This window comes from Oncorhynchus clarkii, chromosome 8, assembly GCF_045791955.1.
Source record: "Oncorhynchus clarkii lewisi isolate Uvic-CL-2024 chromosome 8, UVic_Ocla_1.0, whole genome shotgun sequence".
In the NCBI taxonomy this organism is placed as follows: Eukaryota; Metazoa; Chordata; class Actinopteri; order Salmoniformes; family Salmonidae; genus Oncorhynchus; species Oncorhynchus clarkii.
The window spans coordinates 26390910-26454286 of NC_092154.1; the positions used below are offsets into that span (position 1 = coordinate 26390910).

The following is a 63377-nucleotide window of genomic DNA, read 5'->3' on the forward strand; positions in this document are numbered from 1 at the left end:
CTGGCCTACACACAATACTCCATAATGTCAAAGCTTGTTATGGCAAGCGTAATAAGTTCATGAGTAAAAATGTGCTTAACCATAGTGATAGGCATTCCGGCTCTTTTCAGTGAGCCGGCTCGTTCGGCTCAGAGGGAAGGGATGTGGCCACTATTTGAAGGGGCTCCTCCAAATAGGATCGGACCTCCATTATGGCATTTGCTGAGGGATTCCTTCGTGCTGCATCCCCAGTTGCTCTCTCGTCAAACAACATCCAAACAGCAGACATTTGTGGCACTACTGCTGGTGCTTCTGCTCCCTCTTCTTCCTGTTGCCCTGGTGCTTGAGCCAGCTGACTGTTGGGGCTGTCCCTCCCTGCTGCAGAGGTTATTCTTTGAAGAGCCTCATCAATCACTCTGGCATCACTGAAGGCTAACTTCTTAAACCTGGGGTCAAGTGCAGCGGTTTCTGATAGTGCATGATTACATTCCATTCTGTGGAACTTTCTGTCCATTGATGAACATAGGGTGTCAATCAACTATGTCACATGTCCTGTGGTTACATTTGCTTCTCTCTGGCGACTGGCGGTGATTCGCTGCAGACCCTTACACAGAAGTATAATTTTTGAGGCTGTCACATAGCTGAAAAGAGAGAACAGTAACTTATTAGTTCAGGTTCATGTTTTGTCTACTGATACTACATTCTCATCTACTGCTCATATACATATGTAATTACTGGATTAAATAATGATGTAGTAATAACTGCTTACTGTACCTCTCTCCACTGATCTCCACCGTGACCTGCTCAAAGGGTTGCAGGACTCTGCACACCACCTCCCATTCCTCCTGGGTCAGAGCATCAACAGGTGCATTGACAATGACCAGGGTAGAGATGATGGCATCCTTTGACTCAAGAAACCGCTTCAACATAAAACATGTTGAATTCCACTTTGTAGTGCAGTCTTGTTTAGGCCTCAGCTCAGCCATCCCCATCTGGCATTGTGTAGACTTTTTTTCAGCACCTACTGTTCTCCTGTGGAAATATTCCACAGCTGCTTCATCACCTTCAGAGCATCTCTTGGATGATGGGTTCATTTTAAAATTTTCATGGCTTTGGTTATGTTAGCTGCATTGTTGCTAACACAACAGACCACTTTTCCATCTACTTGCCATTCTCTGGCCACTCTCATCAGTTCCTCTGTCAAGTTCTCTGAGGTGTGTCTGTCGCTGAACTCAAAGCAGTCCAGAAGACAGCTAGACATCGAAAAATATTCAATGAAGTGACATGTAACCGACATGTAAGAAGTGGTTACCCTTGATGTCCAGCAGTCAGTGGTAAGGCAAACTGTAGTAGCTTTTTGAACTCTTTCCCGCATTGAAGCCTGTGTGCTCTCGTACAGCTGTGGAATAAGTGATTTTGAAAGGATTTTCCTGTCTGGAATTGTGTACATTGGATTTCGACTATTGCTATAATTTCTAAAACCTCTGTCCTCCACGATCGAAAATGTCTGGAAATCGGTGGCAGTCATTTTAGCCAATGCAATATAAATTTGGCCTTGTTTTGCTACAGACATAGACTTTGGCATAAACTGGTCCATAGAAGACTGTGTTGCTGTGGGTCGCGGAGTAGACCTACTTGACTGAGTGGATACATCTCCATGTGTGGAATGGCTGGCTCCACCATTATCACTAGCAGGCCTGCTAGTTTCTCGAAGCTCCGCTACAGCTAGCTTCACAGTTGGGTGCACAGTTCGCATATGCCGCTGTAGATTGTGCATAGAACTGGCTTTATATGAGATTTTGTTTTGGCAAAATTCTACACTGTGCTCTAACATTGTCTACATTATTAAAATGCATCCAAATTATACTGTGCTTCAAATCAAATCACATCAAATGTATTTATATAGCCCTTCGTACATCAGCTGATATCTCAAACTGCTGTACAGAAACCCAGCCTAAAACCCCAAACTGCAAGCAATGCAGGTGTAGAAGCACGGTGGCTAGGAAAAACTACATAGAAAGGCCAAAACCTAGGAAGAAACCTAGAGAGGAACCAGGCTATGAGGGGTGGCCAGTCCTCTTCTGGCTGTGCCGGGTAGAGATTATAACAGAACATGGCCAAGATGTTCAAATGTTCATAAATGACCAGCATGGTCAAATAATAATAATCACAGTAGTTGTCGAGGGTGCAGCAAGTCAGCACCTCAGGAGTAAATGTCAGTTGGCTTTTCATAGCCGATCATTAAGAGTATCTCTACCATTCCTGCTGTCTCTAGAGATGTTGAAAACAGCAGGTCTGGTACAGGTAGCACGTCCGGTGAACAGGTCAGGATTCCATAGCCACAGGCAGAACAGTTGAAACTGGAGCAGCAGCACGGCCAGGTGGACTGGGGACAGCAAGGAGTCATCATGCCAGGTAGTCCTGAGGCATGGTCATAGGGCTCAGGTCCTCCAAGAGAGAGAGAGAGAGAAAGAAAGAAAGAAAGAAAGAAAGAAAGAAAGAAAGAAAGAAAGAAAGAAAGAAAGAAAGAAAGAGAGAATTAGAGAGAGCATACTTAAATTCACACAGGACACCGGATAAGACAGGAGATACTTATCCAGATACTCCAGATATAGCAAACTGACCCTAGCCCCCCGACACATAAACTACTGCAGCATAAATACTGGAGGCTGAGACAGGAGGGGTCAGGAGACACTGTGGCCCCATCTGATTATACCTCTGGACAGGGCCAAACAGGAAAGATATAACCCCACCCACTTTGCCAAAGCACAGCCCCCACACCACTAGAGGGATATCTTCAACCACCAACTTACCATCCTGAGACAAGACCGAGTATAGCCCACAAAGATCTCCGCCACGGCACAACCCAAGGGGGGGGCGCCAACCCAGACAGGAAGATCACGTCAGTGACTCAACCCACTCAAGTGACGCACCCCTCCTAGGGACGGCAAAGAGCACCAGTAAGCCAGTGACTCAGCCCCTGTAATAGGGTTAGAGGCAGAGAATCCCAGTGGAGAGAGTGGTACCGGCCAGGCAGAGACAGCAAGGGTGGTTCGTTGCTCCAGAGTCTTTCCGTTCACCTTCACACTCCTGGGCCAGACAACACTCAATCATATGACCCACTAAAGAGATGAGTCTTCAGTAGAGGTTGAGACCGAGTCTGCATCTCTCACATGGGTAGGCAGACAATTACATAAAAATGGAGCTCTATAGGAGAAAGCCCTGCCTCCAACTGTTTGCTTAGAAATTCTAGGGACAATTAGGAGGCCTGCGTCTTGTGACCCTAGCGTACGTGTAGGTATGTACGGCAGGACCAAATCAGAGAGATAGGTAGGAGCAAGCCCATGTAATGCTTTGTAGGTTAGCAGTAAAACCTTGAAATCAGCCCTTGCCTTAACAGGAAGTCAGTGTAGGGAGGCTAGTACTGGACTAATATGATCAAATGTTTTGGTTCTAGTCAGGATTTTAGCAGACGTATTTAGCACTACCTGAAGTTTATTTAGTGCTTTAACCGGGGAGCCGGTAAGTAGAGCATTGCAGTAGTCAAACCTAGAAGTAACTAAAGCATGGATACATTTTTCTGCATCATTTTTGGACAGAAAGTTTCTGATTTTTGCAATGTTACATAGATGGAAAAAGCTGTCCTTGAAACAGTCTTGATATGTTCTTCAAAAGAGAGATCAGGTTCCAGAGTAACGCCGAGGTCCTTCACAGTTTTATTTTAGACGACTGTACAACCATTAAGATTAATTGTCAGATTCAACAGAAGATCGCTTTGTTTCTTGGGACCTAGAACAAGCATCTCTGTTTTGTCCGAGTTTAAAAGTAGAAGGTTTGCAGCCATCCACTTCCTTATGTCTGAAATACAGGCTTCTAGCAAGGGAAATTTTGGGGTTTCACCATGTTTCATTGAAATGTACAGCTGTGTGTCATCCGCATAGCAGTGAAAGTTAACATTATGTTTTCGAATGACATCCCCAAGAGGTAAAATATATACCTTGAGGAACACCGAAATGTACAGTTGATTTGTTAGAGGACAAACCACAGAGACAAACTGATTTCTTTCCGACAGATAAGATCTGAACCAGGCCAGAACTTGTCTGTGTAGACCAATTTGGGTTTCCAATCTCTCCAAAAGAATGTGGTGATCGATGGTATCAAAAGCAGCACTACGGTCTAGGAGCACGAGGACAGATGCAGAGCCTCTGTCTGACGCCATTAAAAGGTAATTTACCACCTTCACAAGTGCAGTCTCAGTACTATGATGGGGTCTAAAACCAGACTGAAGCATTTCGTATACATTTTTTGTCTTCTGGAAGGCAGTGAGTTTCTGCGCAACAGCTTTTTCTAAAAAATTTGAGAGGAATGGAAGATTCGATATAGGCCGATAGTTTTTTATATTTTCTGGGTCAAGGTTTGGCTTTTTCAAGAGAGGCTTTATTACTCCCACTTTTAGTGAGTTTGGTACACATCCGGTGGATAGAGAGCCGTTTATTATGTTCAACATAGGAGGGCCAAGCACAGGAAGCATCTCTTTCAGTAGTTTAGTTGGAATAGGGTCCAGTATGCAGCTTGAAGGTTTAGAAGCCATGATTATTTTCATCATTGTGTCAAGAGATATAGTACTAAAACATTTGAGTGTATCTCTTGATCCTAGGTCCTGGCAGAGTTGTGCAGACTCAGGACAACTGAGCTTTGGAGGAATACGCAGGTTTAAAGAGGAGTCCGTAATTTGCTTTCTAATAATCATGATCTTTTCCTCAAAGAAGTTCATGAATGTATTACTGCTGAAGTGAAAGCCATCCTCACTTGGGGGAATGCTGCTTTTTAGTTAGCTTTGCGACAGTGTCAAAAAGAAATGCTTCCGACTCATTTTCCAGCTGTTGTTTTCACAGCTGTCCTTCCTCTCTCTCCTAGGCTGCTAAGTGTGTGACTGTGAGTGAGTTGGCTCGGCCCTCCCTCATGCATCTTTGGTTTTGGTTGACACTGCGTGTCTGATTGACAGGAACAACAGGTGAGGCTGTTAGTCTGAGCAGACAGTCAAAACGAATGTCTGCGCTTGAGAATTTAGGCCTATATTATTTTTTTTATTTTTTTGTTCTTTGAATTAGTTAATGCTATTCATTCAAATCTTTTGATTATTCATATCTTAATTTTATTATATTTTTATAAATAGATTTGGCTCTTCTGATATGCGAGCCGGCTCCCAACGTTCACACTTACAAGAGCCGGCTCTTAGAGCCGACTCGTTCACGAACGACCCATCACTACTGAACAAGTCACATAATAAGTTGCATGGACTCACTGTGTGCGCAAACATAGTGTTTAAAACATGATTTTTGAATGACTACCTCATCTCTCTACCCCACACATAAACTTATCTACAAGGTCCCTCAGTTGAGCATTGTATTTCAAACACAAAATCAACCACAAACACCAGGGAGGTTTTCCAAAGCCTCGCAAATAAGGGCACCTATTGGTAGATGTGTAACAGAAAAGGGGGGGAAAGCAGACATTGAATATCTCTTTGAGCATGGTGAAGTTATTAAGTTATTACACTTTGGATGGTGTATCAATACACCCGGTCACTACAAAGATGCAGACGTCCTTCCTAACTCCGTTGCCGGAGACAAAGGAAACCTTTCAGGGATTTCACCATGAGGCCAACGGGTGACTTTAAAACCGTTGTAGAGTTTAATGGCTGTGAAGGGAGAAAACTGAGGATGGATCAACAACATTGTAGTTTCCACAAAACGAACCTAAATTATAGAGTGAAAAGAAGGAAGCCTGTACAGAATAAAACCATTTCAAAACATGCATCCTGTTTGCAATAACGCATTAAAGTAAAACGGCAAAGAATGTGGCAAAGAAATTAACTTCATGTCCTGAATACAACGTGTTATGTTGGGGCAAATCCAACACAACACTTCACTGAGTACCACTCTTCATATTTTAAAACAATGTGGTGGCTGCATTATGTTATGTGTATGCTTGTGATCGTCAAAGACTAGGGAGTTTTTTAGGGATACAAATAAACGGAATAAAGATAATCACATGCAAAATCCTATTCAATCTGCTTTCCAACAGACATTGAGAGACAAATTCATCTTTCAGCAGGACAATAACCTAAAAGACAAGGCCAAATGTACACTTGAGTTGCTTACCAAGACAACATTGAATGTTCCTGAGTGGCCTAGTTAGAGTTTTGACTGAAATCGGCTTGAAACTCTATGGCAAGACTTCAAAATGTCTGTCAAAGCTATTTTTTTAATAATAATGTATGATCCAGGTGTGCAAAACTCTTAGAGACTTATCCAGAAAGATATGTATAGACTCAGAGGTGTGAATACTTATGTAAATTTGATATTTCTGTATTTCATTTTCAACACATTTGCAAAATGTTATAAAAACATGTTTCACTTTGTCATTATGGGGTATTGTGTGTAGATGGGTGAGAAAAAAATATTTATTCCATTTTTAATTCAGACTGTAACACATCAAAATGTGGAAAAAGTTAAGGGGTTTGAATACTTTCTGAAGGGACTCTTCCGACATGTAAATGATTGAGAGGACATACAGAAAAGTGTACATAGTACGTGCATTGTTCTGGGTTTTGTTTATTGATCAGAGAGATTGACAAGAGTCATTCAGTGCACCATCAGCAGTTCAGCAGGACAAGCTCACTGCCTGCTGTGTTTGTGTTACGGGGAAAATGCAAAGTAATGCAAAGGAATGTTTGTCTAGTTAAATTCTGACTTTGTGTCCTTCAGGGAACGGAGCACATGAGATAAGAGGTTAGTAATGGTTCTGAAGTGTATTCGTTATTTAAGTAGCTACCTCACAGGGAAATATTAAAAAATTAAATAAAAAACATTCCCAGAGATGGATAATAACGTCTGAATAGAAGAATAAAAGCAACAAATAGACACAGACTCAAATGAGACAAATATAACAACAATGGGAATGGACTATCAGAAAAGTGATGTTATGTCTTCACTTTTTGTTTCACTCGACGAGTCAAACATTGTAATTAAGTAATGTGTCCAAATGATTGAAGCAGTGTCCATCTTCTTTACTTCCATCAGACAAACGATGTGGGCCAGAGCTGTAATACTTTTCATTGGTGTGGTATTCCATTACCAGCAGGTAAGCAGTACATTGTAATGGTATTTGAAATGAGCCGGTAAGACAATTTGAGCCATGGATGTTAGCCAAGTAAATCAAGTATAGCACAGATAAAAACAAAACATGTTATAGAGAAATGGAAGTAACCTAATTAATGCATATTATCTCACAGATGAATTCTAGTGGTCAGAGAGGGTGTGGTATATGGCCAATATACCACGGTTAAGGGCTGTTCTTATGCACAACGCAATGCAGAGTGCCTGGATACAGCCCTTAGCTGTATTGGCCATATATTGCTATTATAAACTGGTTACCAATGTAATTAGTAGTAAAAATAAATGTTTTGTCATACCCGTGGTATACAGTCTGATATACTATGGCTGGCAGCCAATCAGCATTCAGGGCTCAAATCAGCCAGTTTATAATGTCCCTTTAGTGATGAAATATAATGTGTCTCTCTCTTCATTGACACAGGCCTTAGCAGTGGGTGAGTTATTTATGCATTTATGTCTGAATACATAACAAACCAAGCAGCTTACTCTCTATGAAAAGAACCATAAAGGGAATACATGAGGAAAGGTGAAATTACTAAGTAACTCACACAAGCAGATGCACACGTGGAGACCCTCTCCTCTTATCATTTCAATCAAAAGTCGAACAGGCTCTCATGCCTATTTGCCAAAATGTTTCCTTTATGTCACTGATTGTTTTAGATACCTACATGGCTGAGTTCATGATAGAAAGCAATGCTACGTTGTACGTCTCTGGTGCTCTATCAGCAATCAAGCAAAAAGCAACACCTAATACAACAATGACTATTGAACTGCTTGAACTAACAGCAGGTACAGTATCACTATTTCTACCAAATATGGTTTCATAGAGAAAAATGTGTTTAAAATGATTCTCTATCAGTGTTTCGTCCATAGCCCGATTGATAATGTGTGTTTCTTTGTAGAATGTAATATTGTCGGGAACGCTTCTACGTGTAACTGTTCAGCAGCGTACATCTGGAGTAACGACGTGTGTGGCAATTTCCAGTGTTGCGATGACTCATATTGTAAAGCAAATATTTCTCACTACCCAGCCCTCTGCATACCCAAAGTGAAAGGTACTATTGCTGATACTGTTATTTCTGCTATCGTTCTTCTATATGATCAATAGCCTAGCCCTAGTTGATACTATTAAACAAGTATTGTTATGATTCCTTCTTCATTGTATCATTGTTGCTGTTGTTTCTACTATTTGTCATCCACTGCTATTATTAATGTGGTTATTGTTATTGTTGCAGTGTTACTGTATATTTTACACTGTTGTAATTGTTTGTTTTTGTTGACATAGTTCGCTTTAATGGAACAGTCCAAGTGAGAATAACAATTCATCAAACTGATACTATCAAAATACAGGTACATTTTTATTTTTATTCAAATTCGCTGAAATAGTAGTTTTGGTTGTGATAAAAATGATTAACATGTATAGTGAGTTAAAGTGACAAACACTATATGTAATATTGATGATAAAATATCCTTTCCCTCTCAGCTTACAGATGGTTTTAAACAATTACATGGGTTTGAGTGCCTCAATGTGTCTGGACCGAGGTAAGGAAATCTAAATGTATTGGATGTATTTTCTCATTGCTTAATATTTGGCAGAGTGCTTGTTTTTCTCCCCAAAGGTGCAACATCAATTTCTGATTTTGTCTCCCTTTCACCCATTGGCAACTCAATACGGACACATAAGGGATGATGGACAAATTGTTGATTTCAAAGTGGATCTCAGTGTCATATTTCTGACTGATAGACTTGCAAAAATAATAGCTGACCTGGAACCTACTGTTGGCAAAATAGCTGTTGAAACATCAGGTAAATGCCCTGCCCCTTCCAATACAGTACAGTCATTTCACGTAGTGATATTAAGACCATGAGTAGATCTGCCAAAAACACCCGGGCATTAGGCTCAGATAAGTCACACGAGAAAATATTATATACAGTATATATATATTTTTTTAAATGGAGTCTCTGCACACTCTAATCAGTTGTAGTTTCAGAGTTTAACTTGCTAAGCTTTCGATACTATGATGACCTTCGCCGGACCATACAAACAAGTGCAGAGACAGTTTCATACTGAGAAATGTGGCAAGGATTATGGTATGAAATAGATTATGTTATGTTGGAAATGATTATGTAAAGCGTGTAAGGATGTATTGTATTATTTATTGCATTGATACTGTATGTTTTTGCTTTTCCACAGGACTCGTGAGCATTCAGTATCCAAGGGACACAGTGAAATTCTCCTCAACACCGATGCTAAACTGCAGATTTGAAGAGAAAACAAACGGCTCTTGGAACTGGAACCTGTTAAAAGGAAATAAGACATTTGATCTGAACACTGGAAGCAGCATAACCGTCTCATTACCCAATGAAACGCCACACAATTGTACCACAGTCCAAATTATAAGGTTGTCAGGGAACTGGGCAGGTGAGTCTGAGAGACCTATGATGCTTGCCAATATAAGTTGAGGGTGTAGGATTCTATTTCATGTTTATGAAGCCATTGTAAATATAGCATCTCATTTTGTTCGATGCTGAAATAGGCCCACTGTTGGTAATGATTCTTGCTTTTAAAGTGATGATTAACTATTTTATCCCTCTCTTAATGCTTCTGAAGGGATTTATAAGTGTGGATTTTCCAAAGGGTCCATTGTGCACGCAGCCACTGCAGAGTTGAAGGTAGCCCTGCTACCAGATAAGATCACCATGACGATTGACCCACTGACTGTAGAATGCCAAGATGGAGTGTCTCCTGTGACAGTCACCGCAACCATCGATAACAGCACAGAGCAATACACGGTCACTTGGTCATACCAAAATAATCTCCAAACTCCAAATCTCCAAAGTCAACCAGGTACCAGGAACTCTTAGTCTTGTGTCTTGAACTACGTATCACCTTGTTTATTTTTGTGCTCAAAATGATTAAAGTTGCAGTAACTTGATAATAAATAAGCAGTTGCTTATCAACAGATAGTTTGTTGATAGTATGACCATCTGTAGAGCATCTACAGATGGAAAATCTTCACTATCCAAATAAAGTGTGACCACATTCTATTCTAGTACCACCAGCGGGGATAGCCTACACCACAGAGATATCTATAAATTGCAGTCCATCAAGCTCACCCCATGTTGTCATCGTCAGCTTTACAAACCAGATGGATGAGATCAAGAAAGCAAGCATAACTATCCCAGTGATATATGGTATGTTCAGATTGTATGAGTCCATAAAAAAAAAGGGAAAAAAGAAAAAGCCATTCCAGTTAATTACTATCCCTCAAATGTGTTTCTTATGTGATTGGTTAAAGTCCCCTTACATCCAGAAGGGATGAAGAAGATGAGGCTTAATTCCCATTAATACTCTTTACTGCTGTTTATATTCAGCTCATGACAAGAACCAGGCTTGTCCTGAAGACAATCATGTTTGGCCAAAAACCCCAAAAGGTGTAACTGTCACCATCCGAAAATGTGAGGTGAATAGAGTTGGGTACAAAGAGCGGACATGCAAGGGGCCTGAGTGGATGGAGGTGCTGGATAACTGTGTCAATGAGGAGCTCAACAAAGTTGTCAATGCAGCAGCAGTGAGTATGACCTTTCACCTTCTGCACTCACACAACTCTTATACTGTGAAGTTGATATGGAACATTGGTAATGTCTTGGTGAATGCCTACATTTTCTGTAAAAGTGCATTCCTGCCATTTAGTAATATGACAACACTACTCACGGGTATGTCATATGATATATCACATTCTTCAACTACACATCCAGCCAATGGAATGCTGTGTGACTTGCGTTGAAATACTCTGGGCCTGTAGAATGTGTTGGTATAGGAAACAAAGTTACTATTCCATGTTTGTTTTTACATCACAGAGTTTTAAAGAGGGACTTGGGGCCACTCTGCAGGTTGCTATTCAAATCTTTTCTGATTTGAAGAAGAGCATGGTTGCTGACTCAGTTGCTGATCTGAGTGCATCCATCAATGTGCTGGATACCATGTCGAGTGCATCAGAAACCATCACCCTGGATAACTCCATTTTAGATGTGAGCCATACCCCAAATAACTGTTATACATTCGTGTACAATATATCTCATACAGAAACATAAATGTATATTTATTTTTCAGACATTTCTTGATGCTGCGAGCAACATGTTGAATAACACTTGGAAGGCAGTCAACAAAACCCTTGAATACGACATGTCCTCAAAATACCTCACGTCTATCGAGGGTCTAGTGAATAACATCAAAATGAATACCAGTGACGGAAATGACACCCCAAATATACAACTCAAACTCTGCAATGTTCAAAACGGCACATCTTGCAATGACATTGTGTTTGGTGTAGAGGTCAAATTGGCCCTGTCCTCGGGAATAGTGAAAACTGTGGGAGTAAAAAACCTAGCTGAGAAATTAAACAATTCTAAATTCTCAGACTATAAATTCCCTAGCATTGTAGTGTCAGCCACACTGCAAAACAGCAATGACTCCAAAATAGACATCAAATTGGACTTTCCCATCAACCAGTCGATGACTCAAGACTCCAACATCCTCTGTGTGTTCTGGAACACCACATTGAACGAATGGTCTGAAGAAGGCTGCAAGTGGAAGAAAGGGGTCAACAATAGAAGCTATTGCGAGTGCACCCACCTGACCTCCTTTTCAGTGCTGATGTCAAAGATCCCGGTGACCCTGCTCTTTCTGGATGAGATCACCTACGTGGGCCTCGGCGTGTCCATCTGCTCCCTCATCATCTTCCTCATCATCGAGGCGCTGGTGTGGTCGGCCGTCGTCAAGTCCAACCTCTCGCACTTCCGCCACACGGCCCTGGTCAACATCTCTCTGTGCCTGTTACTGGCCGACTGCAGTTTCCTGGCCTCCTGCTTCCCCAGCATCAAAACCTCTACCTGGTGCCTCGTCCTGACCGTGACCAAGCAGTACTTCTTCCTGGCTATGTTCTGCTGGATGCTATGCCTCAGCATCATGCTACTACACCAGCTCATCTTCATCTTCCACCCGCTGAGGAAGAGGGTATATCTGCTCCTGTCCACCATCCTCGGCTACATCTGTCCCACAGTGATAGTGTCAGCTACCTATGTGTACTACAAATACACAGGGAAACCCTACCACAACACGGAAACCTGCTGGCTCACTTACGAGGGGCCTCTGAAGGGGTCCGTTCACGCATTTCTTCTGCCAGTCGGTACGATTATTTTGATGAATCTCTTCTCCATGGGTGTTGTCATCATGACACTCCTAAAGTCCACTGTCTCTGATGGGAGTAAAGCCGATGAGAAAGAGGCAGCCAAAAGCATCATGAAAGTGATGGTCTTTTTAACGCCAGTCTTTGGAGTAACATGGGTTTTGGGATTCTTTGTGCTGCTCATTGATATCAACAAACCAATGGGTGTTCTGATGAATTATGCTTTCACCATCATAAACTCCTTTCAGGTACTTTGTCATCCATTTTCCATTACAGATATTCCTGTCTGAAATTATTGAGTGAAACTAGCTGTAATTAGTTTTTACCATTGTATTCATTGTGTGGTGTTTTTCAGGGCCTCTTCATTTTGCTGACTGGATGTTTTGCAGAGAAAAGGGTATTTGTCCATCCTTAAAGATATAGATATAATTTAGATATGAATGAAAGCTATAATTGAATAGTGTTACAATAGTGAATAATGTATACTAACTGTATAGATATTATGTACCCTTACTACGACTCCTTCTTTGTCATGTTAATACCAGGTGAAAGATGAGGTGTTGAAACTTTTCTTGGCTGGGGTGAGTTCTGCTCTTTTTCCCCCTGCTTTTGTTGTCTTTCTTTTCAAGTGGTGTTGGAGGGCCAGTAGGAGGCACTCTTTCCTCTGGTCTAAAAAATATCCCAATGCCCCAGGGCAGTGATTGGGGACACTGCCCTGTGTAGGGTGCCGTCTTTCGGATGGAACGTTAAACGGGTGTCCTGACTCTCTGAGGTCATTAAAGATCCCATGGCACTTATCGTAAGAGTAGGGGTGTTAACCCCGGTGTCCAAACCATCACGGTCACCTAATAATCCCCAGTTTACAATTGGCTCATTCATCCCCCTCCTCTCCCCTGTAACTATTCCCCAGGTCTTTGCTGTAAATGAGAACGTGTTCTCAGTCAACTTACCTGGTAAAATAACGGATAAATAAAAAAATAAAATACAAATTATAGAGCAGTCAAATGTGGTTAAATCTTTCTTCAAGTTGCTCTTATACCTGTGTAGGAATGCTATAATTACGCTAGTTACAACATTGTACTTCCATAGTACTATGGTAATTGTCTTGTAATGACATAGTAATGGAAGCAATAAGGCCCGAGGAGGTGTGGTATATGGCCAATATACCATGGCTATGGGCTGTTCTTAGGCAAGGCGCAACACGGAATTCCTGGATACAGCCATTAGCCGTGGTATATTGGCCCTATATCACAAACCCCCGAGGTGCCTTATTGCCATTATACACTTTTTACCAATTTAATTAGAGCAGTAAAAATAAATGTTTTGTCATACCCGTGGTATACAGTCTGATATACCACGGCTGTCAGCCAATCAGCATTCGGGGCTCGAACCACCCAGTTTATAAAGACTGTTTAATAACAAAAAACGCCCAGTTCTATTCCTTTGTAATTAGAAAGCAAAGCAAAATAAAGCACCATGTATCAATATTGTAATGCCAGTGTAATTACAGTGTTACTACACAGAAAAGCAACATAGTGTCATGTGTTACTGAAAGCACAGATATAAATCTGCCCACCTCTCTCACCAGGCACCTACTACCAAAGGGACAAGTGAGAGTATAAAAAACCTGACAAAGTCCACTTCAAATAATTGATGAACATCAAGGTTTGTACAGTCTTGATACAAGACAAACATGTATGCTGCTAAACACGTGTCATTTCAATAATTAAATTAACACCTAACTCTTAACTCCTTAATTAGTCAAACCAGGCATGCTAGTACTGGGCTGTAACAAAAGCCTGCACACTTTAAGGGTCTGCACGATTGGGGAATGAAATACACTGTACTCATCATATGTTTTCTGCCTCAGAAAACTAGCTATATTCTGGATCAAGCTATATACTGGATCAGGACCAACCCATATGTCTGCCACTACTCTCACCCAGACAGAAACATCCACCTGGTTGTTTCCTCAAAGACAGGGATGGCTGTGGTTTAGGTGGTGTTTAGACAGGTCTTATCATGATTTCATTATATTATGTAAATTACCTATCAAGTTTCATATTAATATCTGAACTCCTAGACATGAATCAATTGCTAAACACATCTTTGTGATTTCCTGTACACTTATTTTCTACAAACAGTACAGTAGAATGCTATGATGTCTTAATATTACTGTTGTTGTTCCTGTACTTGCATTATTTATGACTGTAGATGAACTGTGGCAATCCAAGTTATTGTAATAAAGGAAGGCCAGGATTCAATCAGAGGCATGTTGACAAAGTGCCTTTTAAAGGCTATTTCCCCAACATTTGCAAAGATCGTATTCTCGGTAAACACTGTAGATATTGGCTCAAGCTGAAATTACCTTGAAAATGCCCTTCAAGTGCTGTGCACTTGTAGACAACGTGCCTTTGATTGAATCCCGGCCTAATTGTCTTTTTTAATCTAAACCCGCTGCCACCAATTCATTGTTTGGAATATAGGAGTATCATTTGTGGCTGTACAGAAAATGCATTTATGTAAAAAATGAGAAACCTAGGGCTGGATTCAATCCATTTCGACAAAGTATTGTGGAAGATCCACATAAAAATGTTAAGGTAATATCTGATTGAGCTGACATGCAGTCTCTGCAACCGTGGGAACGCTGCCTTTAATTGTCAATTGCACTATAAAGCAGATCTTCAGTGCTACGGAATGAATAGAGCCCCTAGATTAACTAGCTTTATTAGGGAAGGGTAGTATCTCCATTAGTCTATGGCCTAGATTCAATCCAGAGTGTGATTGACATTTAAAGGCAATGTTCCCACATTTCTCAGAGACTGCAGTCACAGTAATGTCAGTCCAATCGGAAATTGCCTTTAAATGTCAATTACGCTGTAACATGGATCTTCCGCAGTCTGAATTAAATCTGAATTAAATCTAGCCCTATGTTAATGTTTATTTTTTACATTGTTATCTGTATGTGTGTGTGCTCTTGCAATCATCTAATAATCAATCAAATAAAGAAACATAAATCTCACAGAAGCAATTATTTCATTATTTCATTCAGGCTCCTGAGTGGTGCAGTGGTCTAAGGCACTGCATCTCAGTGCAAGAGGTGTCACTACAGTCCCTGGTTTGATTCCAGACTGTATCACATCCAGTCGTGATTGGGAGCCTCATAGGGCTGCGCACAATTGGCCCAGCGTCGTCCGGGGTAGGCCGTCAATGTAAATAAGAATTTGTTCTGAACTGACTTGTCTAGTTAAATAAACAATTATTGAGCAACTTGCCACAATATTGTTTTAGTTCATGTTATAGACAATTACAAGCGTCCAAACCTAACATAAACATAAGTAATTTAATAAATAATTTCACAAACAGTGGAGAGTGAACTGGTCTATGAAAAGTCACTCTGCAATTAATTGATTGAATGCCAGCCATGGTCAAGGAGTTCTTATTGATTCAAAATAACAATATCAAATATACAATACGAGTGGCAATCTATAATCACTGTTTCTTAGAGAGGCATTGGGATTGAGGTGGTACATAAGTATAGCTGTGACGCAGTATGGTGACTCAGTGAACTCTCCGGATGACTGAGAAGATGGCCAGAGTCAGCACGATTGTCCCTGCCGCTCCACCAATCAGAACGCCCAGAATGCGGCCATCGATATGTTGCTTCTCACACGTCTCACCAGCATAGTATGTGGCCTGGCCAGTGGCACACCTTAGTGAGAATAACAGCCATTATGAGTCAGTGATAACAGTGATACAATACACATACTCACTCCTTGTCTCCTATACCATATTGTACTGTGCTTTCATGAAAGCAAAAACCCTAGTAAAAATGCAGGCAGCATGTCAAAATGATAATGTACTGTATATTGCAAGTAGTGACTCAGATGTGATGTGCCCATGTCAAACTTCACAATTACAGAATCAGTCAACACAGACAAAGATCTGGCAGATTTTGGAGTGGAAATGTGTGTATGAAAAAACAGAAAAGGAAATGAGTGTATGGTTTGTCACACAGTAACTGCACTATCAATTCAGCACTATAGCGCAATTAATATGTAAAGATAAATTCAGATTGAGCTGACATATGCAGCGTTTACCGTGAATGTAGTCTCTGTAAACGTGGGAACATTGTCATTACATTTCAATCACGCTGCAGCACGGAATTTCCGAAATATAGATTGAATTGAACCCTAGGTGTTGGTATGGGGTTGTGCAGGTCATACTTGTAAACACACCTGCACGTGGCTTTCCCATGTTTCTCAACCACACACACTCCCCCGTTGAGGCAGGGGTCGGGGCTACACGGGTCACTAGGGACGGCCCGTGCCTGTCTGTGTTTGGGAACGTCAGCCATCTCCTTCTCCTGTCTAGGGGTCTCCTCCTCTGGGAGGTCACCACTGGGACTCTTTGGCTGGACAGGGACCTCCATCTTCACCAGGTGGGTCAAATCTGGAACACATCCACAAATAATAATTGTTTAGTGTTAGGAGAGAGAATGTTGTTGTTTTTGTTGTTTTGTGGTGTAATAATCCAACTGCTAAATTATTCAACTCTATTTTGTCTCTTGCTGTAAAGAGACCATGTCAATTGATTGCTTTGCACAGTTTTAGGGTGACGTGGGTTAGGTTAAATAGTAACAGTCAGAAACTGTTCAAATCATCACATAACAATATACACTATATATAAATATACAGTTTACAGTGCATTCGGAAAGTATTCAGACCTATTGACTTTTTCCACATTTTGTTACGTTACACCCTTATTCTAAAATTGATGAAATTGTTTTTTTCCCCCCTCATTAATCTACACTCAGTACCACATAATGACAACGCAAAACCACTGAAATATCACATTTACATAAGTATTCAGACCCTTTACTCAGTACTTTGTTGAAGCACCTTTGGAAGCGAATACAGCCTCGAGTCTTCATGGGTATGACGCTACAAGCTTGGCACACCTGTACTTAGGAAGTTTCTCCCATTCTTCTCTGATGATCTTCTCTAGCTCTGTCAGGTTGAATGGGGAGCGTCGCTGCACAGCTATTTTCAGGCCACTCCAGAGATGTTAGATCAGGTTCAAGTCCAGGCTCTGGCTGGGCCACTCAAGAACATTCAGAGACTTGTCCCAAAGCCACTCCTGCGTTGTCTTGGCAGTGTGCTTAGGGTCGTTGTCCTGTTGGAAGGTGGACCTTTGCCCCAGTCGTACTTTTCGTACTTTTTCTGTTCATCTTTCCCTCGATCCTGACTAGTCTCTCAGTCCCTGCCGCTGAAAAACATCCCCACAGCATGATGCTGCCACCTCGATGCATCACCGTAATGATGGTGCCAGGTTTCCTCCAGACGTGACGCTTGGCATTCATGCTTCTAATGAGTCTTTTAGGTGCCGTTTGGCAAACTCCAAGCGGGCTCTCATGTGCCAAGCCTAATTGGTGGAGTGCTGCAGAGATGGTTGTCATTCTGGAAGTTTCTCTCATCACCACAGAGGACCTTTAGAGCTCTGTCAGAGTGACCATGGGGTTTTGGTCACCTCCCTGACCAAGGCCCTTCTCCGCAAATTTCTCAGTTTGGCCGGGCGGCCAGCTCTAGGAAGAGTCTTGGTGGTTCCAAACTTCTTCCATTTAAGAATGATGGAGGCCACTGTGTTCTTGGGGACCTTCAATGATGCAGTAATTTTTTGGTACCCTTCCCCGGATCTGTGCATTGACATAATCCTGTCTCAGAGTTCTACAAACCATTCCTTCAACCTCATGGCTTGGTTTATGCTCTGACATGCACTTTCAACTGTGGGACCTTATATAGACAGGTGTGTGCCTTTGAATTTACCACAGGTGGACTCCAATCAAGTTGTAGAAACATCTCAAGGATGATCAATGGAAACTAGATGCACCTGAGCTCAATTTCAAGTCTCATAGTAAAGTGTCTGAATACTTATAAAACTAAGGTATTTCTTTTTTCTTTTTTTTTTAAACATTTGCAACAATTTCTAAAAAGCCTGCTTTCGCTTCATCATTATGGGGTATTGTGTGTAGGTGGATGAGTAAAATGTTTTATGTAATCCATTGTAGAATAAGGCTGTAACGTAACAGAATGTGGAAAAAGTGAAGTGGGTCTGAATACTTTTTGAATGCACTGTATGTCTCGCTATTTTGTATGTGGAGCAAATAAACTGATGTTGTCAAGTTTGATGTATAGGCCCTCACCGTCAAAGTCGGCAACAATGATGAGATCATCGTTCTTGAGAAAGCTTCTCCTGTGCAGCTGGTCATGAGAGAGGAACGTAGTCCATCCATACTCAGATCCTCTGTAGCAGTTGGAGCTCGCGTCCCACTCCGCCCCACTGGTGCTGGTGGGCTTGACCCAATATGGGTTAGTAGTATCTGGGGAAAAAAAACAGTTTAAGGCACATATGTCAGAGTCAAGGCCCGCGGGCCACATCCGGCCCGCAAGAAGGTTTTTTACGGCCCCTGGGATGATCTTGATTTATTATTAGAACCGGCCCGCAGCAAGCCGGCAGCCCGCAGATCTTTTACACGCACCAATACTACATTTCCCACAATGCAAAGGTGACGCACCGAGCAGTAGGCTGCTTCATTTCAATATTTATTGGCACAGCAGTCGTCAGCATCACAGTAAAATTAACTTTCAGATACCCATCAAAAATGGCAAAACGGAAGGTGGATACTGAGAACCGGGGGTTTCAAACAAGGTGGGAGTCGGAGTATATGTTCACGAAGGTAGCTGGAAAACCTGTGTGTCTTCTGTGTGGAGAAAGTGTGGCGGTACTGAAAGAGTATAATCTGAGACGACATTATGAAACGAAACACGCGGACAAAAACAAGAATATGGACATGGAACAAAGGCTACAAAAGGCAGAGGAATTAAAACGAGGCCTCAAATCTCGACAGGCTCTGTTCAAAAAAGCCAAATCACAAGGCCAGGCTGCTGTCAAGGCCAGTTTTATTTTGGCAGAAGAGATCGCTAAATCTCATTTCATCAAAAACTGCATGATTAAAGTTTGTGACGAAGTTTGCCCAGAAAAAAGGCAACTCTTTTTAAATGTGAGTCTGAGCAGAAACACCATTGCCGAGAGAGTAGACCAGTTGTCCATCAATCTAAAAGAGCAGCTTGTGAAAAAGGGAAAAGATTTTATTGCATATTCCTTGGCTGTGGATGAGAGCACCGACATTTCTGACATTGCCCAGTTGTCAATTTTCATCCGCGGAGTGGACTCCAACCTAAGCGTGACAGAGGAGTTTTTGGCTTTACGTCCTATGCATGGCACAACTACGGGGCATGATTTGTATGAAGAGGTGTCAAGATGTGTAAATGAGATGGAGCTGCCTTGGGAAAAACTCGTGGGTTTGACAACCGACGGAGCACCTGCGATGTGTGGACACAGGAGCGGACTGGTGGCGAAGATACGGGAAAAGATGCAAGAGGAAAACGCGACAGGTGAGCTGACAGCTTATCATTGTATCATACACCAGGAAGCGTTGTGCGGTAAAGCCTTGAAAATGGAGCATGTAATGAGCATCATCACGCGCACAGTTAACTTTATCAGAGCCAAAGGTTTGAATCACCGCCAGTTCAAGGCATTTCTGACGGAGTTAGAAACGGAGCATGGTGATTTGCCTTATCACACAGAGGTGCGATGGCTAAGCCAGGGAAAGGTGCTTCAAAGATGTTTCGAGCTTCGTGAGGAGATTTGTCTGTTCTTGGACAGCAAAGGGAAAGACACAACACAACTCCGAGACGAAATGTTTCTGTGTGAAATGGCTTTTCTGTGTGACATTACGAGTCATCTGAATGCAATAAACTTGCAGCTGCAGGGTCGGGATCGTGTCATCTCTGATATGTACAGTACAGTGAAGGCATTTAAAACCAAACTGACTCTGTGGGAGACGCAGATGCGGAAAGAAAATTTGAGCCACTTTCCCAGCTGCCAGACCATGAAAGAGAAGCTCTCTACCAGTGCGTTCCCGAGCACACAGTTGGCTGATAAAATAGGTATGCTTGCCGCTGACTTTCGACGCCGATTTGCTGACTTTGAAGCACAAAAAAGCAGGTTGGAACTGCTCGGTAACCCATTTGCTGTTGACGTGGAAAGCTCACCACCAAACCTCCAAATGGAGTTGATTGACCTCCAATGCAATGATGCACTGAGGGCAAAATATGCGGCAGTGGGTGCTGCGGAGTTCGCCCGTTTCCTCCCCGGCACAATGCCCCAGCTGCGCATCCAGGCTGCTCAAACGTTGTCTATGTTTGGCAGCACATACCTGTGTGAACAACTGTTTTCTTTGATGAACCTGAACAAAACATCACACAGAAGTCGACTTACTGCTGAACACCTCCACTCAATTCTGAGGATTTCTTCAGCTCAGAGCCTTACCCCGAACATTGATGAACTTGTGGAAAAGATGGGACACCACCAAGTATCACCCTCAACCTCAAACAAGTGAACATTACTGTGCAATCACATATTTAGAGTTTTTACTCAGTTCAAGTTTAAAAGTTAAAATTTAATATTTGTTTTCACTGCATGTTACTTCTCCTTAAACAAAGTGTTGTTTTTGATTAATAGATTTTTGCACTTTATTTTTTTGTATTTCAATCCAATTATATTTTAAAAATATTTCAGTTGAGTGGATGATAGAAAATTGCTATTATTGTTTTTTCTTTGAAGTAAATTTAGCCCACTTTTGCTAAAATAGAAAATATAGTCTACTGATGGTGCCTTGAATACCGGTTTCTTTCATTTAATGTTCATGTTATGGGGATATTTATATAAAGGAAATTTGTCTTTTGTGTCTGTTGAAAATTAAAGATTACTGACAGAGCCATAAGAAAATATTGCTTTATTTATCTGATCATATTGTAATATATTTGTTAGGTTTTCAGTAGGTTCAATTAGGTTCACTAGACTATATGCGTCATTTAAACATTTTTCAATGAACATTCGAACAGTCCGGCCCTCGTCTTGTAGCTGATTTTTTTATTTGGCCCTCCGTCCATTTGACTTTGACACCCCTGGTTTAAGGTGTTAACATGTTACAAAGCCAATTATTTTACATGTATCAAAAGATTGCCTGGTGTATACTTTTGATAGTATATTTTATGGTGGACTAAGATCATACAAGCGTATACAATTTCACAGCGAATCAGTAAATACTGAACAATACTGTGCCTGTTTGTAAGACATATTTTACGTAAGGGACTCATAAGCACATGATTACACTGACCGGTGGTGAAGCTTCTGGTGGCAGACATCCTCAGCTTAGCGTCAGGGTCCTGGTCCATGGCAGTGACGGTGGCCTGCCTGTTGATCACTGGCCACTCCATCACACCGTCGTTCTCCCCGCTGCATAGATGGAAGGTCACACCCACATAGTCAGGATATGTGCCGTCTATTCCCTTGGGGTAGAGGCTGATCCCGTAAGCATAACCCTCAGCGCTGTAGAACGGCTTGCTCCTGATGCGCCCTCCGGCTGGAGTTATGGCGAGCAGGCCAGTGAAGTTCTGAATTCTCCAAACGCCACTGGGGCAGGTGGTTTCTGTTAATGTGATGTCATCGATCAAGATGGCCCCATCTGCATTATTGTTGGACCCTACCGTGCCCTGGAAGAAGTAGCGGAACCTCTCTTTGACCTTCAAGGTCACGTGGGCTACATTCCAGGAGTCATCTCCATCACCTGAGGAAATAAGACATCTGATCAGCTTCCTGATCACCTTCCCATACTCCTGGAGTAACATGCAACCCAGACACTATCAAAACTCTACAAACCATATGTGTAACATATTTATGTATTTCGTTGAAAGCGGGGTTCTCCTGAATACAGTACCTGTGATGGTATGGACCTTCTTGACACTGCAGACATTTCCTGTCCCATCGTCTGTTCTGACCCACACAAACAGCCTGTCCCCGGCGGGCCCGACCATCTTGTAGAAGAACTGCAGACACTGCTCCTTCCTCTTAGGGTAGAGGATGCGTGACTCTAGAAGAGCGCTTTTCCCCACTGTCGCTTTAGATGTGTCAAACCTCATGAAATAGCCAGCATCTACAGAGAGGGTCATTGATACAGTACAAATACTAAACAAACTATATATGATTGCTAATATCAAGTGGAAGGATTGTCATGACTGTCCTGTGAGGATCCAAATGTATAGGGGGAGGAGGAAATTGGTGTGGGGGGGTTGACACCTCACGCCCTGTTGTAAATTAAAGGAGAGGAGATCCAGTGTCTCCCTCTCCAAATTCACAAAGGAATGTGCTTTATCTCCAGAGACTTTTCCCGCTGAAACTTTAACTCATTCAAATGCGAATACTGGAACAATATTCCCAACAGAGAACTTGGGAATGGTGATATTGTTGGTTATTTTGTGATGTCATTAAACGTGTTATAAAGGAAATACTGTAACTTGGAAAGTATACCCACTACATGTACGAAATCTCCATCCAATACGTTGTGCATGAAATATGAACAATGATGAAAGTGTTTTTGCTAAGAGAACGATGTGATGTTAGAAATATAAGAGGAAATTGTTTCTATAACTTTGTACAAGTGAGTAGTCACTGCCCCTTGAGGGAGGTCAGAGAGCATGCCAGCCTCTTGAACAACCCCATTTTGAATGAACTGTATAAAATGAGGGCTTAATTCACATATGAGAACAGAAAGGCGTCTCAAGTGGTTTGAACTCTGAAATCTCAACACGAGGTAGAGACGATAGTCACCTCCCAGACAATCACTGGTACAGCTGAGCAGCTGTCCTAAGTAAAGTATCTAGAAAAGTGAACTTAAGCGGGACCATACTACTACTCTTCTTAATCTCATCCCCCAATGTATACCACCGACACTGCTGGCTAGCCTATATTCAAAGAGAAAGTTTCAGGAGCGAATGGAAAGTAGAATAAACTCTGTAGTTCTGTTCAGGACTATGCGACAAGTCAATGGATACTGGACAACGGCAGAGGACAACAGTAGAAGAGACAGGTGGAGACCCTTTTGGAACATTACAAGCGTGTTTCCAAGAAGGCTTGGTTCCAACCGAGATACCCGGCGAACCAAGGCATTTACACGTGAATACATTCATGATTTCTTACTCCAAACGGGCGGCGGTTCATGTGCAAAGTATATGATTACTGTGAGAGTATTTAAAAAAATATATATTTTACTAGGCAAGTCAGTTAAGAACAAATTCTTATTTTCAATGACGGCCTGTGGGTTAACTGCCTGTTCAGGGGCAGAACGACAGATTTGTACCTTGTCAGCTCGGGGGTTTGAACTTGCAACCTTCCGGTTACTAGTCCAACACTCTAACCACTAGGCTACCCTGAGTAGTTTCTAAATGTACCAAAGTGTTATGTCTCTGCCCCTCTCTCTCGCCCCCTCCATCTCCTTTGTAACAAGCTGCAATATTGTGACAGTCCGCTAGGGACCTGTTTCTAATGTATTAAGTGTGTATGTTTATCCTGTGTTATCATTTAGTTAGCTAGTAAATAAATCATTAATCAAATGTGTGTAGTACTGAATCATAAGTAAGGCTGAGGTTTTTGCAGATGCAGGAGGTTTTGACTGTTCAGAATGATGATATGATACGAGGGAATGATTCATACATTGACTGTTTTATGGATGTGATAAGTAAAGACCTTTTAGAGTTTAATTCAGGAGATGGTCACTAAATAAACAACCGCTCTCATGGTGCCCCAAATTTCTTATGAGTTAATTGTAACATTATTCATTTTCATTTCATTTCATTTCGAAACAATTAAATGTAGTTAGTTGATTAGATGAATAACAGTCATCATATGAATGAAAGTAAAGTCACGACAGGATGAAGAATGTGAAAGATTTTGTCCGTGTGTGTAGGTAGTACTGTAGGAACCTCTGCAGCGGCCTGCCAGTGTGTGGTCTGGCTCCTCAGCGCTGCTCAGGGTCTGGACCCAGTCTGCCTCGTCAGTCTCACCCTGGATCATACCACAGATGTTGATCAGCTCAAAGGAACACTGGTCCAGGAGAGTGTGTGTATTGGCTGCAACAACAGCAACTCTGTTAGCTGTTATTCATAATCATCATCATCAAATCTCTATCAGAATGGCAATGTCTAAGGCTGTGGTTGTTCCTCATAATTTCCTTATACTTTATTTGATGCCTCTGAGCAAAGTTGATGGCTCTTGCAGTTTGATCATATAGGTCATTCCATCTGAGTCACTTACTGCAGTCGTACAGGCGGTTCAGCCTGAGCAGGTCTACTGCGCTGAAGTCCAGACGCTGTCCGATGATCTCATTGAACGCTGGGATGGCTGTGGTGATGGTAGGGACGGTGGCGTTCTTGTTGAAAGACAATGGCCTGTAATGCATGACGGACTCATAGTCATATGGCGTGTTCAGGTCTGTGATGAAGTCGTCCTCATACTTGTTAAAGTTGTGCTCCTTTCCTGTAGATATGCAGGTTACAGAATGTGTTATTCAAAATTGTTAGACGCTTGTAAATCATTTTTCCAAGTAAGATTTGCACTTATTCTCGTGTGGATTGTGTTTTTTTCTCCTATTTCTAGGGATTACTGCACTGTTGGAGCTAAAAACACAAGCATTTTGCTCTACCTGTGATAACATCTGCAAATCTGTGTACACTTTGACACACAACTGATACTTGTATCTGCCACCGTCTGTGCTTAACTCCATCACACCCACCTTCTATGATTTGGTCCCACCAGATCTTGACGTAGTCGTCTCTGTCAGAGCGTGACTGCTCATGGTAGAAGCCCAGAGCGTGGAGGAGCTCGTGCTCCACGATGGCCTTGGTGTCACAGCGCGCCCCTATGGAGAGGTTCTGTCCTACCTTATCATCTCCTACAAATGACCAGCATCTGTGGCCGTCACAGACAGGATTACACATTATGACACGAGAGTAAACACAAAATCAAATCAAATTAAAACAAATGTTATTCGTCACATACCGAGAAATGCTTACTTAATAGACCTTAATTATCCCTAAGTGTCGATTGACACAATCCCCATCAAAATCTGTCAATTTAAGATAGAGATATCCGTTTTTTTTGCATTGGATGTTTCTCAATCCACCTCCCCAGATGTCGCGGTGAAATGTGTTTGTCACACCATGAGACATCCCCAAAAAATCGGTCTTCTCACGAAAACGCCTGTAGCGTCTGAACTATTTTGCCTATTATATATCTATTATGACCCCCACAAGTGTCAGGGGACTCATCTGTCCAAACTGTTACGGCTACAAACTAATGTGACCCCACTGTGGAAAGGGGAGATTCTCACAAAAACGATGGTGTCATGGGACTCGTTTGAAGGTAACTGGTACTAGTTTCAAAAAATGAATGGAAGTATGAAGGTAGTTTTCTGCCTACCCCCCAAAAGGGGTTAAATATGTGTATTAAAAAAAACGCAATATTTCTGAGCTCCTAGATATATGACAGACACTTAAAAAACAATTATGAATGTGTTTTTCAATGTGTTTCTATGGGCTATAGTAATAAAAGCCTAATGTAATATTTTATCAATCATTTTTTTATATATATATTTTTTGACCTGAAGGGGTTCTAAAATTCTAAATCAAATCGCTAAATGATCCATAAATGATCCCCTTAACCAAGAAGCCCTTAACCAACAATGAAGAGTTTTAAAAAAGTAAGTAAGAAAAATGTGCTAAAGGAAAAATAGGAACAATATTTCCTAATTTGTTCTGTGGAGAAAACGGATTTACAATCGTGCATCTTACTTCATATTTCACCATAACATTACTTTACTGTGGTCCACACAGAATATGTACCTCATCATAACAATGGTGACATGAAGGACAGTACTCAACAAAATGCTTTAGCATATTCTGTCACGTTCGTCGTATGAATCGGACCAAGGCGCAGAGTTGTTTGGGTACATTCTATATTTATTAAAAGAATGAACACTGAACACTGAACAAACTAACAAAACAACAAAACAAACCGTGAAGCTAATATGAATAATGCAGACAGGCATCTAAACATCGAACAAGAATCGACTAACACAAAAGGGAAAATGGCTACCTAAATATGATCCCCAATCAGAGACAACGATAAACAGCTGCCTCTGATTGGGAACCATATCAGGCCACCATAGACATACAAATACCTAGACCTACAAAACCCCTAGACATACAAACACCCTAGACAATACAAAAACTAGCATACCCACCTTCGTCACACCCTGACCTAACCAAATATAAAGAAAAAAGAGATATCTAAGGTCAGAGCGTGACATACAGTATTCCTCGACTTTACACTATAAGAGGGGTCACCGTTTATTACAGGTTTGGAATCTGTAGACGCATAGAACACTATGATGAATGTAATTTCCTTAGATAAGCATTTTCTAATCTGTGCTCTCCATAAAACCTTGTATTTTATGCTTTGGAGGGACAGACGGTCCATAAAGTTAACCAAGAGCTCATGACATTACAGTGTATTTGGCTGAACTCACCCACTCAGCTTTGTGAAGGAGATGTATGTGCTTTCTCCCTCATAGGGCTTGAAGTCCACACAGGATTTCAGGCGGTATGCTTCGAATGCCTGGTGAATAACACCTTTTGCATTCAGCTCTGAGGGAGTGAATATTAACTAGTTTTCAGAATGTTGTCAATGACTGTATTTCACACAGCATTGAGACATGGTTGGTAGAGCCTACATACCCAAGGAATCTGTCAAGATGTAAGGAATGGGAAACTTCCATCTTCTCGTTTCATCCAGGATTGCATTTCGCCTTGGCTGCAAAATCCATTTAAAAAAAAATGAGGCTAACTGATTTATGTTTAGTCAACTATTACATAGAACAAGGCTATGAAGAGAAGTGTACCTACATCACCTGCAATGTCTCCCTCAAAGAGATTTAGATCTGCTTCTGAAATATCAGGAAATAAACAAATCTATCACTCTCAGTAAAATAAATATTGCCAGATTTGTGAGATTATTGCACATATTATTATATAACTTCAGTAATGTTACAGTTTAACTGAGAGAGTGTAGCGAAAATTACCTGAATTGATATCAAGTATATCCTCTCGCAATTCACCTGCATCTGCATCACCACCTATTCGTTCAACAGAGAAACCATTCTGTAAGAACACAGAGCATTATCACACATACACCCTTATGCACGAGACGATCTAGAACTTACCATAACGTGTCGGAACAGCTTGCACCTACAACAAAAAGAGACACTGCAACATATAATTGATCAAATGTACAATTATAATAATTAAGTCAATTCCTTTCAATAACATAGGATGTGTGCCCTACCTTGAACACAACCAGAATTGCAATGAAAGCGGTGATCCTCCATGGCGCATTGACAGAGCCCATGTTTAATCTGGAGGAGTTGGATATGTGTTTATCTGCTATTGTAAACAGACCAATAAAGTCAGAGTCTGGATGAAACTTTGATCTATACAGATGTAGGATCTTAATTTGACCACCATTTTGTTGCTAAGAATTTTCTTGCACAGCAGGAATTGCAAAGCTATAAATAATGTATCCACTTTACAATATTGATTTGCTCTAATGGAAATGTATCAATCCCTACATAAATGTCCATTAATAATAATCCACATAATCATTTACATTTACTGTTGCTGGAGGATTATTTTCCTGTTGTAACAAACTTGCTCAAATTAAGATCCTACATCTGTTTATAATGACTGTAATGATTAACATGAACTTAACACTTGACCATCACATCTCTCTCTCTCACTTTGCCGTTCAGTCAGATGTGTCTTGTCATATCTTCAATGATCTTATCTTGTAACCTTGGCAGATAAATATGTTATTGTGTTTTGGTACTATGTCAGCAACAGTTTCAAACATGATTTAGTGTTTTCGATTGAGTTTCTGACATGCACTTTTAGCATGCAGGTTTAAGTTTCTTAAATTTAAACCTATTTCAAAATGATTTTAATGTAAAACAAATAGTGTATTAATTGCAGTTGTGTTTTCTCCAGGTTTATGTATTTACTAGTCTTCATTTGTCCTGAGCTACATGGTGTTATTAAAGACAGGCAGAGTGGGTAATAGTGTGTCAGTGTGTTTGAACATACAGTGAGCTCCAAAAGTTTGAACGTATGTAACAGTATAGCTTCCGTCCTTCTCCTCGCCCCTACCTGGGCTCAAACCAGGGACCTTCTGCACACATCAACAACAGTCACCCTCGAAGCATAATTACCCATCGTCCCACAAAAGCCGCAGCTCTTCCAGAGCAAGGGGAACAACTACTTCAAGGTCTCATAGCGAGTGACGTCACCGATTGAAACGCTATTAGCATGCACCCCGCTAACTAGCTAGCTAGTGAGTTCAAAAGTTTAGGGAACGTGATATATATTTTTAATGGTGCTGTACTCCATCACTTTTGGATATGAAATTATACAATGACAATAAGGTTAAAGTGCAGACCGTTAGCTTTAATTTGAGGGTATTTCCATCCCTGTCGAATAAACCGTTAAGCGATACAGCACAATTTGTACATAGTCCCCCCGTTTTAGGGTACCAAAAGTATTAGGACAAATTCACTTATGTGTATTAAAGTAGTAAAGAACGATGTATTTGGTCCCATATTCATAGCACGTAACAACTACATCAAGCTTGTGACAATACAAATTTGTTGGATGCATTTGCTGTTTGTTTTGGTTGTGTTTCAGATTATTTTGTCCCCAAAAGAAAGGAATGGTAAATAACGTAATGTGCCATTTTTTAGTTCAATTTATTGTAAATAAGAATAGAATATGTTTCTAAACACTTCTACATTAATGTGGATGCTACCATGATTACGGAGAATCCTGAATGAATCGTGAATAATGGTGAGTGAGAAAGTTACAGATGCACAAATATCATACCCCCAAGACATGCTAACTCTTACCATTACAATAATAGGGGAGGTTAGCATTTTTTTGGGGGTATGATATTTGTGCGTATGTAACTTTCTCACTTATCATTATTCCCGATTCATTCAGATTAAAGCTGACAGTCTGTATATATTATTATATTGTTATTTACAGTATGTCATTAATACTAATCATGGACATTCTTTCAAAATTATTGATATTATACTAATAAATCATATGTAATTTAGATAATGTAGATAATGAAAAAATGCTGGCAATTTTCTTTAATTATTAATTACCTATTTATTTCTTATTCTTGAAAATTTGTTGCAGCCCTCCCATATATGCAACATTTGTATTCAGATTTTTTGTCAGGATGACAGAAATGAAAGTATAGAAATGTGCCCTTAAATCAAAATAGGATGAGAGAGAACAATGTGGTGTCGTGTTTACATGTGGTGTTTTTTGTTGTTGTTGTTTGGTTAGTGTTGTAAAAATAATTGAGTCTGCACTTTAACCTCACAATCATTGTATCATCTAAAATCCAGTACAGAGCTAAAGCAACAACAAAATGTGTCACTGTCCCAATACTCTTGGAGCGCACTGTACATCCTTATCTTTTATTCTGGTTATGGGTGGCAGGGCAAATGATGGTTAACTGGTGAACAGACTAATGTTGGAGACAATACCTTGAATAGTTTGATTTTAATCCGTTAAAAGCTGCATGGAGGTGCATTTCACAGGCTACAAATGAACAAACCAGTATCCAGATGGAGGCCACAGACAGATTGTCAAGACAGTGTTTAACATTACAACTGACATATTTACTTGTATAGGCCTGCCAATGTTTACTTTCACTGCCTTTCTGTGAATGTTTGAAATAAAAAGAAAAGTGAACATTGACATTTAAAAATGCATAAATTCTGCATCTGATAGTTGTTCTGGACAGCCTCAGTCCTGACTCCGGAGCTGAACCGGAGACTTAATTGGAACTTCACTTTTGATCAGCGGAGTTAGATCTGGAAATACAAAACAACAGGGGACATGTTTAACACAGTTTCAAGTGGTCCCCCAAAAAATCTCAGAGCCCTTTGAAAGTAGAGTCAGGCGCACCTTCAAACTCAACGAAGAGAATGAGGTCATCATTCTTCAGGTAGCTCCTACTATTGAGGTGGTAGTGGGAGAAGTAGGCATTCCAGCCCCAGGTCCAGCCATGATAACAGTCACAGGACGGGTCGTACGTCCCCATCTTGGACGGGTTGTCCCAGTACAATATGTTGGAGTCTGAAAGATTGTTATAAATAAGCAGATAATCTGCATATAGATTATGTGAAGGCAATTGTCCTGATTTATATTGAGGTCTTGTTATGCTGACTCATAAAAATGTTGGTAATGCTATGACGATTGTTTAACCTAAAAGCTTTAATCGCCACAATAATCTGAGTGTGAGAGAAAAAAATGTTATGTGCCCCTTTGAACCAACATTAGCCTGCCCCATACCTGGAATGAGATGAGTGGGACTGGTGGTGAAGCTGTAGGAGAAGGACTGCCTCTGCCTGACGTCAGAGTCCTGGTCCAGCAGTGTGATGGTGACCTGTCTGTTCCCTGCCGGCCACTCCAGGGCCTGGTCGTTCTCCCCGGTGCTCAGGTGGAAGAAGGCCCCAATGTACCCATCGTAGTAGGAGTTGGGTAGCAGCTGGATGCCAAAGGCGTAGCCCTCGGGGCTGTAGAAACGTGGGCTCTGGATGTACTCTCCTGTGGCGTAACTCTTCATGTACTCGCTGAAGTTCTTGATTCGCCATGTTCCACTGGGGCAGCGTGTCTCCGCTAATAAGAATAAGAATAAAGACAATAAAAACTTCATTCACATAGCACCTGTCATACACATCGAAGGGTTTTACAGTTACTTAAAATGTTAAGATAGAGTACCGTACCTAGGGTGATGTCATCCACCTGGATCCCCCCCAAGGAGTTGGCTGGGTCGCCCCTGATCCCCTGGAAGGCATAGCGGAACTTGGAGTCCATCGTCAAAGGAACGTGGGCAATCTTCCAGGAGTGGTCGTCATCACCTGTGAAAACAGATGCAGGGTAATGATCATTTTTAAGGTTGAACAGTACCTGTTGAAGCTATATTATGATGCTACAACGCATAGCACAGCCATGGTTTATCAGTTTATTGAGCATGGCTGCTCACCAGTTTTCTCAAGCCTACCTATGAAATTCCCAGCTGCAGTAGGGGATAAGACTTTGCCTTTAGCATCCTCCTTCCTGGTCCAGACCACCAGCTTGTCCTTGGAGCTTCCAGTCATCTTGTAGAAGAACTGCAAACACTGCAGATTCCTCTTGGGGTGCAGGACCCTGGATTCCAGAAAGGCTGAGTCGCCTGCCCGGCCGGTGTCGGTGTAGAAGTTCATGAAGAATCCTGCGTCTACACAGATCACAAACAAGATGTTATCATAGATGTGTTATGGTAAAATAGTCATGAATGCAATTCAGAATGGTTGATAAACCTGTGTCCACCCTTGCGATGTGTAGGGGCAGGAGTTTTTTTCTGGACAATGTCAGGGATCCTGACCCTAGTAATACTGTATGTTAACCCTACCTTTGCACTGGCCAATGAGAGTGTGGTCATGAGACCCTGGCTGGCTCATGGTGCGTACCCAGTCACCATCATCGTTACGGTTCTGGATCATCCCACAGGTGTTGACGGTCTCAAAGGCACACTGGTCCAACAAGGTCAGAGAGGAGGCTACAGGACAGACATCATACACAAGCACACTAAGCAAACTTAATCAGTTAAACACAAGTTAAACACAACATCAGCAGTTTTTTCTGGTCAAATCAAGTGATTAGGAAAAAAGTGATGGTCCTCCTGATCATGTGACCTGATCAGGAAAAACTCACAGCAGTTATACATCCTGTTGAGCCTCAGTAGATCCAGGCTGCTGAAGTCATTGTACTGGCCCAGCACTTTGGTCATCTCTGGGTCCTTGGCTGTGATGGTTGGGTACCGTGGGTCTTTGTTAAAGGAATATGGACCGTAATGCATGATAGACTCGTAGTCGTATGGCGTGTTCTGGTCGGTGATGAAATCGTCAGCGTATTTATCAAAATTGTGGTCCATCCCTGTAGAATGTACATACAAAGGTTGTGGTAAGTTTTAAAATAAGTATTGCCGTGCAAAAATGTTTTGAGTGTTGAGCTCTTGAACCTTACCAGGCAGGACCTGGTCCCACCAGATGTCCACATAGTCATCTCGGTCGGTGCGAGACTGTTCATGGTAAAAGCCCAGGGCGTGGAGGAGCTCATGCATTATGGTGCCTTTGTAGTCACAGGATGGGCCCAATGACAGCTGTTGCCCTGTCTGTAGGTCTCCGACCATAGACCAGCACCTGCAACAATTCCGTGGTGCCACAGCAGTGAATTATCTCTTGAACACGAGAGACCAATCTTATCCACATAGTGCCAGTGTGGGTGCAGACCTTTGTTCCAGCCAAGCAGTAATGCACAAGATTCAACTGAGGCTGTTAAGACTGTGATCATTAGCAGAATCGAGTGGAGGAGCAGACTCGTATATCAGAAAAACAAACTATACCCATCTAGCTTTTCAAATTTGATAAAGCTCTTCTCTCCTTCATAGGGTTTGAAATCCACACAGGATTTCAGCCGGTACATCTCAAAGGCCTGGAAAATGACCCCCTTGGCATTCAGGTCTGAAATACAAACAAGGGATTAACAGACTAGAAATATTATAATCTGTATGTGTATTGATTGTAATGGTATTGGTAGCAATACCCATAGTTTAGTATTATTTAATCATGGTTTATCACCAGTGTAAATCATATTATTAGGATGACAGATGGTGCACATTTTTACCAAGGCTGTCAGCCAGTATGTAAGGGATGGGGAATTTCCACCTGAAGGCTGGATCCACAAGGGCATTGCGTCCAGGCTGATAGAGTGATATAACTTTTATTACAACACTTAATTATTGATTGCACCGGAAGTTGTCTTTATTGAAATCACATCAATCAAAATCTAGATAGATAAAAGGTCAAAGTTTCATTTATAGAGTGCGGGCTATTTACCACACTTCTTTTTATTATTGAAAGCCCTATTTTTTCTTCTAAGTCGAAAGACAGCAAACATACTTGCAGACAATGAAAGGTTTAGCACAGTACTAACTTACATTCAATGCAATGTCGCCCTCAACAACAGGGGTCTTCAATCCTATGGAAAATCAAAGATTATAGACATGGAAGATAGTTTTAAAACACCACAAAATATAATATCAAATACATACACTGTATACCAGTACGCACAAAGAAAGTTACCTGAGTTGACGAAGGGGATGTCTCGTCGTATCACCTCATCAGCATCAATGGCAAAGGCTACAGTAAGATCCACAATGTTAGACAATGAATGCATTTTCATTTAGCTATAAACCCATTTGAACCCTTTTTCTTAGACCTGTCTTGGAACTACAAATATGTCTTGTTATGTCAAATAACTCACCAATGACACATGAGCACCATTAGGGTGCATTACAAATGTATACATACGATTTGATTAATTATAGGTTAAATAAAAAATAGTTCTCACATTTCTCCTTTGACATCCGCCTAATCTGTGAAATGAGATGAGAATGTTGTTTTCAAAATCACGCATTCATGGCAAATGTATTAGATAGAGAGAGAGAGATCTTACCGTGAATGCAGAGGACGGAGACAGCAGCAGTCCCAGACAGCACAAGACCCCCAGTAGTGACATTTTGGAGAGGTTGACCACAGACCTGATACCACAGCACTAATTAAAGCCCTTTAAATACTCTTAATACAGCAAGCTGGAAGGGAAACTTTGACCCACAGGTGATCATGTTACATATCAAAACTTCAATACAACACCAATACTTTATTGTCGTGTGGAAACTGTCTTGTCAGGATCAGTGGAAAGTTTTGGTTAATAATCAGATATGGCCATTAAAGTGATAAGTGTTGATAAGTGTGTTCAAGAGTGCAATAGTGGGGTTTTGAGTTCTGCTAGCGTCCATTGGTAACAACATAGTAAATACACTGAACCAAAATATAAACGCAACATGCAACAATTTCAAAGAAAGTTAATTTAAGGAAATCAATCAATTGAAATAAATTGTTGGTCACCGGTACCTTAAAAAAGGTAGGGACATGGATCAGAAAACCAGTCAGTGTCTGGTGTGACCACCATTTGCCTCATGCAGCGTGACACAGCTCCTTTGCATAGAGTTGATCAGGCTGTTGATCGTGGCCTGTGGAATGTTGTCCCACTCCTTTTTAATGGCTGTGTGAAGTTGCTGTATATTGGCTTGAACTGGAACACATTATCGTATTCGTCGACCAAGAGCAGCCCAAATATGACATGTCTGGTGAGTATGCAGGCCATGGATGAACTGGGACATTTTCAGCTTCCAGGAATATGCTACAGATCCTTGGGACATGGGGCTGGCTGTGTATTATCATGCTGAAATTTGTTTTTATTTATTTTAACTTTATTTAACTAGGCAAGTCAGTTAAGAACAAATTCTTATTTTCAATGACAGCCTAGGAACAGTGGGTTAACTGCCTGTTCAGGGGCATAATGACAGATTTGTACCTTGTCATTTCGGGGATTTGAACTTGCAACCTTTCGGTTACTAGTCCAACGCTCCAACGCTCCAACCCCTAGGCTACCCTGCCACCCCTAACATGAGGTGATGGCGGCAGATGAATGCAACGACAATGGGCCTCAGGATCTTGTCATGGTATCTCTGTGCATTCAAATTGCAATCGATAAAATTAAGTTGTGTTCATTGTCCATTGCTTACGCCTGATCATACCCTAACCTGACCACCACCATGGGGCACACTGTTAACAATGTTGACATCAGCAAATTGCTTGCACACACGACACCATACATGCTGTCTGCCATCTGCCCGGTACAGTTGAAACAGGGACTCAAGAGATGGTTTCTGACAGCTTGTGCAGAAATTCTTCACTTGTGCAAACCCTCAGTTTCATCAGTTGTCTGGGTGGCTGGTCTCAGATTATCCCGCAGGTGAAGAAGCCGGATGTGGAGGTCCTGGGCTGGCAGGGTTACACTTAATATGCGGTTGTGTGGCCAGTTGGACATACCGCCAAATTCTCTAAAACAACATTGGAGGTGGCTTATGGTAGAGAAATTCAAATTAAATTATCTGGTAACAGCTCTGGGGACATTCCTGCAGTCAGCATGCCAATTGCACTCTCCCTCAAAACTTGAGATATTTGTGGCATTGTGTTGTGTGACAAAACTGCACCTTTTAGAGTGCCCTTTTATTATCCCCGGCACAAGGTACAACTGTGTAATGATCATGCTGTTTAATCAGCTTCTTGATATGCCACACCTGTCAGGTGGATGGTTTATTTTGGCAAAGGAGAAATGCTCACTAACAGGGATGTAAACACATTTGTGCACAACATATTATAGAAATACGCTTTTTTTGCATATGGAACATTTCTGGGATCTTTTATTTCAGCTCATGAAACATGGGACCAACACTTTACATGTTGCGTTTATATTTTTGTTCAGTATATATTTCTATGGGTAATATAACACGCTATGGTAACAATGCAAACATATTTTAGATTATGAATATGATGACTGAAGTGTGTGAGATAAAATGTATTACAAAATGAACATTTTGAGATACTAAAAGTGAATCATAATAATCCCCTGTCATTTAAGTGACATATAAAGGAGCCATGATCCTCATACGTATATGAAAAAATGTATATTTTACTGTGATCATATCTACGAAGTGTTATGTGATATTGATTTTTATTCCATAACAAAAAATCCTGTGCAACAGAAAAAACATAATGAAGCATTTATTTGAAGACTCAAACTTTAATGAAAGAATTTGTGAATAAGAATGTTTGAACAGTAAAAACAAATAACATTTCAAGAGTTTTTAGTAATTTTATAAAGTTTTCAAACCAATCAAATTTTCTACAAAATAATTTATAATTACTCACAACATTAGTTTAGACAAATTGTGCTGTTATATTCTGTACTCTTCTTGAGTCTGTCCAACTCCTCAGGACTGCCGGTTCTGCCAAAATATCAAATACAAAGACACAAAAAACTAAATTGGAACAATATTAATGAAAATACAAATGTCAGTCTACTTTAAAAAGTGACTCTCGGAAATATCTCACAAAATCCCCAGCACAAAAATAAAATAAATTAAAAAGAATTTAAAATAAACAGCTTACCTCCCCTTGGTGGCAGTAAAATACGTCCTCACTCCTTTGGGTTGATGGGAACCTCTGTTTTTATCAGAGATGTTATGTCTATAGAGACATTAAAAGCAGTGTGGCCATTCAATCAGCTGACCTCAAAGTCTAACAAGCTCCTTTATTGCTCTGGCTATTGCAAAGCATTGCAGAAAGTCAAATCCTGATATCTGACAGTGATGTAAAACAAATGAGTGTTGTAATAGTGTGTGATCTGACCAGTAATGATACTAATCCTCCTCCACATTTTTTTGTAACCTTTATTTAACTTGGAAAGTCAGTTAATAACAAATTCTTACCTTCAAAGTCGATAAAGATGATGAGGTCATCGTTTTTCAGGTAGTTCCGTCGTCGCAAGTCGAAATGCTTGATCATGTTGCGCCATCCCCGCGACTCTCCCCTGTAGCACTCACACCCTGGATCGTAGGTCCCCACATTAGTTGGATTGTCCCACCACAGCTCCCCATCTGGAGCTGGAGAACACAGAAACATACTGTATATCATTAGACTATTAAATCACATTATAGCTGTTTCATTGCCGTTGGAATCTGACCAGATTTTGGGCCAGATATAACAAACTAAGCATTTCCTGATTTATCCAGATATAATTAAGTTAAGCAAAGAGAAAATAATTTAAGGTAAAGTGTACATGAAGACAAATCTAACCTAAAGTGTATTCTCTAAACACAATAATGACGTACTCTTAATCAGGTCTGTAGTCAGACTGCGAGCAGACGACATCCTCAATTGAATGTCAGGATCCTGGTCCATGACCACGATTTTAGCCTGCCTATTCAGGGCCGGCCACTGCATGACCACGTCATTCTCCCCGCTGGCCAGGTGGAAGTACATCCCAGTGTAGCCACCTGTGTAGTCACTGTAGTCAGAGACGGGACGCACACGTACACCGTAACGATAGCCCTCTGGGCTGTAGAAGACTGGACTGTCCATGACGGTGGTATTGTTTGCAGTGTTGAGGATTCCGGTGAAGTTCTTGATCTGCCAGACAGCGTTGGGACAGCGAGTCTCAGTCAGGCTGATGTCGTCAATGAAGATTCCTCCATTGGTTGTAGATGGATCTCCTCGGACACCTTGGAAAGCATAGCGGAACTTCTCTTCGATCTCCATGGAGACGTGGACAATCCTCCATGTGTGGTCGGCATCTCCTAGTTTACAAATCAAAATGAAATCATGCAGTAACAAAGTTTCAACCAAATAGGATAAACAATACATACATCAGTGATTGTATATATGAAAATGAATACCCCAGATGGTGTGTATTTTCTTCAGTTTGCGAACTGTCCCAGTCCCATCGTCCATCTTCACCCAAATCACAAGTCTGTCCTTTGGTCCGCCTGTCATCTTGTAGAAAAACTGCAGACACTGCAGGTGTCTCTTGGGGTACAGGATGCGAGACTCTAGCAGAGCTGACTCGTCCTCCTTCCCAGTCTTAGTGTTGAAGTGCATGTAGTAACCTGCATCTAAAAGACCACAAAGATATCACACATACAATATGTTAGAGCTCTTCACTCTAATGGTTAGGATTGGGGGTATGGTAATCTACTCCTAGAAGTGGTTGAACTGAGGTGATGTATTGTTGAACTCTGACCTCTGCATTGGCCAATGAGAGTGTGATCCTCATTCCCAGTGCTGCTCTTGGTGTGGACCCAATCTGCATCATCAGTGGGGCTCTGAATCATCCCACAGATGTTGTTGTACTCAAAGGAACACTGGTCCAGGAGAGTGAGAGGGGAGGCTGGCAACGGAGGAGGGGCATATCTCAGTCGACACGTGGATCACAATGAAGCATCTATAATTTGATCATCACATCCGACACTAGAACATTTTAACTTGACAAAAACAGAGAGGTGATAAGCTTGTTCTTAAAACGAGTAGTTTGCATTTTCCTACACTGCTGCCACAGCTGTGTCAGGACAAATAGGTAACACTCTCTGTCATATGTCTCACAACACTTACAGCAGTTATACATCCTGTTCAACCTCAGCATGTCCAGTTTGCTGAAGTCCAGGTACTGGCCAATGATGTTGTTGAATTCTGGGATGTTGGTGGTGATTGTGGGAATGTTGGGGTCCACGTTGAAGGAGTATGGCCGGTAGTGCATGACAGACTCATAATCGTAAGGAGTGTTCTGGTCAGTGATGAAGGAATCATCGTATTTGTTGAAATTATGTTCCAGCCCTGCAAGAAAGGATAAAAAACATGTTATACAAAAATGTTCCCACTTAACTAATAATGGTATTGCATCTAGACAGCCACATGTTGTGAATGGTGCTAGGCTGAATAGTGTTAGTGCAAGATCCAAGATCCACTACCCTTGCTGTCTCTCATCAACCAGAGGGCTGACTGATACTGACCTGGAGTGACCTGGTCCAGCCAGATCTTGACATAGTCGTCTCTGTCCTGGCGAGACTGCTCATGGTAGAAGCCCAAAGCGTGGAGGAGCTCGTGTTCGATCACAGCCTTGTGGTCACAGCCATCGCCCAGGGACAAGATCTGTCCATTCTGCTGGTCCCCAACGCTGGAGAAACACCTGGCAAACACAGTTCAACGTTGAGTTATATGGATGTGTGAGGGCAGACATGTTTAAAGTTTGAATGTTAAAACGTTGCAGCAGTTACGCAAGAAGGCAATTGTTTTGCGTAACAAATTGACTGAGATTTGTTCATTCAGTCTTTCCTGGTGAATGTATACATGAAAGCTATAGAGCGTTCTGTGTAAAAGCAATGGCCGTTGGACAATATGTACACTGTCAGCTCATACCCGCCTCTCTTTTCAAACTTGATGTATGTCTTCTCGCCTTCGTAGGGCTTGAAGTCTATGCAAGATTTCAGACGATACATTTCAAATGCCTGATGGACACAACCTTTGGCATTCAAATCTGAAAGACAAGGAAGAACAAAGCTAAGACATTACAAGTGGCTTACAGTGTAATACATTGATAATATGCCTTGTATGCTGTGTTGCATGTAAATAAATGAATTCAAGTCATTTTAGTTGGACTCTATATCAAATTCAACTTGCACTTACCCAAGTCATCTGACAGAATGTAGGGTATGGGAAACTTCCATCTGTATTTAGTGTCAATCAAGGCATTGCGTCCTGGCTGTTAAAAGGAAGAAAAAGAGTCATGTACTAATTGGACTGAATCTTTCTGGACTCAGGGAAGACATTATAAAGATTATCAAAGGACAATCCTTTTTTTTTTTTTTTTTTTTTTTACAGCTATCTGATAACATATAGCAAAATAACGCCATTGGTTCTTGCCAGAATGAGCATATCCCCTTCAACCAAGTCTTCTTCTGCTCCTGTCAGGCAAAATATAATTTGAAAACAATGAATTGAACATTTGATCACTATTCATGTCATGAACATCAAACATTACATGTTTAATCAAAATGACCACATACAAACTTCCTGTTAAGTTCCTCAAACTCACCCAAGTTAAGTAAGGGGTTATCATCTTCACCGTTTCCGTATACCTCTGCACATAAAAAGCATGGCTCAGATCAAGACATGGAGGTAAAATCATTTTGATGTATTTGGAATTGACTTTATGGTAAGATATTTGGTTGACATACCATGCACACGAGATGACAGAGGAATCTGTCCCCCCAAAGAGAAACAAATAGCAAATAATAAATATGCTAGAATTTCAATTCCGCTATTCCTTTATGCACTACCTTTACATGTCTAGTAATCATCTTCACAATCATAATTCAAATGTATTGACTGTACTTACAGTGTACGAACTGGACAGCGCAACCAGCCCTGTCAAGAAGAGAAGTGTCTGCATGGACATGATGAATATGGCTAGACTAGAGTTTCTGCTTTGGTTTAAGTGTCCAAGTGAACCAGAGGACCTTTAGCCCTTGATAAAGTTTATGTCTGCTATGGTAAAAAGTAACTGGGGGCCTTGAATCTACAGTGCTGCTGATATGTGGGACGTTATAAAACCAGTTCAGAGTGCCTCCCCAAACAACTCAAACAACAACGAATGGGAGACAACACTCATTGCCTGGGGGGGAATAACACTTTTTTATATGACAATCAGTGAGACTGCCACCACCTGGTAAGTATTGAAAACTACCCCGCTCTGCGTATGTGTTAAAAACAAATACTGACTTGTGTTGGTGCTTCTTCTAAAAAAGCATGCAAAACAGAGTCAAAGCTGGCTAGTGAGATCTTCCCTCCCTGGATTTGCCAATGATTTACATTAATGGTTAACCTTGCTTAACTGGTAGCATCACCATTGCCAATGGTTTCCACATCTGCCGAGAGGGAAGGGTGTAATGTTTCATTATTCTGAGCATTTGGGAGAATTGCTTGCAGACACAGCAATCAATTCAGGCCCTCAAATATATAAAGTACTTATTTGTTAACAATTGACCTTGCAATCACCATAAACAACATGCATAGTATCAAACTGAATATAGAACAATAATTGGTAACATGACAAAATGTAGGCTTATGCTTTACGAAACACGGTAAACAGAATCGAGGAAAGGAGGGGGCGTGGCGGGGCAGTGGGTTATTGGAATGCTGCTTCATGTAAAAGTTGGTGTATTTTCAGTTTTACAGCACTCTTCTTTCCATAGGGGAGCTTCCTAAAATATGGGAGCAAACTAAAGAACATCTCATCCTCTATGTCCTCCATTCCATCCATCCCATCCATCTGCCACCTCCTCTTCTGGCTGGGCCCATAGGATCCCGATGCAGTGTCAGGAGAGGGAGCGTCCTCATCGTCTGCCTAGTCCCCCTTGATCTCGTGGATAATGAAGGCTGATTTGTCATCCACGCCTTCTGTGGCACTTTCCCCGTTCCTCTCCATTTCCTTATTTCCCCTATCCTCCAAGTCAAGTGTGGTGTCTCCTTGCCAGCTCTTGGCCTGGATGAAGGGGGTGAGGAAGGACATTCCCCTGCTGTGCATCCAGTTATTCTTGTAACTATCTGGCTCCCCAGAGGCTTTCCTCTGCTCTTCAGCCTGCTTGAATCTGACGAGTGTGTCCCTCGGGTTCTTCCATTTCTTCTGACAGTCATCAACTGAACACACCAAATGACACGTCAAACAAAAAAAAAGAGGGGAGACAGGGAAGGATATCTGCATTTTACACAAATAGAGCAATCTCAATCTGAGCTATCTAAGGTTGAGGGAAATACACACCATGTAATTTCTTATGTAAACATATATTTATTTCTAATTTACCTTATTGCAGGGATCACATTGTTGTTTTATTAGGTAAATAATACTTGGCAGGTAGCTAGCTAAGTATGTAGCTGGCTGTGTATACCGTTGGCTACCTAATAGGTGAGAGAAAGTTGTGTAATTGGTCAACAACACAGTTCAAGCAGGTAGCTAGCAAGATGGCTAGTTTACTTGCGGTTGTGGCTAAATGCTATACTGCTACGGACGGAAGTGACGCAAATACCGTCTAAATCTTAAAAAGAAAATGTCGTTTCGGGAGAATTTTTGCATTTTAATTATCCCTAAACCTAACAATTGTTCTACCCTTAACCTAATTATCCTAACCTGCTACGAAAAGTCCATTATCTTCGTAGTTATATACCATCTAGTCCTCACCTTTACGAGTTAGCTAGTTAAGGTTATCTTGCTAGCAGCAAGCTGTCCTTACCAGGCATTTCCACTTGCAGAGTTACAGCTCTCCATGCCCTTGCCTTTCTCTGTGAGTCCTTTTAAGAGTTTAAAGTTATGTTATACCACTCACGATGATCCGAAACAGATTAAATTACTCTGTCAATCATTTGCATATTGGCTTTCAAAGCATTCGCTGCTGCTACTGGATATTTGTTGAATTCAGAATGCGCCAGTGTTTTCTTACGCTGATAGGTCCAGTTAAAAAATTATAACTGGCTAACATTAGCTATCTACCACAATGGAATGATTAAGACCGATGTAGCTAGCTAAAAGGTATACATTTTATTTATACAAATCAGAACGATTCTGAAATGCAACGTTATATGTTGTGAAAACATATGTAGCTTCGTTTGATAAAGCTAACTGTTTAGCATTGGGTAGAACGACGAGGTGGCCGAGTGGTTAAGGCGATGGACTGCTAATCCATTGTGCTCTGCACGCGTGGGTTCGAATCCCATCCTCGTCGAATTCTTTTGGCCCTGTCCTGAAGGTAGCAAAGTCCATTATCTTCGTAGTTATATACCACCTTTACGAGTTAGCTAGTTAAGGTTATCTTGCTAGCAGCAAGATACAAAATATGTCTGACGTTTGCTCGCATACTGTACAAACGTATTTTGTCAGAAATTCAATCAAATTGAAGGGATGCATGGGAAATGTCATTTTTTTTCTTCAAATCCAGCATTTTATTAATATAGACAGATAAAGTGCAATAGAGTAGAAACCAATCTGAGGTCAAATGCTATTTCAGGTATTTCAATTACTTTTCAATACATTTCAAAACAATTATTCATATCACTTTTATTTGAAAAAACAAGTCGTTTAATTTTGGAAAGTATTTGAAAATGATCAAATTCTGACTCCCATGAATTTAACCCAGTTATTTGAAATAAGTATTTGAAAATACAGTGCTTTCAAATACAATTTGGAAGACTATTTGTTTGTTTTGTCAAACAACCATTCAAATACTAAAATAACCTTCTGAGAGCTGGGAGAAAAAATAAGGGATATATTATATATATACACTGAACAAAAATATAAACACAACATGCAACAATTTCAATGATTTTTCTGAGTTATAGGTCATATAAAGAAATCAGTCAATTTAAATAAATTAATTAGGCCCTAATCTATGGATTTAACATGACTGGGAATACAGATATGCATCTGTTGGTCACAGAAACCTTTTTTTAAAAAGGTAGGTACGTGGATCAGAAAACCAGTCAGTATTTGGTGTGACCACCATTTGCCTCATGCAGTGTAACACATCTCATTCACATAGAGTTGATCAGGCTGTTGATTGTGGCCTGTGGAATGTTGTCCCACTTCAATGGCTGTGTGAACTTGCTGGATATTGGCGGAAACTGGAACACGCTGTCGTACACGTTGATCCAGAGCATCCCAAAAATGCTCAATGGGTGACATGTCTGGTAAGTATGCAGGTCATGGACGAACTGGGGACATTTTCAGCTTCCAGGAATTGTGTACAGATCCTTGAATCATGGTGCTTTGCATTATCATGCTGAAACATGAGGTGATGGCGGCAGATGAACGGCACGACAATGGGCCTCAGAATCTCGTCACGGCATCTCTGTGCATTCAAATTGCAATCGATAAAATGCAATTGTGTCCATTGTCCATTCATTATGCCTGCCCATACCATAACCCCACCGCCACCATGGGGTACTCTGTTCACAATGTTGACATCAGCAAACCGCTCGCCCACACAGCGCCATACATGGTTGTCGTGATGTTGTGTTGCTACTATGCGTGATATCATCGAAAAGTCCAGAATGTCCTCTCAAAGGGACAACAGGACTTAATACAGTGGCTTGTATGGCCTCAGTGAAATGGACCAAGAACTGATGTCCACTAGAGAGGACAAAAATGTATTACTGGGTCTCAGGAATATAAAAGTACTGGTTTTGGGCAATACTCAAATACACAGAAACAAGTATTTTAAATATCAAATATACATGTATTTGAACCCTGGTTTGGTAGAAACCATAGCGAGAGGAACAGCAAAAAATACAATCATCAACATGAATATTAGCTTTCTTAACACATGTTAATATGTTTAATTCATAATAGCTAGTTCTTTCTCAGTGCTCATTATCATTTTGATAGCCCTTGTTGTGGGATCCTGTAGTTCTGTGCTCAATGTTCTGGGAGGCTTGAGAACCAGCAGGGGGTCTGTGGGAGCTTGTGGCCCCATATTCACTGCTCATCCTTGAAGAAAGGTGAATTCTCTCTGTTCCTTCCTCATAAGAGCATTCCGTTTCTTTACTGGCTGTGGTCTGGAAGTGATAAAAACCGTTGGGTTACCAATGTTTCAATTATGTTTAGAAACTCAGACAGAATTGAGTTCTGTCTGAGTTCGATTGCTAAATTATTAGAGTTAATATGTCTAATCACGAGCTAAAAATGACTGATGAATGGACACATTCATATGTGGCTTATATTTCTGAATATGTCGTGCAGGCTTTGTATGTAGGTCTAGGAGCTTTTCCTGGCCACTTGACCAGAACAGGAACAACTGTGGGGCCTAATGCCAATCACCAGGTTGTACCTGGTCAGCTCACATTGTCAGGAAAAACTCATGCCTGGCCCTATGTGGTCAAGAAAGACTATGTGATGTGTTATGTTATGTGTACAACTACCTTACCTTAATGGAACGTTGATATTCGTCTACAGCATACTGGTATTTGGCAGTGTTAAGGCCAAGTAGACCAGCCAGTTTTTCCCCAAGAAAATCACAAGCTGAAGACAAAAATACATTATGTAAGACCTTTTCAAAAATTTATTTATTGTACAGGTAAAGCAGTATTTCTATACATTGACTGAATTATATGGAGTACACTGCCTTGCTGAATTTTAATGTTTCAAGAGCACACTGGAATGGAATGCAACTTACTGCGCAATGACTTCCTGCCCAGAGACCAAGTATATGCTCTCCACGGAAGTTTAAGCTAAAACACACAGGTTAGTGCTACATTTAGACTACTAATGGACAAAAAAGTATTTATACTAAGAATCTAAATCTTATCTGTTTGAATACTTCCATACCATGTCTTCAGGCTCCCTAAACACCTGCTCATGTGATGTATCCTCCTCTTCCTCACTGTTATCTTCCTCTAGAGTCTCACCGCTGGAGAAATGGATGACCCTCCTCTGCTGGTACAGAGAAGGACCCCTGAACTGTGTCCCCTGAATGTCATGGCCCTGAGAGACGCACTGTGAATTACTCCATATCCTCTCGAATACCCCTGTTCTGCATAAACAATTCATATAAGGTCTGTGGTTGTGTTGATAATGGTGTCTGTGTGCGTACTACATTCACTTATGGTTAGCAATTTCCAATGGCGTCATCTATTAGTCAAGTTATAGTCTTAAAGCTAGAATCTGCAGTTGAAACAATAACAAAGTGGATACCCCACCTCTGTTTTGGTAAAAAGCTGGGGGAAGGGCCTAGAAAAATGCAACCACTCAAATACATAGCTCTATGGATGCACCCATGATATCGATATGATAGTTTTAACCATGTTTTGAGGCTATACAGTGTTTGTTTACATTAACAAGCTTACATTTTTGATTCTGATAGGGTATGACAGTTCAACTAAGGTCATGAGGCATGTATACGTTATATTCAATGAGTATATATCGTACATCTATAAATCCAAAAATTGATGTAGCAACTGCAGATTCTAGCTTTAAAGAGCTATTAGCATGATCCATACAGGTAGCAACCATAAAAGTAGCTCTGAATTGAGATACTGAAAAAGTAATTATAAAGAAAAGCCTGTAACCCTCAGACAGGTAAACCCTTTAGCATTCATATGAGCACTTACTTCCTTGAAACTTTCACTCATTCTTCCCTGAAGAAAATGTTTTCCTTTCCTTGTGCTGCTGTCTGTAGAGTATAAATGTTTTCTCAGCTCAGAGTAAATAATTTTCCTCCACTTTGATGCTACTGGAATGGTCAATCAAGGCAAAAGAAAAAAGCAAGATACCGAGTCCTTCGTTAGTTTTGAAACCTGATACACACCAGAAACACACATTTGAGTCATGATTACTGTGTACACAAGTCAGACGCTGCCTTTGGATGACAGGCTACTCATTTCAGTTCCTTCTAAGGCTGAGGGTTGGGCTTTTTCAAATGTCAAGGTTTATTGATAACTGTTATATGCAGTACTGTTGTTCCTCTGGCTAATGATACTAACCATAGACATAGAAAGAGGATGCTAGTGCCCAAAAGCCAATTTTTTGCATGGGCAGAGCCATTGAGGACTTTCACCATTTTGAGGTAGTAAACTGGGTGGGACTTCCTATGGTTTAAGGAAGGATCACACGAGGAGTGATCAGCCAATTAATTGTACTCTTGAGCAAACATTCAATAAATATAGGTGGCAGTAAATCACCAACCTTGTCTTTATACCTGTTCAAGCAACACTACAGGTGGCAGTTTGTCTGCTAACCCATAAAAGTAGAACAAACTTGACTACTTCAAATGGAGATGGCCTCATTTGCACTGCGCATGCCCTCACATACACCATAATGGGACATACAATGATGTGATGTCTAAGGCTGGGATTTCAGGAAAACCAGGGATTTTAAAAGTTCCTGAAATGTTGCAACCCTAACTACAACACACACCAGGAAATGTAGTGTTTGAACTTAACATAAAATAGTAATTCAGGTTTCTTGATGTTTTTATTTCCATTTGAAACACATTTTCAATAAAGAACACCAATCGAAGAAGAGTAATGTTAGACTGGTGTATACATTATGATACAGCAAATGACATGTGTTCATTAAAATAAATACAATTGGTCCTTGAATGTGAAAATCCATTGTTCCAAGAATAAAAAGGGCTTGTAAAGATAATATATAGTCTGTGTTATTTTAATTCTATTTTAGAGCTGGATACAGTACATCTACACTGAGTTCTGACATCAGTGTGACTAATAAGATTTCAAATGTAAAGCCATTCAAATGGGCTCGGAGGTTGCACAGAAAGAATGCCAAATTGTCTTCCTTGATTGGCAAATTAGTATACTATACTAGTGGTTACTTGTTCCCCTATTGTACTACCTTAGTAGAGGCTAGTTGTCATTAGTTCTAAAAAACTGTTAGGAAATGATGGCGAATCAGTACCCTGAAAGCTATAGTAATGCATACATATGGAGTATATCAGTAATTTACAGAAAATAAAACTGAGTAAATTAATTTGATAGATTTCCGTACATAGTGTAAAACCATGTGCCAAAGTACAACATGATTCCCTTCACTGAAATGGTTTGAGCAGGTTGATTGACATCATATTTGAATTTCATTAACCATTATTCTATTGTTCCTGCGCTCATCAATCAGACTTAACAGCAACCATGGCCACTAGTCTGGGTTATTTAAAACAGTTTTTTGAGATCACAGGAAGATCCGCAGGGTACAATGTTATGGAACGTTCAGAGAAATATTTTGAGTAGAACAGGCATGCTCAACATTCAGCACATTGCGCTCTCCTGATTGCTTCCCAGATGTTGTTCCATGTTCCTGCTGAACAGTTGGCCTTGCTATGGTTATTATGACCCAAGACAAGCACCGCCTTGTCCTCAAATCTCTAATAAAAAAGAGGGGAATATTTCACAATGGTTACAATAATAAATACAGGCCCTACCCAGCAATGGCGAGTCTTGAGAGAGTATGAATACTCTCTGTATGTACAGGAGTGTCCTTTCAGTTACAAGAAAACTGATTAAATTAGAGAATCGCAGAGACAGAAAAAGAAAATAAATGAAAACATATGATTTGCTCAAATGATTAGATATTCATCATGGAGTGTTAAGTTCCTACTATACGATTTGTCAGTTTCTTAAATGAGTAATAAATAAAGATCCAACAGCACTAGTGAACAATTCAGCTGTAAGTCTGACCCAATAATATTTTGTCCCCAAAAAATGTGAAAACAGCTACGTATAAAATGAAGTACAACAGATGCTACCGTAAATCACTGACCATAAAACAGTACAGGTAAAACAAGCCAATGCATGAATAAATCCATGCTTTTCTTTTGTTCCTTGTTGATTAACATTTCTACTCCCATATCTATTATGTTATCCCCCCCATCACCAATAACCTTTTCTCAGAGGCCATTTTATACTCAATGACTGAATAGTCTGGCTTGGTAGCACTGCATATCAGCATAATGTAAAACATTTTACCACAAATCAAAGAAACAACAATGACTTTTCCTATGGTTTACTTTTCATGGAAAGGAAATGGGACTCCATATCTCTGTTAGGTGGAATTTAAGCCTGTGTACAGTATGGGAGTAGTCTTCCTGTTGTTTAAGAGATAACGCAGCCTGTATCTTTCTGAGGCTTCAAATCTGGTTCCTTCATTGGCTTAATAACCTCTTCTTCCCGTTTTGGTTTGGCCTGCAATCAAAATAGTGAGTTGGAAAAATGTGAAACCTTTTGTCCCAGCCAAGCAAATGAACAAAACTCTATCAGTGTCTTTATATGATTATTATCAGTAACAAGACAAAATATGTGAAGACATAACTTCAAAACAAAATCAGAGCACAAAAACTATAGTAATCAAGTTATGTTTCAGTGCCAAATGGCTGAGCAGCATTACCTTCTCGTCTTTGGCCCCCTTGGTGAGGTCAAAGGTGGCGTAGACTTCAGGGGTGCATTGCTCGCTGAGCACTGGGAACTCAAAGGAGATTGGCTCAGCAAGGCCATAGCTGGCCTTCAGCTCCAGCTGGGGCGCCTCGGCTGGGACCTTGTGGAAGTATCTGGAGAAATGAAACATTTGTGTATAAATGCTACAATTGCTTAATGTTATTTACTCTAAACAAATCAATGTTCTTCAGGAGGTGTGTGTGTCTCGCACTGTGTGTGTTGACTCACATGAATCCGTTTTCTCTCTCGCACTTCTGCAGGGTATTTTTGATCAAGCCACCCAGCTTGGTGAAGAAGAGCTGCTCAGAGGGCTTGGCCGTGCTACCCGGCCCTTTGGTCTGACGGTACTCTTTGCACAGAGTCTCAGCTCTGGAGTAGCCTTAACACAGTAAGCAAGACCTGTAAATATTTACACTTCTTAAGATGAAGAGACACCTGTTAAGTGCTTCAAAAAGGCAAAACATGATGTATCATCTCTAGAACAGAAATACCAACATTTCTCTGCCTCTTGGAGAGATCTTATTGACTCCCCACACTTGTCACTAGAGAGGAGAGTCTGTCCGTGGTAGCAGTATGCCTGAAAAAGTGACAAATGAAGGGCATAAGCATCATGAGAAACACATTTTGCCTCCCGAGTGGTGCAGTGATCTAAGGCAGTGCTAGCTGTGCCATTAGAGATTCCTGGTTCGAGTCCAGGCTCTGTCGCAACCGGCCACGACCGGGAGACCCATGGACATTGCACAATTGGCCAAGCGTCATCCGGGTTCGGGAGGGTTTGGCCGGCAGGGATGTCCTTGTCCCATTGCGCACTAGCGACTCCTGTGGCAGGCTGGGCGCAGTGCACGCTGACACAGTCGCCAGGTGTATGGTGTTTCCTCCGACACATTGGTGCGGCTGGCTTCCGGGTTAAGTGAGCATTGTGTCAAGAACCAGTGCGGCTTGGTTGGGTTTCGGAGGACGCACGGCTCTCTACCTTCGCCTCTCCCGAGTCCGTACAGGAGTTGCAGTGATGAGACAAGACTGTAATTACCAATTGGATACCACAAAATTTACAGAACAGTCAAAAACAAAACAAAGACTTTCTCTCAACTGTCTAGAACTGCTCAATGACTTACATAGGACATGTAGAAGTGCTGTTTCAGCTGGAGGTACTTCCTCCACTTACTGCTGCACTCTGGCTCCAGGGTGTTCAGTGTGCCGTCTGGGAAGACAGAGAGGATAACATTCATTTGAGTGATCAGGAAGACCAACAATGGTTAGATCCAGACATTGCAACACAATTTAAGATCTTGACTTTGTTGCATTTTTGTAATGAAGTGACAGGACAGACCTAAATACTTACCAGCTTTCTGGTAGAAGTTTGCAGTCTCGAAGGCCAAGGCTGCAATGAGAGTGGCGTTATGCTTGAGCTCAATCGCTCTGGCAATCGTCACTGCAAACAGAAAAAAAATGGGTTAATAATTGCTAATATCATATTCATTGCAAACACTTTCATAAGTAGGCTATTCTCCCTCTCTCACATACACACTAATTGTTAGGTTAGATTACTTGTTAGATATTACTGCATGGTCGGAACTAGAAGCACAAGCATTTCACTACACTCGCATTAACATCTGCGAACCATGTGTATGTGACAAATAAAACTTGATTTGACTAATACATGGGAACATGAGTTTCCCCTAAGGTCCCAGAAGTTTTCCTGACCAAGTCACATTGTCAGCTCCCAACCCTAGTCATCATGCAGAACAGTTGACTGGGTCCAGTGTAGCTACCTTCCTGTGCCTCTGCTTGGCACTGGACAATGTAGGTGTCAATGACTCTGGGTTCCAGGTCCCGGCCCTTCTCTGCTGGGGTGATGAGGCGGGGGATGTGGACCTCCTACAGAGGAGAGACCAGAATGAGTCTGCTGCTAAACACAACCATGCACCAACAACCAGTGACCTGTGTCCAGGTTGCTGATACTGTAATTTATTCACCATGTGTTGAGGTTAATGTAAAGTGGGCAATATAGGAACCATATGTTAGGTTTATCAGAGTGTACTTTTTAACTTGCTGATTATCTCTATGTAAAGTGACTTTGGGTGTCTTGAAAAGTGCTTAAAATAAAATGTAATAATAATAATAATAATGAGATAATATGAGCTTATCACCTTGAGGTGTTTGAAAATCCCAGCAGCAAATTTCAGGCTCCTGTGGACATCTTTTGCATCTACCTCTGTTACACTGAAAAGGGATGAAAATTACAATGTCAATGTGTTCCCTTTACAATATCGATATGTAAATAGAATGAGTGTGAATTGACATCAAAGTCATAAATGACCTAATTTGCATAAGCAGATGCTTTGTAAGATAAATTAGTAACGCAGAAAAGAAACACTTACTTTTCCTTTCCTGCAAGTCTTGAGGCAAACTTGGTGTGCCAAATTGCAACATTGTAGGCCATGGAGATCAGTTCAAAAATAGCATCTTGTTGGGCACTGTAAAGAGGCAATGGGACAGGATATTAATAACAATATTGGAGAGAGACTATATTTCTATAATGAACAGAGACATCTGTTTGCAGTGAGAGAACTATGCAAATGTTGAACCTGAGTAATGATGTAATAACACATGTGTGACTTGTGTCACTTCACAGGAGAGGCATTTGAATGTAAACATACATTTTCTATCAAAATGTGTTTGACAGAAATGCCTTCTGGAACATGTGAACTTTCATGTCTTAATAACAAACTTGTATGCCATCTGTAAATATGAATACAATTGTTAAATTACAAGCCTAGTTGGTTTAGCCACGGGGAAAAAAAACAGGAACCTTCCCGCTAGCCATGATTGGCTGAGATAATGGCTGGGCTGGACATGCTGACATGTACCACGCTTCTGTCTATAACATAAGCTGCTTGGTATGTGTAGGTAATCCTTTCTAACACATCTTTTTCGAAAGACATCACGCAGAACTGCAAGTGTTGCTAGCTAATGCTCTCCACTTCCTGGAGGACCAAGTTTTGAAATCAGTGGAATATCCGGTGGAAGCAGAGTATGATGTGTGCAGACTCAGTTGTCCTGAGTCTGCACAACTCTGCCAGGACCTAGGATCAAGAGAGACGCTCAAGTGTTTTAGTACTATATCTCTTGACACAATGATGAAAATAATCATGGCCTCTAAACCTTCAAGCTGCATACTGGACCCTATTCCAACTAAACTACTGAAAGAGCTGCTTCCTGTGCTTGGCCCTCCTATGTTGAACATAATAAACGGCTCTCTATCCACCGGATGTGTACCAAACTCACTAAAAGTGGCAGTAATAAAGCCTCTCTTGAAAAAGCCAAACCTTGACCCAGAAAATATTTAAAAAACTATCGGCCTATATCGAATCTTCCATTCCTCTCAAAAATTTTAGAAAAGGCTGTTGTCACTGCCTTCCTGAAGACAAACAATGTATATGAAATGCTTCAGTCTGGTTTTAGACCCCATCATAGCACTGAGACTGCACTTGTGAAGGTGGTAAATGACCTTTTAATGGAATCAGACCGAGGCTCTGCATCAGTCCTCGTGCTCCTAGACCTTAGTGCTGCTTTTGATACCATCAATCACCACATTCTTTTGGAGAGATTGGAAACCCAAATTGGTCTACACGGACAAGTTCTGGCCTGGTTTAGATCTTATCTGTCGGAAAGATATCAGTTTGTCTCTGAATGGTTTGTCCTCTGACAAATCAACTGTAAATGTTGGTGTTCCTCAAGGTTCAGTTTTAGGACCACTATTGTTTTCACTATACATTACCTCTTGGTAATGTCATTCGAAAACATAATGTTAACTTTCACTGCTATGCGGATGACACACAGCTGTACATTTCAATGAAACATGGTGAAGCCCCAAAATTGCCCTCGCTAGAAGCATGTGTTTCAGACATAAGGAAGTGGATGGCTGCAAACGTTCTACTTTTAAACTCGGACAAAACAGAGATGCTTGTTCTAGATCCCAAGAAACAAAGAGATCTTCTGTTGAATCTGACAATTAATCTTAATGGTTGTACAGTCGTCTCAAATAAAACTGTGAAAGACCTCAGCGTTACTCTGGACCCTGATCTCTCTTTTGAAGAACATATCAAGACCATTTCAAGGACCGCTTTTTTCCATCTACGTAACATTGCAAAAATCAGAAACTTTCTGTCCAAAAATGATGCAGAAAAATTAATCCATGCTTTTGTCACTTCTAGGTTAGACTACTGCAATGCTCTACTTTCCGGCTACCCGGATAAAGCACTAAATAAACTTCAGTTAGTGCTAAATAGGCTGCTAGAATCCTGACTAGAACCAAAAAAGTTGATCATATTACTCCAGTGCTAGCCTCCCTACACTGGCGTCCTGTCAAAGCAAGGGCTGATTTCAAGGTTTTACTGCTAACCTACAAAGCATTACATGGGCTTGCTCCTACCTATCTCTGTGATTTGGTCCTGCCGTACATACATACACGTACACTACGGTCACAAGGCGCAGGCCTCCTAATTGTCCCTAGAATTTCTAAGCAAACAGCTGGAGGCAGGGCTTTCTCCTATAGAGCTCAATTTTTATGGAACGGTCTGCCTACCCATGTCAGAGACGCAAACTCGGTCTCAACCTTTAAGTCCTTACTGAAGACTCATCTCTTCAGTGGGTCATATGATTGAGTGTAGTCTGGCCCAGGAGTGGGAAGGTGAACGGAAAGGCTCTGGAGCAACGAACCGCCCTTGCTGTCTCTGCCTGGCCGGTTCCCCTCTTTCCACTGGGATTCTCTGCCTCTAACCCTATTACAGGGGCTGAGTCACTGGCTTACTGGGGCTCTCTCATACCGTCCCTGGAGGGGGTGCGTCACCTGAGTGGGTTGATTCACTGATGTGGTCATCCTGTCTGGGTTGGGTTGATCAGGTCTTTGTGGGCTATACTCAGCCTTGTCTCAGGATGGTAAGTTGGTGGTTGAAGATATCCCTCTAGTGGTGTGGGGGCTGTGCTTTGGCAAAGTGGGTGGGGTTATATCCTTCCTGTTTCCCATTGTTACTCAACTGTGGAGTATGATATACCATTGTCTAGCTCTAAGTCTTTACTTTTAAACCAATGTAAAAAACATTTCACATTTTGCTTCATAAGACCGAATCGAGCCACTCGTCACATTTATAAAACAGGGTCAGCAGGAAATGCAAGACAAGCCTAGTGTAACTAAAAATGGATGTGTTGACTGGAGACCTGACTGTAGGGCTGATGGAGGTAACCAACCACCTCTGTGAAACCACCTATGGGCTAGAAGCCTTTACCTTGGGGTGTTTCCTTGCAAAGTGTCAGTCCACTTGAAGTTCTGCATGAACCGAAGCTTGTTCTCTTGTGTGGTGCCATCCAGAGATGCAATGAATCCTGTGTCATGTCAATCAAAAGAGCGCAGACTAATTGTTAATAACAACAAAAGGAAAATAGTTAAGCATGACGAGCTGAGTGTAGCTAAAAGACCACACAAAAAAACAGTGAGCCCGGCTAAAGAGAGGAGAAAAAGGCACAAACAAAACAGCAAATTCACCTTGTAAGAGGGAGAAATAAGCATCGGTGGCATTTTTCATGATTTCGGGATTGCAGGTGGTATCTGTGAACATCTCCAAGAGTCTTGCCCTTGTTGTTCTCAAGTCACTGATGAGGAATATATACATGTAAGCAAACTTGTTTTCAATTGCCATACTAAGAATGGATATCAATTGCCAAGTCTACATACTTGCATATCTTGTTTGCTGATGGGCTTCCAGCAACTCCATAGAAGTTGAAGGAGACAGGTGCAGTTGCTTTCAATGGGTTTCGGTGGAACCAATGAGTCATTCTGTGGCTTGGATGGTAAAAGCTGGATGTCTGCTAGATGAGGCACAGGGACATGAATTAACTATTTAATACATAAATAAATTGGACATATAACGGCCTGATTAGCTACAAATAAAATACTTATGTTATGACAGTAAACGTATCTTAACTGCTGACTGTGCCTTGATGACACACAAATAGTTAGCTAGCTACAATAGCTAAGCGTAGGTAACGTTAGCTAGCTAACATTAGTTTCCATACAGGCTAGTCGGGTTACCATATTGCAAGACGACGTAGCTATTGTAAACACATTACACACCACATTGTTCGTATAATGTTACTAGATAATGTTACCAAAAAATAAATACACATGAATATTAATAAGTGGTTTGTTACGTAACCTCTATCCAAATGTGACAACAGCAACTCCAACTAACGTTAGCTAGCTAGCTTGCTAATGTAAACAAATTGGCATCTAGCTTGTTGTTTGCCTAATGGACTAAAAATATCGAAAATCTAAAGCCACAAAATTCATATATTTTTCATGATGGATCATTAAGCTAGTTTGTACAATATTGTGGAAGTGATATTTACGAACCTTGGATCTCTTACAATCTGAAGATGCACTTCCGGAAATAAAGGCACAGAATGGTTCTTGACCAGTGGAAAGAACGTATTGAGTCATGTGACCATACGTTGCTTTTTGCGACAGGTCTAGGATCCGTTTTTCTGCTCTAGCTGTAATGTTAATCAATCGAAGTTAAAATGTTAAAAATGATCATAAACCAGTTAAAACTATAGGCTGTACCAAATATGGGAGAGATTTGGGCATAAAGTAATTTGCTCACATCGAGACATGTTATTCAAACCAAGCCCATTTACAAACCATGCATTCTGAAGAATGGTATCACTGATTGACAATGCCATCTTTTATTTCCCCATATTGTTAAACATTAAATGATGAGATGAGAAAGCAAATAGACAGCTATAATGCCTATAACAGAACTATAGTAGCCTACAAGCTTTTTGTCTGAACATAATTTCATAAAGCAATTTCCCAAAAGGAATGTGGATCAGCCACCCAACAAGAAACAGTGGTAAAATGAAAAATCTCAGAAATATTGTGCTTTATAATAAAAAAGTGGGTGAGTAACCATTCATGACATTTTGCATTAATTTGCATTCAGCATTCATATAATATATTGCATATGCAATCTTAAACTACACATGATATAAGAAGCAGAAAGGGGCATCTCTACGAGGCACTGATTAAAAAAATAATAATAATAAAGTAACTGCATCCTACACATTTCCACCACTGAAGAGAAACTCGTCAGAGCACTGCAGGTTAAATTTCCACCTCTATTTAAAGACAGATCCAATGATGTCATCTGGTTTTCAAAAACACAGGTACATTGTCAAATTCACAGGCATAGGAGAGGGAAATACAAATATTTCCCTTTTAGGCAAATTATGTGAAAATAATGTTTGCCAATAGAGGAAGATCGTGGAAGCACAGTTAAAAAGTTAAAAGTTCAGTTAAAATAACTACAGTGCCTTGCAAATGTATTCATCCCCCTTGGCGTTTTTCCTATTTTGTTGCATTACAAACTGTAATTTAAATATATTTTTATTTGGATTTCATGTAATGGACATACACAAAAATAGTCTACATTGGTGAAGTGAAATTTAAAAAATTACTTGTTTCCAAAAATTCAAAAAATAATAAACTGGTGCGTGCATATGTATTCACCCCCTTTGCTATGAAGCCCCTAAAATTGATTTAACCTTTATTAACTAGGCAAGTCAGTTAAGAACAAATTATTATTTTCAATGACAACCTAGGAACTGCCTTGTTCAGAGGCAGAATAACAGATTTGTGCCTTGTCAGCTTGGGGATTTGAACTTGCAACCTTTTGATTACTAGCCCAAAGCTCTTACCACTAGGCTACCCTGCCACCCCAAATGAGATCTGTTGCAACCAATTACCTTCAGAAGTCACATAATTAGTTAAATAAAGTCCACCTGTGTGCAATCTAAGTGTCACATGATCTGTCACATGATCTCAGTCTATATACACCTGTTCTGAAAGGCCCCGGAGTCTGCAACACCACTAAGCAAGGGGCACCACCAAGCAAGCGGCACCATGAAGAACAAGGAGCTCCCCAAACAGGTCAGGGACAAAGTTGTGGAGAAGTACAGATCAGGGTTGGGTTATAAAAAAATATCCTAAACTTTGAACATCCCATGGAGCACCATTAAATCTATTATAAAAAAATGGAAAGAATATGGAGCCACAACAAACCTGCCAAGAGAGGGCCGCCCACCAAAACTCACTGACCAAGCAAGGAGGGCATTAATCAGAGAGGCAACAAAGAGACCAAAGATAACCCTGAAGGAGCTGCAAAGCTCCACAGCAGAGATTGTACTATCTGTCCATAGGACCACTTTAAGCCATACACTCCAGAGCTTGGTTTAACGGAAGAGTGACCAGAAAAAAAGCCATTGCTTAAAGAAAAAAATGTGGTGTTCTCCAAAAGGCATGTGGGAGACTCCCCAAACATATGGAAGAAGGTACTCTGGTCAGATGAGACTAAAATGTTGCTTTTTGGCCATCAAGGAAAACGCCATGTCTGGCGCAAACCCAACACCTCTCATCATCCCGAGAACACCATCCCCACAGTGAATCATGGTGGTGGCAGCATCATGCTGTGGGGATGTTTTTCCCATCGGCAGGGACTGGGAAACTGGTCAGAATTGAAGGAATACAGGGAAATTCTTGAAGGAAACCTGTTTCATTCCTCCAGAGATTTGAGACTGGGACAGAGGTCCACCTTCCAGCATACTGCTAAAACAACACTTGAGTGGTTTAAGGGGAAACATTTAAATGTCTTGGAATGGCCTAGTCAAAGCCCAGACCTCAATCCAATTGATAATCTGTGGTATGACTTAAAGATCTCTGTACACCAGCGGAACCCATCCAACTAGAAGGAGCTGGAGCAGTTTTGCCTTGAAGAATGGGCAAAAATCCCAGTGGCTAGATGTACCAAGCTTATAGAGACATACCCTAAGAGACTTGCAGCTGCAAAAGGTGGCTCTACAATGTACTGACTTTGGGGGGTGAATAGTTATGCACGCTCAAGTTCTGTTTTGTCTTGTTTGTTTCACAAAAAATATATATTTTGCATCTTCAAAGTGGTAGGCATGTTGTGTCAATCAAATGAATTTTAATTTCAGTTTGTAAGGCAACAACAGGAAAAATGCCAAGGCGGGTGAATACTTTCACAAGCCATTGTAATCAAAAGGGGATTGCGCTCTGCCAGAAGTTTGGTTGGTTCAAACACATATATAACATTTTTATTAAGTAAGCTTTATGCAACATTTGAGTGTGGACCCATCACACTCTTTTGCTCTAGCAAGAATAGGTCGGTGATCATTGTAAGGTCATAATGATAAGAAATCCTAACCATCACAATAAAAAAAAAACACACCAATATCAGTAAATTCCTGTTGTTCCCATGTAAAACATGTTGTTTTATTGTACTCACACATTTGTCAAACAAATTACATACTGTAGGCTTTGTACAGTAAGTATTGTACAAGTAAAAGCAATTGTCAGATACAAAGTGAACATAGTTTAATATATTTGTCAATAAACCAGTCATTTCAAGATTGTCACTTTTATTGTACAATAGAACCGATAGGTTTGTTCATTATATACCGAACAATGACTTTTGCTGCTATTTTTCTATTTGTACCGTATGCACCACATATAAATTAAAGGAAAAATATTAGATTCTAGATTTTGTGTGAATGGGTAAGAGATCCTGAAGTTGGATAAGCGTCACCACATTAAATGGGAAAATGGCTCAACTCTCTTATTTGTTCTGAAGGATGTATACAAATGGCAATGATCTAACATGTAGTCGAAACCAAGAATGTATTACTCGGATTTAGTTTTGTTTTCAATATGAAGTAATTTATGTGTACCATAATAATTAGCTGCTGGCGTTGAAACATTATGTTCTTGTCATGAAGTCTAACACAGTCATTTTACTTCAACAAAAATGTGGTCTTCATTTTTAGAAAATATAAAGCAAACGATGTTACAGTCCATAAGAATAGGCTTGCATAATCTGTTAAAAAAAAAAAAGAAATATATTTGGCAATCATGGTACTTTCGGTAATAACAACCAAGCTATAAATCACACTGCTGCATACACACCAAAACATTCCTAATCAAATGTTCACTAACCCTTGGAAGACCTCATTAAAAACCACAAGTAAAACACACTGCGGTCTTTGGAACTCAATGTATGAATGGCACTTATTTCCTCAATCCTCAGTACATCAAAAAGATGAAAGTGAGAAACCCTTAGTTCATAGACGTTTAGCATAGTTATTACAAAGAACATGGTCACGGATATCACCCCACCCGCCGTTTTTCATGTGAGCCTTGTGCTCCATTGACTCTGTGTTTGTTAGGGCCAGGGACTGAGGGTAGAGGGAGACTTTGGCAAGCTTAAGAGACTCCTGTGCTTTCTGTAGGGCCAGCTCAGGCAGACAGGCCTCCTTGTTCTGGTGCAGCCCACAGTTCCCAGTATGGAGAACCCTGGATCCCTGGGCCACCAGCACTTTGAGTGGCTTGGAGATGCAAGTCCCTGACAGGTGCTGGAGGGTCCAGTCCCAGTTGTAGTCATCATAGGTGCAGAAGTCATCATTGCAACCCATCAGCTTGTAGTACACCTCTCTGGAAATGCCCATGCCAATGTTGTGCTTAGTAGACATCCACCCGGCAGTCTGCACCTTGTTGCTGAGCTTATCAAACTCTGCCACGCCGTTGTGGTTGCCTAGCGCCAGCATGTCACAGTCAGGACAGCTGCTCTTCCTGTATCTAACCATCTCGTTGTAAAGGTGGTAGAGGTCGGGCAAGATGTAGTTGTCCTCCTCGAGGAAAACTGCAAAGCCACTGTAACCATGAAGAGCCTGCACTCGCTCCCACACAAAGTGAAGTTTCCACCACCAGTGGTGTTTGGTCTGTGTGATGGAGGCTTCCCTATAGTGGCCATACGAATCTGGATGCTCAGCATTGAGGCATCCTGTTTTTAAAGCATCATCCTTGGATATGTCTCGTGGACAGTCCCGTGGATCCTGCCCAGGAAACTCACTGGGATAGAGCTGTGTGCTGTAGGGGAAGTATATTTGTACAACCTTGCAGAAAGTTATCCCTTGCACTATGTCATTGTTTTCCTCTGAAAAATAGTCATGGCTGAAAATCAGCAAAAAGTTGTGGACCTCAGCTGCATTTTCCAATGACTTGATAAGTATTTTGAGGTAGTCTGGTCTGTTGTGAACCTGAATAACCAGGACCAGTTTAGGCTCCCCAGGATACGTGTCTGCATTCTGAACGTATTGGTGATAATTGGCATTGTAAACAGACTTCATCAATACAGGAACAGAACCATACTGAAACTTCGCCATGTCACCAGACAACATGTTTTCCTGAGCGACAACACCCGTGACTTCATCATAAATTAATACACGTGTTATGATCATGACAGTGGCAATAATTAAAGAAACACCCATGAGAATGAGCAGGTTCTTTTTAAAGAATCGTAACCTCATTTTCGTAACGGTAAAGGCTAACTTTGAATACAATAACAATGACTTGAAATCACCTGACTATTGAAAGCGTTCACATCGTGTGTTTCATCCTACTTGCAGTTGCAACATTGTAACTTTCGATAGAACCCAGAGCCAAGAGGCAGCGGTTTCCGCAGAACGTTGCAAACTGGCACGCGAAAAAATATATAAAAGTCTATTGATGATGACTCCTTTTGCTGCCACAAATATCTGTCAGTTCGGTTGATATAATCTGTTGCTATTGCAGTTTAGAAGTTTAGCGTTCGGTGGTATCACCTGAGAAAAGTAACAAGATAATGAAATAATGTATTGTCAGACATATTAGCTTTGTTTCCATTCAGGAAGTTCATTTACAGTAGTTGAGTCAACTTACCAACAGAGTGTCATGTGTCAGTAAACCGCTATCAGGAAGTAAGGGTGTTTTAGAACTATTGCAGCGTTCAAGTGATAGTCGGGAACTAGAAAACTCAAATATATCCGACTTTCTAACTGGTTAAACGCGGCACGTGTATAACTAGAACCTATTAGCAAGTCGGAGATTTCTGAATTTCATAATTACCATTAGCATTTGAACGTGGCATATCTGCCGTATAGCGTACGAGTAACCTACAAATTGAGTGCTGACGTGTACTTTTCAGCCAACAGGAACAGACTGGCTTCTTCGTCAAGGAATAAGTGTCCTACCTATGCTTATGTAATCCTACACCATAGCATCCATTACTTTGGAGGAGATATATTTAGAGTAAAGGTAGGTTTAGGACCAGCAAGTCATGGTATGATTTATGCTATTAAGTGTTATATGAATTCAATGAATAATGAGATTCCAGTCTACATAAGATTACATTTTCCAGGCTTTGGTCCAGGCTTGGCAATAAGGGCCTCTTCGGTCAGGCTGAACTGGTTAAAGCTACCCAGCTGGTATGAATGAGACTGTCTAATACCCACATGGGGTGTATGTGTTAGGGTATGTTGATTACAGTAGTTAGTTGCCTAAACATACTTGTTAGAGAGTTACACAATGAAAACAAAGTTGTTTTTAACACAACTATTTACCATCGCCATTCACTGTGTCAGTTTGTGGGTGTGTCTGAGTGTGATGGATGCTGCAGTGCTGAATGAATGATATAGTTGTGCCTAAATTTTCCCGAAGACAAATGCTCCTCATCAAACTAAGCCTCCTCTAACTATTCAATCCAACATTTAACTAGTCTCGGTACACATGTACACTTGTAGTCTTCCACACTAGTGATTACATAGGGTATTAATTGACCGGGCTGTCTACAGACCAGGCTGTCTACAATTCTGTCTACAGTTGGATGATATTCCAGAGGACAGAGAAACACCCATATTCATTTGATGATAATCACACACACATTTACGTGGAGTTTTGTTTTGGATTCCATAGCAGAAAGCGGATCTGGCGTGGATCTGTTAACACCCCACCCGGCACTGCTGTCATCTGTCTGTTTCCCCCACCCATACCCTAATCAGCATGGTCAAACCCACCAGTGGCACCAACCCGCATCAGTATAGCCAACTTTCCAAGTCAGACTCAAGCGTAAAAGAATGTTGCTGAGTCATAAGTTACTAAGTAACGAGTCACTAGTGAAAACATGTTAATCACTTTCACCTCTAGATGGCGACAGCAGACAGAAAATACAGTAGCTAGACCAGGGTTGGGCTATTGGCGGACCCCCTTTTGTAGGCCCCAGGATCAATCCCCCTTTCTCTGGGTCTCAGCATACTGTTGACAGAATAGTAGAATAAATAAGGAGGAATTTGATTGTGTATCAGCAGTTTTCCTCATGGTGTCAGTCACTGTCAGTCACTCAATTAGACCATGTCAGCAATTTTTTTTAGATACCTAAATTAGTCTAAATTAGCGCATTTATTTTAATAGAGGCTAAGCTTTCGGTCAGTCGACCTTCATCAGAGCATATCTCCACATCTCTACAGAGCTTTCCGTCACATATACAATTATTAACAGTAAGTACAGTTATTTTAACAGTAACTTTTCATCTTAGGGAATAACAATGGAGAAGCATTCAAGTCATTTTTATTTGTTTAGCTAGGCAAGTCAGTTAAGAACAAATTCTTATTTTACAATGACGGCCTTCCCCGGCCAAACCCCTCCCTAACCCAGACGATGCTGGGCCAATTGTGCGCCGCCCTGTGGGACTCCCGATCATGGTCGGTTGTGATACAGCCCGGGATCGAACCAGGGTCTGATACCTCTAGCACTGAAATGGAGTGCCTTAGACCCCAAGGAAGGAGGCTGTACCTGTTTAGCAGCACGTGTCTGACAAGTTATTTGCCAACCCGGGCCTCTGCCTGTTTGGCGACACTTTTCCTATGTCCGAATGTACATCTGTAAGATTAAGAGGTTGACGTTTGCATCGCCGAGCAGTACCCAAGAAACAATGAAATCCAATTCTTAGACGCTACCACCCCACTCCAAATCAAAACAGAACATGTATGCCAATGTTTGCACACACACGTTCATTCTACTTCTTGATGCCCATATTGTGAGGCTGATTAGCTAGGACAGTCAGGTGTGCCCTCAAAGTGAGAAGACAACATTTTTATTTAACCTTTATTTAACTAGGCAAGTCAGTTAATAATACATTCTTATTTTCAATGACAGTCTAGGGACAGTGGGTTAACTGCCTGTTCAGGGGCAGAACGACAGATTTGTACCTTGTCAGCTGGGGGGTTTGAACTTGCAACCTTCCAGTTACTAGTCCAACACTCTAACCACTGCCACCCCATGATTTGGTTTTGGAGGGGGGTGTTACCATGTTAGCATCTAGCAATGTTAGCATCTAACATTTTTATTTATTTATTTATTTATTGGGCACTGCTCGGCGATGCAAATGACAACCTCTTAATCAGAACCGTCTACAAAATGGGAAATGTGTTACCAAAGAGTCAGAGGCACGGGTCGGAAAACAACTTGTAAGGTAGGCCCTCAGATCCTCAAAAAGTTCTACAGCTGCACTATCAAGAGCATCTTGACCTGCTGCATCACCGCTGACTTCTTTTCACTGACCCTATAAA

At 41.0% G+C, this 63377-nt stretch overlaps 6 protein-coding genes and 1 non-coding gene across 7 annotated transcripts; 2 read left to right on the top strand and 5 right to left on the bottom strand.

The window, feature by feature from the left end:
- Positions 1 to 7867: 7867 nt before the first annotated feature.
- Positions 7868 to 14592, top strand: LOC139415198 (adhesion G protein-coupled receptor F3b). Its single transcript, XM_071163100.1, has 15 exons — positions 7868 to 7946; positions 8060 to 8212; positions 8443 to 8507; positions 8641 to 8699; positions 8842 to 8963; positions 9352 to 9579; positions 9769 to 10005; positions 10212 to 10352; positions 10533 to 10729; positions 11019 to 11189; positions 11272 to 12594; positions 12702 to 12743; positions 12892 to 12927; positions 13935 to 14011; positions 14217 to 14592. The coding sequence occupies exons 1-14, from the start codon at positions 7916 to 7918 to the stop codon at positions 13998 to 14000; spliced, it is 2871 nt and encodes a 956-aa protein (XP_071019201.1). The 5' UTR covers positions 7868 to 7915; the 3' UTR covers positions 14001 to 14011; positions 14217 to 14592.
- A 1290-nt stretch (positions 14593 to 15882) lies between these two features.
- On the bottom strand, positions 15883 to 27709 carry LOC139415424 (meprin A, alpha (PABA peptide hydrolase), tandem duplicate 2). The gene is made up of 14 exons (XM_071163523.1): positions 27647 to 27709; positions 27525 to 27549; positions 27384 to 27437; positions 27208 to 27248; positions 27040 to 27115; positions 26832 to 26949; positions 25038 to 25213; positions 24560 to 24781; positions 24229 to 24375; positions 22188 to 22403; positions 21588 to 22037; positions 18549 to 18725; positions 16585 to 16798; positions 15883 to 16058 (listed from the first exon to the last, which is right to left on the bottom strand). The coding sequence occupies exons 1-14, from the start codon at positions 27707 to 27709 to the stop codon at positions 15908 to 15910; spliced, it is 2130 nt and encodes a 709-aa protein (XP_071019624.1). The 3' UTR covers positions 15883 to 15907.
- Positions 27710 to 29910: 2201 nt separating this feature from the next.
- LOC139415425 (meprin A subunit alpha-like) lies at positions 29911 to 35364 on the bottom strand. Its single transcript, XM_071163524.1, has 13 exons — positions 35241 to 35364; positions 33555 to 33611; positions 33410 to 33450; positions 33097 to 33172; positions 32816 to 32933; positions 32437 to 32612; positions 32125 to 32346; positions 31823 to 31969; positions 31433 to 31648; positions 31155 to 31289; positions 30721 to 31047; positions 30334 to 30504; positions 29911 to 30239 (listed from the first exon to the last, which is right to left on the bottom strand). Exons 1-13 carry the CDS (start codon positions 35362 to 35364, stop codon positions 30172 to 30174), a joined length of 1878 nt encoding a protein of 625 aa, XP_071019625.1. The 3' UTR covers positions 29911 to 30171.
- A 736-nt stretch (positions 35365 to 36100) lies between these two features.
- LOC139415187 (meprin A subunit alpha-like) lies at positions 36101 to 42349 on the bottom strand. The gene is made up of 15 exons (XM_071163085.1): positions 42161 to 42349; positions 40270 to 41570; positions 40109 to 40133; positions 39967 to 40011; positions 39795 to 39835; positions 39558 to 39633; positions 39291 to 39408; positions 38885 to 39060; positions 38487 to 38708; positions 38119 to 38265; positions 37775 to 37990; positions 37211 to 37675; positions 36809 to 36982; positions 36489 to 36566; positions 36101 to 36325 (listed from the first exon to the last, which is right to left on the bottom strand). The coding sequence occupies exons 2-14, from the start codon at positions 40327 to 40329 to the stop codon at positions 36517 to 36519; spliced, it is 1815 nt and encodes a 604-aa protein (XP_071019186.1). The 5' UTR covers positions 40330 to 41570; positions 42161 to 42349; the 3' UTR covers positions 36101 to 36325; positions 36489 to 36516.
- A 218-nt stretch (positions 42350 to 42567) lies between these two features.
- trnas-gcu (transfer RNA serine (anticodon GCU)) lies at positions 42568 to 42649 on the top strand. Its single transcript has one exon. It is a non-coding gene; the product is annotated as a tRNA-Ser (tRNA).
- Positions 42650 to 46094: 3445 nt separating this feature from the next.
- On the bottom strand, positions 46095 to 55358 carry LOC139415192 (BRO1 domain-containing protein BROX). Its single transcript, XM_071163092.1, has 13 exons — positions 55276 to 55358; positions 54598 to 54731; positions 54409 to 54515; positions 54152 to 54248; positions 51245 to 51340; positions 51014 to 51086; positions 50636 to 50741; positions 50206 to 50295; positions 49979 to 50064; positions 49359 to 49440; positions 49092 to 49242; positions 48817 to 48976; positions 46095 to 48614 (listed from the first exon to the last, which is right to left on the bottom strand). The coding sequence occupies exons 2-13, from the start codon at positions 54696 to 54698 to the stop codon at positions 48525 to 48527; spliced, it is 1239 nt and encodes a 412-aa protein (XP_071019193.1). The 5' UTR covers positions 54699 to 54731; positions 55276 to 55358; the 3' UTR covers positions 46095 to 48524.
- A 2819-nt stretch (positions 55359 to 58177) lies between these two features.
- On the bottom strand, positions 58178 to 60748 carry LOC139415193 (alpha-1,6-mannosyl-glycoprotein 2-beta-N-acetylglucosaminyltransferase-like). Its single transcript, XM_071163093.1, has 2 exons — positions 60694 to 60748; positions 58178 to 60596 (listed from the first exon to the last, which is right to left on the bottom strand). Exon 2 carries the CDS (start codon positions 60300 to 60302, stop codon positions 59058 to 59060), a length of 1245 nt encoding a protein of 414 aa, XP_071019194.1. The 5' UTR covers positions 60303 to 60596; positions 60694 to 60748; the 3' UTR covers positions 58178 to 59057.
- Positions 60749 to 63377: the final 2629 nt, after the last annotated feature.

Coding starts and splice junctions, on each gene's coding strand:
- LOC139415198 (XM_071163100.1), top strand. CDS start 7,916: ATGACTATTGAACTGCTTGAACTAACAGCAG. Junction 8,213..8,442: donor CTGCATACCCAAAGTGAAAG/GTACTATTGCTG, acceptor TTGTTGACATAG/TTCGCTTTAATGGAACAGTC. Junction 8,508..8,640: donor CTGATACTATCAAAATACAG/GTACATTTTTAT, acceptor TTTCCCTCTCAG/CTTACAGATGGTTTTAAACA.
- LOC139415424 (XM_071163523.1), bottom strand. CDS start 27,709: ATGGGCTCTGTCAATGCGCCATGGAGGATCACCGCTTTCATTGCAATT. Junction 25,214..26,831: donor TCCTTCACAAAGCTGAGTGG/GTGAGTTCAGCC, acceptor TGACGGCCACAG/ATGCTGGTCATTTGTAGGAG. Junction 18,726..21,587: donor CACCAGAAGCTTCACCACCG/GTCAGTGTAATC, acceptor TTTTTTCCCCAG/ATACTACTAACCCATATTGG.
- LOC139415187 (XM_071163085.1), bottom strand. CDS start 40,329: ATGTCCATGCAGACACTTCTCTTCTTGACAGGGCTGGTTGCGCTGTCC. Junction 38,709..38,884: donor GCTGGACCAGGTCACTCCAG/GTCAGTATCAGT, acceptor CCTTTCTTGCAG/GGCTGGAACATAATTTCAAC. Junction 37,991..38,118: donor TCTCATTGGCCAATGCAGAG/GTCAGAGTTCAA, acceptor GTGGTCTTTTAG/ATGCAGGTTACTACATGCAC.
- LOC139415425 (XM_071163524.1), bottom strand. CDS start 35,364: ATGTCCAACTGGCCACACAACCGCATATTAAGTGTAACCCTGCCAGCC. Junction 33,451..33,554: donor CATCCCCTTCGTCAACTCAG/GTAACTTTCTTT, acceptor GATTTTCCATAG/GATTGAAGACCCCTGTTGTT. Junction 32,613..32,815: donor AAATTTGAAAAGCTAGATGG/GTATAGTTTGTT, acceptor GAATTGTTGCAG/GTGCTGGTCTATGGTCGGAG.
- LOC139415193 (XM_071163093.1), bottom strand. CDS start 60,302: ATGAGGTTACGATTCTTTAAAAAGAACCTGCTCATTCTCATGGGTGTT.
- LOC139415192 (XM_071163092.1), bottom strand. CDS start 54,698: ATGACTCATTGGTTCCACCGAAACCCATTGAAAGCAACTGCACCTGTC. Junction 49,441..49,978: donor AGCACTTCTACATGTCCTAT/GTAAGTCATTGA, acceptor TCACTTTTTCAG/GCATACTGCTACCACGGACA. Junction 49,243..49,358: donor TCTCCAAGAGGCAGAGAAAT/GTTGGTATTTCT, acceptor TACTGTGTTAAG/GCTACTCCAGAGCTGAGACT.